The following is a 72089-nucleotide window of genomic DNA, read 5'->3' on the forward strand; positions in this document are numbered from 1 at the left end:
TTTTTTTAGCGTTATGGTCCTTTGTCCTTTCAATATTCCGAAAATCGCTTTTTTTTTTTGGTTTAATAAAAAAAAGTGAAGTGTCACTTGTGATTTCAGAGAAAAACTGTGCAAAATCAAAATTCTTCTATAGTGACAAGAATATATGTTTCCAGGTAGTTTTTTAGTTGTTGTTGTTGAACAATACAGGGCCAAGCTACCTGCGCGTGAGTATAACCGAACTACAATTATATTAAAAAAAGAAATAGAAAAATTAAAAAAAACGAAGAAAAAATAGCCATAGCTGACAGAGGTGCTAATTTTGCAAACCAAATTCACTGTTTTTCTCTATTTTTACCACACGCGAGCACAGTCGGTCCAACGAACAATCAAGATGTTTACCTCACCAAACTTAACTTTTAATGGAAATAAAAAAATTATCTCAGTTACTCTCGGGAAATGATATGAGGGACGGAGAAGGATGGAAACCTGACATGCCTTTTTCTGAAAAATCCCTCATAGTTGTTTTGCCCTAAAGCTCAGTAAACTGGGAACAAAAAACGTGCAACTTGTTTTGCAACATTGCTGCAAAACGAAATGAATAGCGATGTTGTGCGTTTTACCAACGACGTTCGAACCTGTCTTCCAACAATATAAGGTGGAAAGGTTTTCGTGATCAGTAAAACGCGCCACATCGCTTAATTTTCATCTCGTTTTGTAGCATTGCATGTTGAAAAACAAGTTGCACGTTTTATGTAGCCCGTTTTACCGCACATTTATGATGCAAAATTCCTACCATAAATCGCTTGACCTGTGCGATTAACTTTAATTGACAAAGCGCTATTTTTTTTCCTTTTATACGAAGTACATTTACGATGCAGTTGTTGTTGACAGCAACGGACATAAAACGTTTTCTCCCAAACTATATCCCCGCTTTTTCTTTGACTTAACCTACTGTTTACACTATAGCAGATAGTAGCTTTTTGCACCGACACAAAAAGCTATCCGATATCATATGAACACCCATCCCATATGTGACTCTCCACTTTAGAGATCCGCACAGCGCAGCTTAGCTCCGTTACAGAAATCTCGCCTAAATCACGGTTCTTATGTCTGAACAGAAGCCCTATCCGGTATGGTTTTCGTACCGGCGCGACAGCCATCCGGTGCAGTGTGAACAAAGCCTTTAATTAACCCTTTCACTGCCAGAGTGTTTGATGGAGTTTTGTAAGGTGACTCTAACTATTGAGTCTGTGGACGAAATCCTATGATTTGACCATTCAAATGAAAGCTCTCTGCCTGTACTTATACACGGTGCTATTTGTTTTTGAAAATTTTACAAAGTGAAATTTGAAAATCTGGTCGAAATTTGCCTTTGGCTACATTTGGCAGTGAAAGGGTTAAAGAGACAGATGAGACCACCTTACGTACGTACCTACTGAAAAGGTAGCAGACAGCAGCAACGCTACAGAAAGGGCGTTCTTCAGCATCGTTCTTGAGCTCACCACCTCTTACTGACAGTGCTGAACAGTATTCACGAGATTAAGCTTAAAAGACTTATTTTTCTGAAGTATATGCTCCCAGCAGCTCTCAACCTGCTTTTCTATGACTCACAGCAACCTATGACTAACCCATGCAGGTGATAAAATGTCGAAGAACACGCTAGCAAAAAATTTAATATTCGGCCTATTAAAAATCTGTAAAGAAAGGAAGACACTTTCGCAAAAAGGGCTTTACCCGAACAAAGTTGTCACTGAAAGACTGAATACGATTTTAGAATACTTAGTACATTTATTCACTTACTTTTGAGGGTCATGTAGTTTAGCAGTTTTTTCGCTGTCAAATGTTACCGAACCTCATTAAATAATTGACAAAACCTACAACTAATAAAGTTGCTGTTCACATGGTTCATCCCTGTAGTTCTGATGAATAGCTATGAAAAAGAAGTTTTGTACACCTTTCTCTACTCTGTTTGGCACAGCTTGATAATTATTAGATGCCAAGCAGTGGCTATGGAAAGTTACATCCAACCTTAAAGTCACGCACCGATCACAAATTTCGAAGACCGATTCACAACATCTTTTTCATTCACGTGGGTAGCAGCTATTCATTATAATTAGTCGCAAAAGGAAGCGTTTACATAAGAAAAGACTAGTTTGGGACACCAACGTGGACACCGTTTTATTTTTTTGGACACCAACATGGAGGACCAGTTTCGGGGAACGTCATGTGAAAAGGCTAATAGTCTTTCCTGTCAACAGATTATATCTCCCAAAAGCGTTGAAATTTAGACGAAACGAAGTTTTTCAGCAAAATTATTCATTTCCATGAGGAGCTTTGCTCAAGAAAAAAAATCTCAGCAGGCGCCGTAAATTGATGCCCTGGTACGCGATAGAAAGGTGTTTGCATGGTGTCATAAAATTAATTAAGACCGGAACGTAATAAGTAAACCAGACGCCAAGTATCCGCGAGAGACGCGTCCTTTGAGCGCGAGGCAATTAAGGCGAGGAGACAGCCTCCCACGCAACCGTTTTTTTGCGACGTGACCTTTTTGTTTAAAATTAAAAAGATTTGATCATTCGAAATCTATCTTAAAAATAAAAGCTCGCTTCATCTACCCGTAGAAAGTAATTTACATTAATTTAGACTTACTGTTGGTCTGTAAAACATAAACAAATCCAGATCGGACTGCCGGTGATTTGGACGGGGCACGCCAGGCAAGACATTACGTTAAAGCATTTTATATTTCCTTTGTCACTTTGATAAAATTTTTGAAGGAGCGACCCATATTTCATGCGCAAATATTTAATAAATACTCGAGTGCCGAAGTCAGAAAATCCCTCGTGTGACATGACGGGACGTGTGTGACAAGGCACCGCAAAACTTGTTTCCAGTGCCGCTCAAATGAATGGACGGCAGCGATCATGTACGATTTTTGTTTTTGTTTTTGAGAATCAGGCAGGGATCATGCGATGTACCAGAGTTAAATTATTACTAATTAATTAATATTCTACCTCGGTGGGACTTTCAAAGTTCAAAAGCGCTGTGGTTTTGATTTCGAAACAATTTGAAGTGAGGTATGATCGAGCCTTCGTTTGCCATTTCAAGTCTGTCGAGGGTTACAACCCCCAAAAACATTGGTATGCACTCAAAAAAGAAATATGTGGAGTCCGTCCGACGGGTTTCTCCAGAAATGAAATATTTAGGAGATTTCCTGACGAATGAGACGTGGCAACGCGGGAACTTGAACCCGCCAAATCGGCCTGTGCCGTAGTGGAATTCAACAGGATGCCAGCTACTGTGTATGTCGCTTCCACGTGCGTTTGATCACTAGTCTTCTTCGCCAGAAAAGCATTCCACCGGTTGGCCTTGTAAATTCTGTTTTTCTTTAAGGTAGAGGTCAGACTAAAACGGACTTAAGATACATATTAGTGATATTAGACTTGAGGTAAGTTTGTTTTTAGTCAAATCATTCCCAATACAGTGAGGTATTTCTGTTTTCTGTGTCACTTCAATTTAAAAAAAAAACATTTAGCTTTATTATTCTATTTCGCTTGGGTAGTCAGTTTATTTATGGGCTTTTGATATCTGATGGCAAAACCTAATTCTTATCATTATTATTTTTTTGTACTAACTGGTCCTGTTTCTCTTGGGTAGTCACTTTATTTATGAGCTGTTTTGTTATCTGATGGCAATGATGGCAGAACCTAATTTTCATCATTTTCATTTTGTACTAACTGGTTCTGTTTCTCTTGGGTAGTCAGTTCATTTATGGGCTGTTGTTATCTGATGGCAGAACCTAATTTTTATCATTTTCATTTGGTACTAACTGGTTCTGTTTCTCTTGGGTAGTCAGTTCATTTATGGGCTGTTGTTATCTGATGGCAGAACCTAATTTTCATCATTTTCATTTTGTAGTACTAACTGGTTCTGTTTCTCTTGGGTAGTCAGTTCATTTACGGGCTGTTGTTATCTGATGGCAGAACCTAATTTTTATCATTATTATTTTGAACTAACTGGTTCTGTTTCTCTTGGGTAGTCAGTTCATTTATGGGCTGTTGTTATCTGATGGCAGAACCTAATTTTCATGATTTTCATTTTGTACTAACTGGTTCTGTTTCTCTTGGGTAGTCAGTTCATTTACGGGCTGTTGTTATCTGATGGCAGAACCTAATTTTCATCATTTTCATTTTGTAGTACTAACTGGTTCTGTTTCTCTTGGGTAGTCAGCTCATTTACGGGCTGTTGTTATCTGATGGCAGAACCTAATTTTCATCATTTTCATTTTGTAGTACTAACTGGTTCTGTTTCTCTTGGGTAGTCAGCTCATTTACGGGCTGTTGTTATCTGATGGCAGAACCTAATTTTTATCATTATTATTTTGAACTAACTGGTTCTGTTTCTCTTGGGTAGTCAGCTCATTTACGGGCTGTTGTTATCTGATGGCAGAACCTAATTTTCATCATTTTCATTTTGTAGTACTAACTGGTTCTGTTTCTCTTGGGTAGTCAGCTCATTTACGAGCTGTTGTTATCTGATGGCAGGAGCTAATTTTCATCATTTTCATTTTGTAGTACTAACTGGTTCTGTTTCTCTTGGGTAGTCAGTTCATTTACGGGCTGTTGTTATCTGATGGCAGAACCTAATTTTTATCATTATTATTTTGAACTAACTGGTTCTGTTTCTCTTTGGTAGTCAGTTCATTTATGGGCTGTTGTTATCTGATGGCAGGAGCTAATTTTCATCATTTTCATTTCGTAGTACTAACTGGTTCTGTTTCTCTTGGGTAGTCAGTTCATTTATGGGCTGTTGTTATCTGATGGCAGAACCTAATTTTCATGATTTTCATTTTGTACTAACTGGTTCTGTTTCTCTTGGGTAGTCAGTTCATTTATGGGCTGTTGTTATCTGATGGCAGAACCTAATTTTCATGATTTTCATTTTGTACTAACTGGTTCTGTTTCTCTTGGGTAGTCAGTTCATTTATGGGCTGTTGTTATCTGATGGCAGAACCTAATTTTCTTCATTTTCATTTTGTAGCACTAACTGGTTCTGTTTCTCTTGGGTAGTCAGTTCATTTATGGGCTGTTGTTATCTGATGGCAGGACCTAATTTTCATCATAATTTTTTATTTTGTAGTACTAACTGGTTCTGTTTCTCTTGGGTAGTCAGTTCATCTATTGGCTATTGTTATCTGATGATGGATTATTATAATTATAATTATTATTAATATTGTTATTACTATTATTATGAACATCATCATTACTGAGTGATTTATAATTATTTTTCTTTGACACAGGGCTATATGCAGCAGGTGATGGAGTTGCTTTAGTTTTCTTTCAGAAATTCACATAGAATTTACTTTAGTTACAAAAGCATTGCTTGGGTACTAAGATAAACTTTCAGCGACACAGTGTGACAAAATTGTTTTAACCAAAATCATGATAACACCATCAAAACTTTTTCATTATTAGTATTCTTCTTTAGTTTCAAACGATGCCAATATATGTACGTAAAAATGAAATTATCTTGCCGCTTGTTACCAAGCTATCCGTACTGTAAAACGTCAAATGAAAAGTTATAGCACTCACATGTCTATTAGTTCTTACAAATGATTTTGTCAATGAAAATCGACGACAAAATTTCCTTTCTGTGGCTTAATTAAGAAGCTTCGGTTTCAAAAAAATGCGTTTGTAAAACACAACCGAGTCAATCATCGTACGTTAAATAAACCAAAGCATTACTTTAGCAAAATAGAATCTTAGGGTTAACTTCCCGTGGCTAGTGCCGGAGAAAAGATTGGGCCACCAGATTACTTCAAACCCTCTGGTTGCCTTCCCTTCGCCGTGCCCTTTGAGCTTTGCGTTAGATCTCACGGTTTATTATTTCAGAATCAAGTCGCTATTAAAATGAAGCTGTTATAAGTCGGTAGTAGTTACTGATGTCCAAGAATTCCAAATGTTCCTGTTTCGGGAATCGTAATTTCTCAGAGATTAAATCATTCTCATTGAGTAAACATTAATTTATCACAGGTAAGTTAATGTACTTAATTTATCACATCGAACCTCGTTGCTGACGCCGTTTTGTATAATGATTCTGCCGACTACACAGTAATAGACAGAATAGAGTACACTGTTCGATCAACATAATTGCAAATAATTTCATTCCTCCCGCAAGAATAGATTTTAGGCCGTCATTAAAATGTTTCTCGGGTTGTAAACTTTAGCTTCTGGTAATATTTTCTGAGTCGGCAAAGAGTTTATGTTTCATTTTCAATTTCTCTTTAGTAACAGATATAAACCCCGCTCTCGTTAAGGTTTGGTTCTTGATCTTCGATTATCCCATTCGAGTGATAGTGATTTCTCTTGCTATCGCCTTTTATAGTTATGGTTGTGCGATCAATAAAGAGCGGGGTTTTTTAACAGTAGAGCCATGCCTTTAATACTGTTCCGCGTGAGAAGTAACAGTTGACGTGTGTCTCCGCGCGAGTAAAGCCAACAAATGCGTGTCCGTATCTGGAAAACCTTTTTATTATGTCAAGAAATGTCTTATTTACACGTCTCGTGATTCCCACGCCGGGTGTTTTTGGATGTCGGCAAGTGCGAAAAAAGTAATTACCGAGGATTCCAAAGTAACACCTCAGTCGTATGAAGGCGCGAATTGTGATCTCCTGTTTCAGTTAATCATAAGCCATGGGTAGATTCAATCTACCCTTAGCCTAATTTGCATAATTTTTTTTGGTGAGCAAAGCCCGTCATGTGCAGGACATAGTCGAATGTTATCCCAAAATACTATAAGTTGAAAATAAATTGAGGAGGGGCAATAATGTATCCCATAACTGAAAAGAATACTTTTGTTGAAACAATAGTTACCGTGTAAAATTTATACCTTTTTGTGAGGCTAATCAGCCGCATTCAGTTTGTTATGCATATCCAGGGGTGAGAATTTAAGGAGGGTTCGTAACTTTTTGAAAGGAAAATGTGGTAACCCTATTTCTGTAGAAAGGAGATGCAAAATTTTTGTTAAATTCGTCTTTAAGTTAATTGAGAAACCATTACACAGTTGAAGTTCCCTTCTTCCAAGATAAAGGCGGTTTAAAAAAGGATTTACTGACTGTAAAAAGGATATGCCACATAGCAGGAACCGGTTATAAGCGATGATTGTAACCTTTTAAAATTCTGTCAACTTTTTAGATGGGCCAAAAACTATGCTGGTTAGCGAGGTTAAGCTATCGAGAGGACTGACGTTGGGAAAACAGCTGGGAAAAAAGACTTTTATAAATAGTCACAGCGTTTAGATCACAGGGAAGGAAAAAATGACAGAACAACGCTGGGCATGCTTGCAGGTATAAGAAATAAATAACAGGTTGTACATTGTAGTATTCTTTATCTCAAAATATTTTATTACGGCTATGAATGTAACAACATACAAAATTAAAAAAGCAAGAAAAAAAAAAACAAGAAAACTAAATAAATATAACACGCGTATCTAGCTGTCATTTAGCTCTGTCTTATCGGACACGTTAAAGACAATTTGCATCCGATTTTTGTAGTCTTGAGTACTGTTTACATGGACGGAAGGAAGATTTAAGCACGAGGAAGATCCCAGAAGGCTGAACATCTTGTCGTTGGTTTATATGCGAGACAACTTAGCCGGGGTGGGTAACCAGAAACCCATTTAAAAAAGCTGTTTTTAATTAAAAGTGGTCGGTTTTAAAGCTTCTTTTTTGGGGGGAGACTAACGAATCGATCCTCGACACCATTTTCTCTTCGTTACCTGTGTAAGTCTGTATGGCGCTAGGATAATCCACCCTGCCCGAAATCTTCCTGGTGCCACGAACTTTTTCCCTCATGCACAACATCCCCAATTTCTGGCATCAATAAGTTACTTACAAATAGCATACATTATTTTAATTTGTATCCATTGGTTTGTAGCGTTCGGAATTTCCTCCCCTCCCCTAGGCCCTCTCATAAAGCAATACATTTGTGCACATAGTACTCGCACAAAAAGGCTTTAAAATCAGCATAATTCATATTATTGCGACTCGCTAGGTTTGTTGTAACTTAAGATCAGCACAAAAACTTATCTTTTAACACCGTACCCTTTAAACCTAGTAAAACGGTGCCTCAACTATGGACAAATAACTCAATGTTGTTTAGACCATAAAGTGCAAACACGTGCAATTAAGAGTACAGAAAACAGTCAATGCATTAATCTTTCATCGAAATATGAACATTAAATTATGATATTAAGGATTTTGAAAGCTTTGAAGGTACTCAATTGCTATGTGTTTGCAAATTGTCCTTCTTTGACCACTGTCAAAGAACGACGACCAATCCTTTTAACGTGAAATAAGTCTCCTCAATTGGTAAAATAAAATAAAACTGACATGCGCCATCGGTAGAAAAGGAAGTCGTGGTTGAAACTGAGAGTCCCAAAGTGAAAGGTCATAAAAAATTAAATTTGTGAAATTCTGGGATTTGCTGGGACATGCATTCTACAAGAATCACATCCAACAGGCCTACTTGCCAAAAACTATGGAATTCCGTGCAAATTGTCTCTGAGATATTAGCCCAGTTACGCTCTGATGTCTCCTCCTGGGCAAATTGCCGGGCAAATTTGGAGTGATCAGAGCATAACTGGGCTTATATCGAGATACAACTTGGCCCCGAAATGCTACTTCTAGCCATGCAGGCTCTTTAGATATTGTCCTTTCAGAATACCCCGACAAATCCCATAATTTCACAAATTTAAATTTTTATGACGTCATCACTTTGAAACTTTATAATCATCACTATGCTAAACCTCGAATTCATAAAACTTTACAGAAACTGGAAATATAACATTTGATTTTCGTACCTTGCTAAAGTTTACGCAGTAACAACTAGGAGCGGCGCGGAGACCATGTTACCCTGCTTCTGTTTTTTTTTTTTAATTTTTAATAACTCTGCCTTCTTTGCTTAAAGGGAAATGATTACTATCATGCATCTTTGCTGTCTTTGCTAGATATATCCAAATCTGCACAATTTTATTTCCCATGATGACAGAATACAAGTTTCAATAAACTAGGTCAACGGTTCCCAGTTAAAAAGTTTTACCTTATGCATCTAGCCTGCGTAGTAGGGGCTGGTGTTTTTAGGGCGGAGGAAGAAATCTCGAGACCCGCGCCTGCTACGCAGGCTCTAAGCATTATTGAAGTGCTTATACCTAAGTATTTAAAAAGTTTCATTGCTTTGCCACTACAGGACCAGCATATCCTTAAAGTGAGCAGGTCTGAATAGGATAAAAGCCTTTAGTTAACAACTTACTCACAGAAAATTAGAGCTGTTAATGTTCCCCTGGCTTGGCACTTTAACTGCCAAGGCAAATATTGACACAAAACCCCGCTATATACTACATACGCCCTCCGAACAAAAATAATCTATGCGAGGGTCTTCTAATAAAGGAAAACAAATATATCTTGAAATAAGGTACTAATATAAACAGGTTCTGCCCTGTTACTACAACAGTTTTTATTCATTTTTTGCCAAGTTCATGAAAAATTTAACTTTTCGACAAATTTTATTAAAATTCACACTTGAATACTCTGCTAAGATCATCGCTATCGATTGATTCCATTCATGGATTCTTATGAAAAGGAAATGATCTGCCACATTAATAGATGTTCTACACTGTACTTGAACTTTCACTGGAAATTCTACTATTCTAAGAAATATATCAACGAAATTAATCTCTAAGCTAATTTAAAAAATACTTGACATGCTGCTGTAGCTTCCATAGCTGTCCACACTTGCTCGGTCGCTGCCCCCACGGTACCCTGGGTAGGGAGGGTGTGATGACACCTGTGGCCTTTGAATTAGCAATCGAACTTCCGATGGACAGTTTCGAAGAATAGAAAGGACTTCCTGTAGGGAATACACCAAAAAATGATGGCATATTTCAATGATTTCTGAAAAAGTTCATCGGACTCAGGAATCGAATAGCTAATTAAAGGACCCGAGTTGTGTTGCAAAAACATCGGATCAATTTAGGGTTTCTAGGAAACTGACCACCTACCCCTCCCCAAAGCCAACATTATCTCACTCAGGGCAAAATGATGGCTTAGGGGAGGGGTAGGTGGGCAGTTTCCCAGAGACCTTAATTGATCCAAAACATCTTAAGATTAATGGCACCCGTAACAATTATTTCAGAATTCACAAAAGGTAAGAGCCCTCTTATCTTATTGGCTGATTTTGCAACAGAACGGAAACGTCAATGACGACGACGCGCGCAAATCAAACAACTGGCTTGACCAATGGCAGAGAGGCAAACTGGGCGCCGGACGTCGCGTTTCCGCGCGTTCCCGTTCCGTTGCTAAATCAGCTTAGTATGCTTTCTATACAACCCGACCCAGATCTCTAGTCCAAAATATTTTTGAAATGTGCCTAAAATTTTCAGTTCTGAATTTTCTTTGGATTTTAAAACCATCTCAACCCAACAAATGTCTCCTCCAAAGATTGTAAAAATTCAGCGTTGTAAGCCACCATTTTTCCATGTTACCCGAGTACCAGCTGGGCTTTTTCTCGCGACACCAAAGAAGTCTAGTGAAATTACAGTGGCTTAACAGACTGTGCAGGGAGAAAAAAAAGCACAATCGATGCTTGATTAGCCACTGTTTTTCTTCCCGCCAAGAGTGACCCCAAGGCAGGAGGCCAGGCTGCTAAGCTGCTCTACTATGTCTTTCAAGACGAATCCATAATTAAAATTCTTACTCTATAGCTCATTTGATCCACATTCTTGTTGTTCACTTGAAGGATGATATCGTTCACTTGAAGCTGTCCTGACAAAAGAGCTGAACCTCCCGGAACCAACTTCTTAATATAAATTGGACCTTTAATAACAATCATACATGTAGAAAACACTCTTTAGGGTGGATTTCCACTGTCGCGTAATTCAGTTTAACGCGTGTAAAAATTTACTTGTGCAAATAAAATAGAGGAAATGTACGAAAAGTCGTGTGTAAAAGTAAAAGTTGAACGCGGGTTCAACTTTTACGTTAACGTGCGACCAATCAGATCTCTTCGCCTTTTCCTCTTCAATGTTGATTTCGAAACATTGCAAGTTCATGACCGCAAACTCGTGGGGACTGGGTGATAACAGCACCTCCTGGACACGACTTAGTGAATGTTTCCTTTTTCAAAAGTGTTCCTAATTAGGTTTCTGGTAAGTTAGAAACTTTACTGAACTTTCTTTTGATTGAAAAACTTTAACAGCAGCGCAAGCCTCTTTAATTGAAAACAAAATATTGTTTAGAACTCCGCATTTTTTCTTAGCAAGTTCTAATAAGGCAACTCAAATATTTAAAACACCAAGAGAGCATGCAATCGCAACAATAACCATTTTCATTGAATAAAAATGTTGATGTTTTAATTAGAACTTAATAGACCCTGTACCTCCACTATCTCCGCCCGTAAGGCTCATCCCCAGGCCATTCTGGCCTTTGGCTAGATAGACCTCAAATGGTAGATCATCCATATTGTAATCTGCAATATATACCAAGAATGGTCACAAATTATACCTAAGGGGAATGAAAAATTTAAACCTGATGACAACAGGCTGTTAGTAATCACTTGATATCACCTGCGACCGAACCGTACCGATGAATTCACCAACGGATCAAGGTTTGGGGGACTCAATGTGAGGACTTTTGGTAAATTAACCCATGCGCAAACTGGTTCTAGAATGAAAGAAGAATTCAAATGCTAGAAAAAAGGTTTCCAGAGTGAAGTACGAAGATTTCTGATTTTTTCTACACCCAGTTATAGTGCGTTTATTAGCCAGTAAATCACAAAGCATGGAGTCTCTTAAATTTTAGTTATTTAAACTCTGCATCTCAAAGGCAACGATTTCGGAAATTAGAACAACTCGGTAATGACTCTGATAGATTTATAAAATTATTGCTAAAGGGTAAGAGATCATAGAGTTATAAGTGGGTCGCCTTATAAGATGCCATAATTAACACACTCCAACTAACCAATCAGTTTCTAGAATTTAATATATTGACAGATGAGGGATTTACCGTTACGGTATTTATTCGATTAAACGCCGCCCTCGATCAAACGCCGCAGGTGGAAGCAAAATTACCAGTAAACGCCGCCGTCGAATAAACACTGCACCTACTCAGCAGAATAATAAGTCTAGAGAAACCTCGGTACAACTTGGTAATTATTACCATCCAGACGTTTACGATTCTATCTCAGCAAAATAAGGGAGTCATTTGAGCCTTTAAATTACATAATGTTTACAAACGATTTACAATTACTGTTGTCAGTGATTTAAAAAAGTGATTTCGAAATAAACTCCACCCTCGAATATACGCCGCATAGGAAACGCTAAAAATTTAATAAATGCCGCGGAGTTTAATCCAATGAATACGGTAATGGAGTCGAAACCAGTTGTCGAATTGCACGGGTTTTAGGCATCCTAATTATGATCTTTTACGACTTATAGATATTGCCAGCAAGATCAGTTTGCCATCTGTCCCCTTCGAACTGATGGTTGTGTTTTAGTAATACCAAAAGTATGCGTCATGAGAACCCTCCCTCCACCCCCATCTCCCCTCCATCCTCTACCCCCATTTAAAGTATTTAACAAGGAAGTTTTTGTTCCCTTATCATCCATCATCATATGTTGTAAACCTTACCATTATAGTTTTCCGGTTGATATTGATTGTAGTGTACAGCCCCATATCTTGATTCTTGAGGGGTGGGTGGTCCACTGCTATTTGTCATGTGATCTTCGGCCGAGCATTTTTCTACGACAAGCTGAGCGATAATTGGAGAGTTTCGGAGAGCGTCAACTGCCTAAATGAGCATATATCATTGATTACGTATAGCAATTTTTGTCGAAAATACTTCAATTAGATATCGATTATTTTCTGATCACAAAGGAACAAAAGTAATTAAAGGCCTCATAAGGTTCTCTTCAAAAACTGAATAGAGGATCATAAAGTTGTTGTTTTTTTTTCCATTCTATGCGGCAAAATGCAATTCTAGGACTTGACACCTTAAAAAATAAAAATATTTTTAGCTACCTTGCATTCGTCCGATGTTTTAAAATTCGTTTCAAAAATTGCTAAGCAAAAATCGCTCAAAAATTACTGTTTATAGACTGTTCAGTCCTTGGAGAGTGGCTTGGAGCCTGTTTCTCGAAAGTCCGGGATTCTTTTCGGGCCCGAAGAACTGTTTTATGTTTGCTGTGTTTGCATTGAAGACCATAGTTTCAATAATTTTGAAAATGATATAATGAAACTATCAGTTAACGAAGCAAGATTGACCGGTTTGTGAGCTACGAACTCTGGTGCTATTCAACAGCTTTTGGTTTGATAATTTGTCTTCGGGCCCGAAAAGTTACCTGGCCTTCTTAGAAACGGGCCCCTGATCTCTACTATTATTGTTTAAAGGCCATCATTACAGAAAATCAGAAAATTCTCGAAAGATCCAATCATTTACGAAAAATAACAAATAAAGAAGTCTGAGCGGCTCCCCAATACTTCTCCATACCAGACCTCGCATCATCAGACCATATATTTAAAATGGCTGACGTAGGAAACACGTACTAGTAAAATAAGTGATGTTTACTTATTTATTACAATCTAATCGTCTGCGAGAGTTCCCCCACCCCCACCTTGTGTGGCAGTGTTGCTACATACCTCTTGTCTTGTGGCGGCTGTTAAGTTGACACCATTTACGGCAACTATTCTGTCACTTATGCCTATCCTGCCATCCATGGCAGCTGCGCCATGCGGGTTGATAGTTTTCACGAAAATACCTCCAAAATCTGGACCACCCTGGTAAAAAGCCGTTTAACAATAAGTGGGTTTTATTTATAAATGTTTTACACGAACTAAAAGCTATCATCATTATATACTACTTATTAACTGTAATGGCGGAACGGACGAGGTTAATAAGTTATTTATTATGTGGCTTTTTCATTTAAAATCATCGATCAATTAAAACCAACAACTGGCCAGCGAATAGTTTTAAAAAACACGTCACTTCAATGAGTAGTGCACTTCAGCCCGCGATACAGTCAGGTGACACTGGTCAGCAGATGCTCTTTTTGACAGCTGTCAATTGACCATAACATGGTTGTTTACTATCAAGTTAAACACAGACTCTATAATTATGCCTTGGACACCTAGCCGGTTAATGCTCGGTCATTACAAGAAAACAGCCAATCAGAGCGCGCGTACTGTTTGTAGCCATATAATAAAATGGTATAATATTACATAACCGACCGTACTAAAGCAATTAATAAACAAATAACATATCGATATAAAAATTACACTGTAAACGTAAGATGTCTAAAAAGTTTCATTCATAAGAAACTAAGCCAGTCTTCTTCCTGGGCGCTATTGGCAGTGAGTTCCAGTCATTTGCCCCAGTATTGTGTAAGGAGGCCCGTCTTCCTTGCGGATGGAGTTTTGGCTTGAGGTGTGTCGGATAACACACATAACAGTAAATAGAATTGATAAAAAAGAAATAAGGTCTAGATAGACCTACAATAAACACTACGATTTCAGTTTTCGCACACTCTTGTTTTCATATAATCTGATTTAAATCTTATGTAGCATTACAAGAATACACACTTACCACAACACTAAATCCAAACGAATTGTTCATCTTCTGTAGTTCAACAAGGATGCAATTTGGCTACACACAAGGAACAAGGTGATCAGATCGTTTTTTTTTTTTTATGTATGCCGTTATTGTAAGCTAGTTAATTACGTAGGGTTATGAATAAGTTGTGTCAAAGTTATAAAAAGAAATTCCCTCAGTCATTTTAGACAAATTTTTTACAAACCAATCCTTTTTCTTAGCTCGAGCTCGAATGTCACTTAGAAAAAAGTCGTCTGCATCTGCCGATACTGGCGTTAATTTAGTAGCAAGTCACTGCAAAACGAGTTGAAAAGCAATGTTGCGCGTTTTAACACCCAAATTGATTCAAATATGTCTTACAACAAATCAGGCTGTTGCAGGTAGCTAAAAGTTGTTGCAGAAAGTAGAGAGTAGTTCTACTTTTTGCAACAAAATCTATACACGTTACGTGTTTTACGGGCCCAAGCTAAGGCAAACTTGTTCTGCAGCAAGTGACGTCACTCCCGTGTATGGCGTGACTCCTGTGTAATTTTATCCAATAAGAAGTCAGTATCACACAACTTGCAGCAACCTTTATTTGTTTGAACTTGGGTGATGAAAAGTGCAACATTTCTTTTCAACACGTTCTGCAGCAATGTTGCAAAACAAGTTGCAGGGTTTTGTTGCCCGTTTTATCGTAGATTTAGTATAAAAAATGGCAATCTTACCGATATCGCTAAAAGATCCTCAACATTTTCCAAATAAGGTCCTTCCGGTTCTGGCTGCTTATAGCGCTCAATAACTAGTGTAGCTGTGGCAGCAGAACGTCTGAGCAACTCAACGGCCTGTACGCAAAATGTTGAAACTTTTTAAGTTATTTATGTATGTTTTTATTTATTCACTTACTTACTTATTTCAAGAGTCACGAGAAGGTTGGTGTTAGGTGAACTTCAAATGGGCACAGGATACCTACTAGGTATTTAATTAAACGTGTTTTTATTTATATATATATTTATGTTTTAGTTTCGGATGGCATTATTTTAACCAACACGTAGAAATTGGATGTGAATTTACTTACCGTTAGGCCCGGTTCAGACGCTTCTCCACTCATGTGCCGAACCTAACTGATGATTTAAGTACGACAAAAGAGCGGCGTCTGAATCAATTTGGTACGGAGAAAGCGTTTGCTGCGGAAAACGTTCGACAGAGTCTGTCGAACTTTTGTCAAACTTAACTTAGGCTCGACACACGGTGTGCCGTCTGATTTAAATGTCGCGCAAGAGTCGCTCCAAAGTCGAACTTATTCAGTTAGGTCCAGCACATGAAAAGTAAAAGGCGTCTGAACCAGGCCTTACATACTCAATTATTGCATTTTGGATTCCAATTTATATCGAGGCGTTTGAATTTACAAAAAATATTTACAAGTCAATCGTTATCAACCCAAAATTACGAGGCAATATTCATTCTCGTCATCATCATCGCAATTCTTATCAAAATTTATATTCAGGGTAGTTCTTTTCATCTGAAGCTTCGCTGCCATCTTCAGTGTACTCGTGTGATTACTAATAGATGATTTACCGTAAAACTAGGCATTTTTATCTTACCTGTTTTCGATTTAAGCCCTCCATTGAAACTCCATTTATTTCCACTATTCTATCACCTGGTAAAAGAGTAATAATGACATGTTCAATAAATCATTGAACAAGAGGGCATTTCCTTTCTCTTTACGTAAAAGGGCGATTGTATCGTACACAATTATATCTCTCAACAAACTACGCCCAACCATGTCGTCTCTCGAGCTCTAAACAATTATCTTTGTACTGAAAATTACAGTGTGTAATAAACTGAAAGGTGCTGACCCCGCTCTCTACTTGATAGCTGTTTTTATGAAGGCCCCAATTGTGCGTACTAAAGGAATGTGTCTACGATAATGCCATTGGAATGCCTATCAGTTATATGCATTTTTCAGCCATTATACAAGCATAATGTCTCCTAACCCTAAAAATATAAATGACGTTAGATATTATAACGTCAGTCATTTTAATAGTTGCTTTAAGGTACTCTTCTCAATTGTCAGTTAGCAGAGTCAATCAACATCTTTGTCAATAAGGGATAACGGTCTGACAAACCTGAAAAGGGACTATGTAATCATATACTATCGCCTTTGCTTATATATTACTAAAACATCTTCTTGACGCAACCAAAAAGGGAGATCAAAATATTTTCAGCGATTTTCTTGAAGAATAGATGATCGTAAGATCAACAGATCATCTGTTACGTTATGCAAAAATGTCGTGGCCAATCAAAGACAACAAGCGTATGATTGAAGAACGTTATTGTACCTGATTGGTACTTTGATTGAAAATGTGATGGTTAAATAAATAACAAATTCCCCTCGCACTGAAAAATCACCCAATCAGCTTCGTTGAGTAGGAATATAATTAACCAGCAATATGAGAATAAATTTTTTAGTGTTCAAATCTTAACTGTTTGAGGCTACGAAAACAGAGGAAGTTCCTAAGGCTACACTGAGAAGTGAAACAATCATGGTAAATGTCTTTCCCACAGTTGATCATGAAAGAGGTAGGTAAAACTTCTCAGTCAATTTATAGCTCACTTTCGAACTTTTCCTCCACATTTTCAAGGAATGTAGTGCTTTTTCGATCTATTTGAAAGTAAGCATTTGTTCAATCACTGAATCAATTAGTAGAAAAAAGTTTCAAACCATTGTGTATTTTTCCCGATGCTTCTGCGGCTCCTCCTGGAAGAAGAGACTTCACGTAAATGCCATCGAGTTCAGGTCCTCCCTGAAATTTGAAGGAAGAGAAGCATACAATAAGAATGAAAAAGAAAACATATATAACATATTATAGAAAGAATAAGAAAGACATGTACAAGAATCAAAATAACCTTAGCTATTTAACTAAATTATTCGACTGGATAAAGCAAAATATTACGAAATTTTTGCATTGTGCCCATGATTCGAGTTAAAGCTAGTGCAGAAATAAAGAACCGTTAATATCGAAACAGTTAAATGGTTAAGAATGAAGCGTTTTTAAGGAGGACGCAGACGTGTTATTATACCAACTCTTTCAGGTTTTTTTTTTTTTTCAACATTGTTGTGGACCGAAAATCAAGGTTATTTTTGTTTTTAATGTCGCCAGTTATTAATTATTGATGACGTGCAGGAAAAAAAAAAGAATTGAAATAAAGAGTTCATCGAGAAACCCCGCTGTTCAATATCCAAACTACACTTTCCTGGAAAACAATATTTCACTAAAATAACAATGCACAACTTCAATATTAAGAACATTTTAGTTATCACATATAAGAAAGAATTTAATCCTTCTTAGAGCAAGAACTATGCTCAAGTGACAAATTCTGGGGAATTTCTGTGAGCTACAAATCTCTCGAACGTAATGGTTGTACATTGCGAAAATCTAATTTAAAGTTTTCGTGGTTCTTATTAAGTTCAAAACACGTTTTGTAAATTATTCAAAACTTAGAGGCGGTATAATAACACCTGTGTTTAAAAGGAAATCGCCATTAGATTCCCAAGAGCTCTGAAGATATGAGATTTGTAGAAAGTTTCGGCGAAAATGATGATTATTATTAGTCTCGGCCTCTCAGAGGCGTGGTATGAAACAATGTTTGTCTCAGCACCAAACTAATGTTCTTTATCTAGATTGACTAATGGACTCACTGTGACAAATAGTTAATGATTTTTTCGACAACTTAGTTGTGGTTTTCTTTTTAGGGCCGATGAATCGGATGAAAATGATTGTGGCGCCTTCCGAAAGAAAGACCCTCAGAATTGCTAATTCCTGAATTATTAGAATAGCTACTTTCTGAGATTTGTGGAGAGAACTGACATGATTACATATTGTTCGCCTACATTTTTGAAAACGTGAATTCGTAAGAGACCGTTTTTTTTTTCATCTATAGTGGACCCTCTATATAACGAAGTCCTCTTTTTAACGTTTTACCCCCGTAATAGTAAAATATATTGAAAAGAACCTCGATATAACGAAAACTCGTTATAATGTTTAAATTTTGCCAGCCCCTTGGCACTTCGTTATATCGAGGTTCCACTGTATTGTTATTTTTACAAGGATTGGTTCAGTAGAGACAAGAGGCACTTTACTCTCTTTTTGGACAAAGTTTTACTTTCAAAAATGCTAATTTCTGAATCAAGTCAATATCAAGAGAAAAAGTTTCCTTGGAAGAGTAATATAGCTATAAGAATCACCTAGTAATTTCTTAGTTCAAGTCAAAAAGTTAGTTTTTAAAGGCATCATTTTTTTTTTGTATAACGAAGGTGAAATATAAGAGCCTACTAATGTCGTATCTCCAGAATTTCAAGTCAACCTTACCGTTACATTAAGGCCGAAACTTCCGTTGAGTTTAGGAATTTCAATAGGAATGTACTCCTGAAAAAAATATTCACATTAGTCTAGTTTCACAAAAGTTGGACAAAAAGTATGACTGCGATTAATGAAGTAATTTACAGATTAATATTTTGCAGTCAACCGAAATTTTACGCCCTTTGTAAAAAACTTCAACCCTCCCTTATTTTCAACACGGAATGTATATTTTCATGATTTTTTTGTTTATTTATTTTTACGTACATAAGTATTTATTAATGTTTGCCTTATTGTGTCTTCGTGTGTCTGCAACAAATAAAGATAAAATTTATAAATACAGAGCTTGCGTCACTGACTCTTATTTAGAATTTACTGTTGCGACATTTCAGTAATCTCCTCGCACCTGCTAAAGAAATGCGTCAAAGTGGGTTAAAAATGATTGGCGCTAGATAAACTAACAATATCGCCTTAGAATATAACGCATGTGATAACGTCATCCAATTTTGGCACAGCCTGACAAAGTCTTTGGAAGCTAATTTACTTGCAGACGAGAGGGGAAGTTTAAATTGTTTTGTTTGAGGTCAAACGTGCTGGCTTGATGACAAGTTCATGTTAATTTACACGAGATATAATGCAAAACAGAAGTTCGTTTTAGTGGTACACGAAGTTTATTTTACTATTTCAAGATATGCTTAAGTAATAGCCTAATTTCTAAATTTCTCAATCCTTTTTGCATTAATATTCAGAATCTAGAAACTACTCAATTCAGCTGTCTACCCAAAGGACTGATTTTTTTTCTACTGTCACACTCGATATTGTTGCACAAATTACATTAGCTTTTCTTCGTTTTCAAGCATGGCTGATACGATACAGTGAACTGGGATTACTTCATTTATTCAACGGGGGTCAATTCAATAATACTCCTGCAAGTGTAATTTTCACTTGTGGCTATTGTTTTGAACCATAAAACAAAAGCTACACTTGTAAATTAAATTTGTAAAAGCTTTATTAAATTGACCCCAGCTTTGAAGTACAGTGTCTATTAAAAACAAGGAAATCCTTTAAAAGAACTCCAAATACTGGACTCCAATTATTTTAAGTTATTTAGTACTCGACAAATTTAATTAATATGTTATAATCGGCATTCTGAGTATCATGTCTATATGAAACCCAAACGGTCAAAGTTGATGACCGTTTTCAAACTCTTAGTACTGCGTATTACTCCACAAAGTTCCGTGAGGTAAAACCTAAGCACATGACTTCTGACTGCCTTAGGTATATCAGTCACACGCAAATACAATGTACAATACACAAGCATACCAATGTTATAAATAGGTATCATGACGTGAAGGTAAAGAAAGCATGTCATCCCCTCCGATATGTTTATAACATTTCTCATCCTTTGCTCGTTAAATTTTAAGCTTTTTGTACCCTTAGCTCTCTCCTGAGTTCATGCCTGATCCTGTATAATTTATATTAAGTTATTAACAACTGACTGATCTAAAATGGTTGGGTTTCTACCCAAAAATCTCCTCTAACAATAAACTGAGTTGAAATCTGATGGCAGAGACTACATCCATACTTATTGGCCGTTAAGTCAGTTTCTAAACAGTAGTTTCCTTCTTGGTCTTAAAGAAGCTAGTTGCTCTATAGATTAGGGACCTTTTTTCATCAGCATCTCTAATACCATCTTTGTTGTCCTCGCTAGTATTTACTACTTGATCTTTCCCTTCTTCAACGTGAATTTCAGTTCCTCCTTCAGCTAAAAATTGCGTATTGTCCCCAGTTTCAATTAATTCGATGGAACTTTCCTCATTCTCCTCTACCCCGTTATTTTTATGTGTCACTTCCTTTGCTTCTGGCATGCTCAAAGTTAGAGCCTCTTGTACTAAGGGTGGGGACTCCTGGAATGGTTCCTGCGGAGTCATTACTTCCGCAGACCTCGAGGGCTTTTCAATAAAAGACTTGTCGCGAATGAATAATTCTGGAGCTTGGGGGCCACTTAACAACAAAGTTTCAAGTTCATCCCTTATGGCTTCGATCTCCCCCACGTTAAAAGACTCCGAAGTCATTTCACTAAACTCGGAATCAAAGTCGCTTTCACAGCAAGAAGATTCTGACTCTTCAGAATTTTTTACTGTTGGCGGGCTGGGAGAAAATAGAAACGATTGAATCTTTCTGAAAAAGCCAGCCACATTTGAATCATCATTAACTGCCCCGCCTTTTTGTTCAGGTGTACTCAGTAATTGTGAATTTTCATCTATCAAGGGTTCCTCTACACTGTTTTCCCTCTGGTTTGCTAGCCACGTGGGGCTGCTCTGTTCCATAATAATCACGTTGGCTTCCTCTCCCTTACGTGTTTCTCCCTCCCTTGGCAAATTATTCCAAAGGTCTTCCCTGCTGTCAGTCACAGCTGCAGCCTCGAGGGAAGCTTTGCCTCCCATTGCCAATTTCTTTTTCATTGCTCTTGCCCTGATCTGAGCGGAAACAAAAGCAGTATTCCCCCTGAAGGGTTGAACTACTGTTCCCTCCTCATTAAGTCGTTTTGTTTGGTCTAAGCTAGTTGTACTGTTACTCACGGTAACTATGTCTTCAATCTGCTGACTTTGACTTGGAACGAACTGCTGCTGCATTGAGGAGTACTGCGACTCTACAGAGGGTTGTCGTTGCATCATGGACTGCATCTGCTGCTGTCTATTCGGCTGATAAAAGGCTGACGCAGCCTGGGTTCCTGGCATTGCCGGCTTTCCGTTCGGCGTGGCTGGCGCGGCGACACAGCTTTCGATCAACAAAGTGCAAACGTAAGGAGCTGTCCGCAGAATGTTAACCGCCTACAGAGGTAAAGGAATGTGACAAAGACAACTAGTGAACAACCATAACCAAACATTTCTTTGTAAGAAGTAAAGGGTTGTGGCAAAAACAACCAATTAACAACTATAACCGTACGTCTCGTAATTGGTAAATATACCCATCCACAACTGACAGGTTTACTAGCAACATTCCGGCCCGCAATGTGCCGTCCACTCGAACCTGGATTTTTTTGAAACCTCATATTTTGCAAAATATGCAGATATGTATGATATGTTTGTATTCTCAGCAGTTCACGTTATGTTATTGCCTCGTCAAAAGCCTTCTTCGTAATCGCGTTTAAAATTTGTTTACGTAACCAGTCAGTTACGCTATTCATTGCTAAAAAAAACCTGTATCCGCCCCCTGACAAGTGTATTTAAACAGAGGAATTGTAAGCTTCTACATCAACCTGTGCATTTTCAAAGTATTTTACCTCTTGTCTTGATAATCCTTCGAGACTGTGACCGTTGATTTCCAAAATTCTATCACCTAGGACGAAATTCACCAAACGTCATCTTCGATATTGAATAAATAATAACCTTTAAGTAAGACTAAAGTAAATAACAAAAAATTAGGCTGCCCCAATTTTTGGCTTAAGACTCAACTCCCTCAGAGTTTGCAGGCTCGTCTCTCATCAAACAAGAACTGTCAGAAAAATGGACGAGGCAAAGGAAGTGTCCTCTGAACTTAATAATCCATCTAGCTAAAACGTCTAGCTGTGGAGAAGTGTCCTCTGAACTTAATAAACCATGCATCTAGCCTAACCATCTAGCTGTCAGAACAGCTGATCATCCAGATCATCTGTTAGAGCCCCGCAAGGGGCTTGGTGCGCTATCTCGTTTAATCGTTACAAAGTTGCAGTGTAGTGGTCGATTAACGAGGTAGCATTTCAACCTCGCTCCCAAGGCTTTTAGAGAACCCTTAGAAAATGGATGGGGCCCTCCTATTGAATAAAGGCAAATCTCTGGGGACAAGGTTGGTCAGACCATTTCTAAATAATAATAGTAATAATTTTAGCAATGATAATAATTAGAAGAAGATGAAGAAGAAGAAGAAGAAAATATTGATTTCTTAACGCACCTATATTGATTTTTCCGCTGAGAGCGGCTGGTCCTTCTGGGGCCATCGTCTTCACGTAAATTCCTCCCAGCTCTATGCCACCCTGCAGATTGAACGTTGATATAAGCATCTGAATCCCAGTGGTCATAATGAGAAGGGGGCAAAAAAGTTTCAATGAAACTAAACTCGACCATATAATAAGTATGTTGACTTTCAAAGGAGCCTTAACACGCAAATCTTTACAAAATTAATGCCTTTTAATACATATTTTATACTCATTTATTTACTGGGAAAACATTAAGGACTTCATATTATTTTACCAGATGCTGTGTACTCACGATTATATTAAGGCCCAGACTTCCCTCGACTTTCTGTAGCTGAACAGGATGAACACTGACCTGATGTAGATAAGATGGAAAGTGCAAGAGTAAGTTTTATTGACTAGAAAATCTAAAAAAATAAGAAATTCTATAAACTTGAGAATAATTGGCCAATAGAAGTAATTATGAATTACGAAACAATGTAAAGTTTTAGCTTTTAAATTTGTTCAATGCAGTCAATTCCCTTTATAAATTAAACAGACGGTATCAGTGTTGTGAGCATAATTCACTCTCCCCAGTGTCAACGCAATTTTTTTCTTCTTTTGGCTGGGGGGATGGGAGGGGTGGAGGTGGAAACTACACCTTTTGACCTTTATTGCGGGGAAATAAATTTTTACTAAAATATTATTCATTTTAATTTATGTCTAAACAGTGTAGCCAAGGAAGCAAACATTTAATTTTGTGGCATAGTCATAAAAGAAGGGATTTTTGCCTCAAGAAGAACAATCATTAAGGCCAAATTCTACAGCGTTTTATCGAAAACAAGATTCTGTAGTGAGAATGAAGTTTCATTTTCCTTGGGTGAATGTTCGTTTATGAGAACAGAGTATTTTGACGAGCATTATCTGGCCAATATTGCGTTGAATTTGGGGAACGCTTAAATTCCGGGGGGACCGAACTTTAGAATATCCCTAAAACTGGTATTGTAGAAGTGACCCGTATGTTGCAATCATTTCGATGAAATTTGCTGTCGTGCTTGCAAAAGCAAAACAAGTAATGCGCGCAATTTTCAGTCAATACATCTAGTGTAAAATCAGGGAGCAGGAAGATGAATAGAAATAACGAAGGCAGTAACATCAAGAGTTGTTTGGAAACACGCAACTCAAAACTCGAAAAAATAAATAAATAATCTCTGTTGATAATGATAATGTATTCATTTAGATGCTGCAAATGTTTCTTTATTGTCTCGAATGATTATCGTTTCTATATAGTTGAGTCGAAAATTTATTGGCATTATTCGTCTTTCTCTAAGTAAAAATCTTTTTTTGACCACACGAAAATTGGGATGTTTGTGTATTTTTCTGCAATGGTTACACTTTCATTTTATCGGCTGATATTTTGACGCAAATGAAATTTCAGTATTTTCTGGTAATGAAGGGCAATAGGCGTAACCGCTATAATTTATGATATTGAGATATACTCGATTTGGTTAGCATTGTTCAACTAAAGGTTTGTGAAACGATCCAGACCAGAGAAATGACAAAACTTTCCAATGCAAATATTGAACGATTCACGAAGTTATCCTTAAAAGGACTGACCTGGACCGGTTGATCCTCTGGCACTGGGACAGAAGAGCCATTGAGATGTATCGCAGGACCAATTCCTTGCGGCTGTATGACCGCTGACTCGTGCCCAGGTTTCTCTGCTGTCGAAACTGGCATGCTTGCAACAGAGTCCGTTTCGTCCGTCTTGACAACACCGTTCATCCTAACAGCTGTGAAGTTGAGGAGCAAAATTTAGCGTTCAAGACGCGAGCACAATTCTTTTAACACTAGGGAGCCTCAGCAACGAAGACGACGGCAACGAGAACTTCAAAAAAACAATAGATTTAGATTGGTAAAACAACAACGTTGTACGTGCAACCCGCTTTTTTTTTTTACATTTCTTTCGTCACTGCACGACTACGACGTGCACGTTTTTCTTGAGGACGTGAACACAAGACATTAACACAATATTTTTCTTTTCCTGAGCTTCGACACAGTCTTTTAGAATTCAACTCCAGAAAAATTGGTCTACATTTGACCAATTGAACGAGATGGCATGAGAGCGATAAAGTTTGAAGCAGCGCGAATTCACTTAGTGTGAGTGACGTTTTCATAGCCGTCGCAGTCGTTGTTGCTTAAGCTCCCTACCATCAGAACAGGGGTGGGAGGTGTAACCACACAGCTGAGTTTGAAACTTTATAACTTGAAAACTCTTTGAGCAATGTCCACTAGTAAAAACTTTTCTCCGCAAGCGTTGGAATTTGAAATTTGAAAGTCTTTGGTCAAAATCATATAATTTTCCCTAACAAAGGATTGTTGGCAAGCAAGTTAGGCTGGCCTAAATGTTGAGTTTTAAACTGATGTTGCAAACATAAATTTCTAAAGGCAGATGTTTTAAGATGGTTTTAGAATATTCCTTTTTCTTTTGCTGAATATTTTTATAGCTTATAGTTATTTTCCGTTATGATGAGAATCGAACTTGGAGGATCCTATATGGCAGCCATTTTTAATCACGTGACATAATCCCAACATCGCGCACAAGATCTGATGGTGTTGCGTGAACAACCTCAACGTGTACCGTAATTTTAGTCCTAGAGGCCTTGCAAATATCAACGTCGAATCTCAGTTTAATATTTTCTAAAATACTCAATAATATTGGCTTAATAAGCATGGAGTAAATGGAACTAGAACCAATCCAAATCATCAAGCAAGGAGACGAGATAGTCATGTCATGATCGTCAATATAAAATAGTGTTAACTGCAGAGTGATCAAGGTATCAGTGTTTACCTCCATCTCTGGGATATTCCTTTAAACTGGTCAACTTCATTCCCATCATCATTTGGAACTTGTAGAACGACGTACACATTTTAAGCAAATATCTCGACCTAGCAAAAACGATCAAGAATGTAAAACAAACAAACTTAGTAAGCTTAGCAAGAGGCTGACGCAGTAAAGCCAATACAGTCTTATTATTCAGGTGGAAAAAATTGCCAGTCCTATTCACTTAAGTTGCCATTGGGTGCAGCCCTTTTTTTTTTCTTTAAAGCGAACGTCAGAAAAACTTTGCGGTGTCTTGCAAAAATTAGCTTTTTACGTTGTTGCAAATTGGCTTTTATGCAACTGAACCCTGTAGTACTGATCCATTTTCGCGGCAAATTAATGTACTCCTGGCAAGAAAAATTGAAGCCAAAACTCCAGCTACACTGATAACTACCCTGTTAACAGTACGAACGACTGCAAGTAGAATCAGGTACAACAGCGTCCTCGGTATCAAAATGTTTTGCTGAATTCTCGTAGACTTACTTCTTGTAGCTGCATGTGTACAGGACCATCTTGGACGTCTCAGGATCACCGTGCGCTTCGATATAAAAACGTCTCCGCTAAGGAAAAGAACGAGAATTAACCTCGTCGCAAGAAATTGCCCATAACAATAGACCTGTTTCGAGGACAAAATGGTGAAAAGTATATACGCTAATTTTATGGAAGCGATTTATTATTGACTGTAAACTGCATGAATAATATTAGATTGATTTAATCATTGAACACAACATGGAAGACCTTATTCACGATACCCGCCATTTTTGTTCCCGCTTTCGGATTAATCAGTGGCGGGTCCAGGGAAGGGGCCTGGGAGCCCGGCCCCCCTTATTTTTAGACCAAACGGGGGGCCGAAATTAATTTTTTGGAGACCGGGATCCCCTCTTATCCCTGAGTCTGGAAGACCCCCCCCCCCCCCCCCCGCCTTATCTCAACGTCTGGATCCGACACTGTTTAAGGGATAAAAGCAATGTCACGTGGTATTTCGTGGGGAGGGCGTAACAAGCGATAAAATTTGCCAGTATGTGTAATCGCGTCTTGTATCAAAACAAGACGACGAGTTAGTTGGGTTAGTCAACGAGTTAGTCGAGTTAGTTGGGTTAGGTTAATCACTTCCACTCATAACTTGCCATTATCGTCTTTAAGATGAAAAGTTCTTTATTTTCTCAGTTGTCTAGAATAAACAAACTCGACCACAATTTTTAGTTTATCGGTAGATGTTGTCACTCGTTTAATTTGCCCCCTGACGTTGCTTTTGTTCCATCGCTCCTTAAGCGCGTCGCTCCGGCGTCGTGATTAAGGTCTGTTGAAACAGCAAATGCGCCAATCAAACGCGCAAGCTTCGTTTCCGCAATTCCGGAAGTGACATCACCAGACCCAGTCTCCGAGCCGGTGGTCAGTACATTGCAGGGGGCAGTTACTGAGCTTGACCTTCAAACATATGTCCGAATGAGACAAAACCTTATTAGACAACTATCGACGAAAAGTAAAATAACAAAAACAACCTTTAGGTAACGTACATACGTTACGTAGTTACTAAACTAAGACATTCAGGTCCAAAAATACAAATAAATGAATAAATATACTAACGTGGAAAGCCATTCTTTTGATGTTCTGCCACGGATGACGAAATGTTGGGCTCTTAACGATCCCTCTTTCCTTAAACATACGAGAATATTGTGTTATCAATAAATATGAGGAGGACAAACACAATTATACTGGTTATTAACAATACATGCCTTAATCCTTCTGGGAAATGATACGAGGGATAGTCCAAGTTACATAGACTGTTTACTTCCCATTATTGTTCACTTACCCTATTTATTCGATTAACCGCCCTGGGCGCTTATTACATTTTTGGACTTTGAGAGTGGGGCGCTTATTCGAGGCTGGGCGCCTATTAAATTTTCACCATTTTCAGTAAGTTCAGTATGTTTATTTTTCAACAAAACAATGAATGGTAATAACAAAACGCGAATATGTAACAAAACAAGGTTTGAGATGGCATGAGGCCCTTTAAAAGTGGCGATTTTGACGAAAATGTTGATTTTGGCGAAAAATCCCCAAAGCCTTACCTACAAGTCAAATGAGGAGGCAAAGAGACCCTTTTTGAAAGTGGCGATTTTGACGAAAACGGAAGCATGCGTAGCAGTCGTCTCCGTTTCCTTTAGACCAAGTGGGGTAAGCACGCCTTGTTTCTTCCGCTTGGCTCCATATACAAAGGAAACTGGAACGACTGCTACGCGGGTTAAAGGAAAAGTTTTGATCCTGAGTGTTTCCAATTGATAGTGTTTTTGACTTTCACACACCTGCCACACTAAGTACTTAGTAAATTTGGGGGGATGGTGGTAGGAGGGAGGGGTGGAAATTGCTTGCCTATAATTTTTTATCCGTTATTACGAATTAGATGACAAAAAATAGGATAAACCTACCTCGTAGACAATAAGACCTCGTACACTTATTCCTAAACTAAAACCTCCTCTCTTGTCTTTTTTGTACTGCAAAAAACATAGTACACTGGGTTTTGAGCATCAATCGCATACCGTTTGGAGTTTAAAGAGCGCCAAGAAGAATTTGGAAGTATACATAATAACGCCTTTATCGTTCAAATTATCCCTACTTCACCAGGCCTGCTAACACATATCGGAAGAATCAGTGAAGTACACAAGTTTAAAGCATTGATTAACTTAAATTAGCTTTGAGAGTTTTTCATTCCTTTCCCGGCTTAAGATGAACTTAACAAATTGGCCTGCTCCCAATGTGTGGGTCTTCATCAAATCAAATCAAATCAAATCCTTTATTTAGACACGTAACACCCAGGAGCTCCAAAGTTCTCGTTAGAACGTGTACGTGTGCCCAAACAAAAAAAATGAAAAAATAAAATAGTAACCTATACATTACTACTATTAAAATACTATCTATAAATAGATCTACAAAATGGCTAAAAGCAGAATCTAAAACTAAAGCTATTTACAGAAATTACAACCCTTATACTACTACATGAGAAATTTCTGCAATTTGATTGGCTTAAAGCAGTGGTATTTCAGCTTAATTTGAAATACCTACATGTGAAAATTACAAACCTTTTGTGGGTAGTAGTATAAACAAATAATAGCATGATTTGTACGTGATATTTGGCATAAATACCACTAGTGATATTTCAAAATTGACTCAAATTTCACTCGCCTAACGGCTCGTGAAATTACGTATAGCAATTTTGAAATATCACTCGTGGTATTTATGCCAAATATAACTACTAATCATGCTATTACCTATACTTACACTTTAATTAAGCCATGTAAGCTTAAACGACGCAATGCTAAAATGGTAGAGCAATGCAGCGCTAACGCAGAGGCCATGGGTTCGAATCCCGTGGAAGTCCCGAATTCTTTTTCAGGTTTATTTGTAATTGCGTAAATTGCAATAACCACTGCGACGATCATATCTTCGTTTAAAAATTTGCATTTCCGCAGTTCACATCATCTTCAGAAATCTTTCCATTAGTAAAGAATTGTGAGTCACTCTATAAACCATTCTCATTACCGCAGTTATAAGAAATTGGTTGGATTTCCTAAAGAGGGTTCTATTAAGCTAGTTTTTAATTTAAGTGAGCATCAAAAGAAATCTTCCTGTTACCTTGGACACCTTGTTGAAGATAATCCCATATTCCTGTAGTTTCTGTGCTTCCTGAAAAATGGTTAAGCGCAAGGAAAGTTTGTTTGATTAAACTTTGTTTACAATGAACAGAAGTTTAACCGAACATAGCGGCTAATAGTTAAAGCGAACTGGGTTTGCAGTAGAATTTCTGAATATCGCCAAAGAAAACGTTAGAGAGAAAGGAAACTCTGCTGCATTCCTCTTTGGCCCTAACAAGGAAACAGACGCGAATAGCAGTTTCTCCTTTCGTCATATAGTTAGCCCCGGGGGGTACTCAACAAAGTTTTATATGGGGAGGCTCCCCCCAGAGGTAAGGAAGTAAGGAAGTAAGGAATATTTATATATGCACGCACGGTTGTACAGATTCATCAGGCATGAAATATAAAAAATTTAAAAAACTGTAATTACATTTACTGGGTTTCGCTAAATAGAGTATTAAAATTATTCAGTTAAGTATATACGAAAAAAAAGCCGGTTTTCCATGAATGGCGTGCCTTACTTGATATTATAATAACTGTGCAAAAGTGACTTAGAATTAAGTAGGGATTCTGCTTGCCTTAAAGTTTCAGGAAGACTATTCCACAAAACAGCACCACTGTAGCGTAAACTATTACGGAGATAATTAGTGCGTGGCTGTGGAATAGTTAATTTATTTACAGAATCTCGAAAAGTGTATGAAGCCTGACAAAGGTACTCCATCCTGGAAGAGCCTCCCCGTATAGACCATTATGGTCCCCCTCCACAACCCCGGGATATTAAGACAAGAACCATGTCTTCATGGTATTTCACAGTTTTCAGACGGCCAGCATTCGTATACTTCAGATTGGTTACCCAAAAAATTCCTGAAATCAAAATGATAAATATTAGGTAGTAACAATATTTTTCGAGGGACAAAAAATAAAGTACGGAAGGCTTAGTCCACATTACGGTTTCTACTTCACTCAATTGATTTTCCTTCCTATCCTTAATTCTCCAGAATCCATCTTGACTTCCTGTTTATCGACATTATACTAAATCAAAGTATACAGGAATCCCGGACGCTTTATAGCTATCAAAAGGTTTGGAAGGTTACTGATAATAAAACAGAAATGATTTACCTGTGCGTCTATCTGACTTTTGCCGTTTTGGAATGCATTTACATTTTCTTCGTTAACCTGTTTACAGGCCCTTTCAGCTTCTTAAAAATTGTCAAAATACGTCGCGAAAAACACAGAAAATAAACTAGGAAAAACGTCTGTGGACAGGCTATCTTCAAAACACAGTCGCTTCAGACTCTTCAGAACCGTCAAGTATTAACTATTTTAATAGTTAATACTTAAAAATCTCACGGAGAAGAAGTGTTAGGTTACATAATAATTGGAAATTGAGACGTTTTAAAATGTCGTCTCCAGGTTCTCACGCGTCTGAAGCGATTATGTTTTGAAATCTAACGGAGAAACTGTCTTCGCTTTAATGCAAATTCCTTCCAAAACGGCAAAACACAGACAAAGACGCAGAGGTAAATCTTTTTTTTTTTTCATATATATTTTGTAATAGTACAAAAGGAATAGAGCGTCCGGGCTTCCTTTGCAAACTACGCATGTACTACTCTTGGTTTCGCTCTCGACTGATGAAGGTCCAGCGTGGAGCAAAGGAATGCGGCTCTTTTTGCATGCTAAGTAAACTAAACTGCCAAATGTTTACCCACCTTTCCGTCGCTGGAATAAGGCATACTAACCTTCAAATACTCTATCTCAGCCTGAGCATCACTGAGACCCGTATGAGTCTTGTGCATTGATGGAAGTTGTTTCTTGATGGAAGATGCTGTCAGTTTGGCGATTGCCTTGAAAATAAGACAAGCGAGTATCAAGATATCAGCCCCCCCGTTTTTTTTACGTTTTACAAAGGTGGACAAATCCTTAAGATCTCCTTTGTCTCACAACACTTAAATGTAAAGTTCGTCGAGATCGAGCGCTTTGTGTTACGGCTCGCCCCCTTCAGTATATTTGAAGATCAAAATGGCCTCCATTAATGGTAGGACGCGCTGATATCTCGACGATCTCACGGGAAAATAGGGGACTGTGAACAGTCTATCGCTATCTGAGAAGGAAATTCGTCGGGTCGAAAATAGTAAATAGTTTGCTATAAATGAGAAGTCCCTTAAAATGGGTATTTCAGACGAAATCGAAGTCTCGGCGATCGCTTTTGATGAAAGACGATCTTAGAGATTGACAACGTGTGTAAAGAAATCTGCCATAAACTGAGTGTGCTGCACGTTCAGAGTTCTTGTTTTGCTTACAAAACATGTTGCTTTTCATTTATTTTCTCGTTTCCGTCGTGGTCGTGGTATCGGGCGTGCCCCGATATCGATGAAATTAATCCATAGTAATTACTGAATCTATTGACATCGGAAATTGAGTGATGAAACTTAAAGATCGAAAGAGTTGTGAGTATCGATTGTCAATGGTAATCGTTTACACGATTAATACGATTTCAGATACATTTGAGCAAGTAATTGAAAGTCTTACCAACTGTAATTTTTTCTCTTCCCAAAAACATTTCTGTCGTTCAATTGCTGCTTTTCCTCTAACATGTCTTAATTTGTCCAAAATACTCTCTCTTTGAAAAGTCTGATCAGTTGAAACCCGTGACACGTGGACAACGCCCTTTAAATAGCCCTCTATAATCTACGAGAACAGACGCGCACGCGGATTCGTTGAACAACGTACATTTCTTGATAATGCCGACCTTTAAAAATAGCAAGAGATCCTACCACTTTCCCCGTTTTCCTCGTACATGCAAAAACTATAACACAGAAAAATTCCGATTGCCTCATAATATTGCAGGTTCTCCTCAGGAGTAAGGGAGGGTGGGTGGGAGCTTACTTGAGTATGAGTGGGAGAGGGAGAAGGTGGGGTGGTTGCTTGTTCGAATTAATACGGTATGTTCGGCTTTTTTAACTCTATTTCACTGTACTATAAGGTTGCTTACTCTCTGGGGAAGATAGTGCTCAGGAACGAAGTAGTCGGATCCATGCAGGGTCTGATTGTAATCTCCTACTTCCGCTTGTAGAGCGTAGGAAGCTAAAAGCATCGCTGTTTCCTCGTGGACATAAATCCCTCCTTCTAAGACATCCTTTCGTAACTGAAGGTAGTACAAGTGCCGAGTACACTGTTGTCTAACGCAAAAAAAAACGCAACATATTAACTACTTTAAGATGAAATAATCATTCAAACAAACAAAAACACTTTTATTAATGAAAGTGAAAACTTTTAATTCTTGGAAACTTACTGTAAAAGACAAATGTTCTCCACGTAATACTTCACACGGAAGAAGATCGTAAAAACCAGCGATGAATTGCACGAAACCTGTACAGAAAAGAACACTATCAATAACTAAGAACAAGAAATGTTTATCAGTTGAAGGTACACTACACAACAATTTAATAACTGCTTCATTACCCATTCAAAATATTTCTAAGTTCTTAACAAGCTTACCTAGTACGTAACTAAATAATAGACAGATTTAACAACAGGACGGGAACATCAGTTGACAACGGGAAAGCCTGCGGAAAGGACTAAACGCGACTTCCCGTCCCCAATTTGCCGCTCTGCCATTGGTCAAACCAGTTGTGTAATTTGCGCGCTCTGTTGTCAACTAACGTTCCCGTTCTGTCGTGATCTGTTACTAAATCAGCCTAATACTCGCTGTGGCGCAACTTTGTTGTAGGGTTAAAAACAGAATAAATGACGAAATACTAACATCGTCTTTCCAGAGATGTGGAGCAAACTTTGCAAGTTTCGATAGTTTTTCGCTGAAGTCCAAGAACTCGTGTTCTCCATCTGTCACAAAGCAGTAAATATGTTACAATTTTTAAGCCCATAACTCTGAGAATCTTTGGATTGGTTTAGATTTCAGTAAAACTGCCCAACTACCCTTTCCCGAAGCCAACATTTTGTAATGAATGAGAAGTAAGTGACTCGCAGTAGTCACTAGAGACGTGATGAACAGTAATGAGAGCCTCACCGCTTTTCAGGGAATACAAATTTTACTTTTATGCGACGTTTTCACCGCTGCAGCTGTCATAGTATCTTAAACTCTCTACTTGAGGAATTGAAGGGTGGCTGGAGAACAATTACTTCCGGTCCTTGCCTAAATATTGAAGGAGTGACGTCACGTTTAAGCTGCTTTTGCACAATTTAAAATAATCTTGGCGGTCAACGATCGATACTGTGTTTTTACAATCTTTGGAATAGAAGATGAACTTTGAAAGCTCGGACAATGGTTAATAACCAAACACACTTTTCTGATTTGTGATCAGAAAAATAATGCCCTTTCTGGGGTAACTTTGTCGGTTAAAGAATTTAAGTTCAAGCATTCGAACAAAGATTCAAATAGTACTTTTTGTGATCGCGCGGCAGCCATTTTGTTGAAAATGGATATCTGTCGTTAAGGTTTCCAGATATGGTAAAAGTGAATATTCACGAGCAACTGAACGCGAGTTACACGTTTCAACTCCTTATGAGTTTCTGATAGTACTCAGTATCTCTTCAGTTCGTTGCGCGGAATTTTAAACTGAGCTATGACAAGTCTGTTGTTACTACTCAAGCGCACACTTCGTTTTATTAATCACCTTTTATGATCATAAGTCCAAAGAATATGGTTTCTGTAAGACCAAGATGTTCAGTGATGACATTGTACAAGTCTTGACCAGTGGCAGAAGCCTGCAAGAAAACGTGCCTACTTATCAAACAATTTGCCCCCTTAAAAAAAAACAAAAACAAAACAAAACAAAAACAATCAAAACAGTCCGTGGAGACTCATCTTTCTTTTCGTTTCTCTTTTTCTACTCATTGCCACAATTTGAGAAGAATCTATAACAGTTTGATAGCTTGCTTTCTCGTAAAAAAAGAGCCTCTCGCCTTTTATCCTTCCTCATAATAAAATAAATACGTAAATGAATAAATAAAAGCAAAAGTGCATCATTTTAACTTAGTACCCTATTGTCAAAATTTTGAACATTATGCTTTGTCATGTAACAAATCAAGCATCTCCCACATGACAGATTTTGGATATCATTAATCAATTTGTCCTTAATAAACATGCATTACCATTGCATGTCAAATAAACAGTAACTGTTACCTGAACTCGAACATTTAGTCTTTCTCCATTTAGCAAGACAACGTTGATCAACTTGTCACCCTCGCCGATCTGAAAGCAAAGCATATGATCTTGTTAAATCTCGTCCATCTTATACCGTGTCCATATTTTTCTTGGGCAGTGCTACTAATGAGAAGTAGTAGAGAACTGAAAGTGATTTCAACTAGGAAGAGAAAAACACTTAAAATTGTTGACAAAGGTTGTAAGGTGTTCTAAGGCAAAGCAAAAAAAGTGCTCAAAACGACAATAAAACTATGACGCCTTTGTAAATATACGAACATGTATAGACATTGCAAACTACCCGGAAGCTATCACATTGCCATACCAAGTGCAAAAACCAAGAGCCTGAGAGTGAATTAGTGGCACTATTCAATAAAGTTATCGGGAACTTTTGGCCAACTACGCAAGTGCAGTTGTAAGTAACATAAATGTGTTTCTCGTGCGAGAAGAAACAAATTTTCTTCGTGCAGGAAGTACTAACAATTCATAAGAGGACGTGCGTGAGCCAGAAATCGATAGGAAAAAACTGTAGCGTGCAAGAAAGAAGAAGGAAGAATGAAAAAATAAAAGAACAAGAATAGATGAAAGGAAAAGTACCAAAACGCCTGCCTCCTCGCCCTTGTCGTCTGCTCTTCTTCCCGCCTGAGTGGCACAGTTACAGAAGAAATATTACAAGTTAGGCATTGTTTAGAGATGTTAATATGAAGAGTATAAAGTTGTTATTGGACCTGAAAAGTCCTCAATTAATTCTCATGCACGAGTGATGTCACCCTGAAGAGACAAAGCATAAGTTATAGACTTAAAACTGAAACTAGGAAGATCAAAGCCATACAGATGATAAGAGAAGATAAAAAAACAAAGAAGAATAAGCTCTTCATCGACTAAAAGGTCCATACCAATGAAATAGAAGTTATGCAGACAGAAAAATTAGTTTTTTTCTCTTCCGAGATTAAGCATGCGTTCAAGTTTTAAAACTTAAAATTGTAAATTTTTCATGAAGATGAGAGGGGAAAAAAATGGAAAAAAAGAGTATATAACCTTATTAGAGAGGAGCTAAGCTGCTCCGTAGAAATGTTCTTATTAGCTTTTGAAGTTTAGGAAATGATTATTTAATAATATCAAGGAAATAAACTACTGATGAACTTAGAAAACGGATACCTGAATGTAAAATAAATGGAATTAAAGTCATGCAGAATGTTTGATAATATATTCATTATTAGTAAAGGAAAAAATAATATTTATGCCAGAGACCTTTCTAATGAGATTTACAAATAAAACCGAGAGAAGAAACTGAGTACGAATGTGTTATGGAGTCAAGAGTAAATGTCAATTAAACTGTTTAATATATGGACGAGTCATGCTATTAATAGGTGTAAGTACTTTTTTACCGGTATACTTTACACGCTACACAAATTGACTGAAATATTATGGGATATGGCGCAACTGGCGACCTGTGAACGCCCTCCTGAGGGAGCGCGAGGGTAAAAACTTTACCTTATATATTAGCGATCATAAAATTCACTTTTTTTGTTTACCTTGTTAGACCTACAAATAAAATGTATGAGAAGAACCATAGAAAAACGTTGAGTTTATGTACAAAACGCAGGAAAGAATGAAAAGTCTCCCACATTGATTTCGATATGAGTTTGAACATAGTCAAAACAACATGCTTACATTTGTGCCAATGTGGGTGCTAAACAAAAATCTTTATGAAATATTCAGTATCATAACATGTTAGTAATACATCATCTTAAGCTAAAAAGGAATTTGCAAGGAAGTTGGCGTATGAAAGGCAAATGAAGGTTTTGAGCTGTTGGAAATGAAGACGTATATTACATTAGATAAACTAGTATGTTTTTATTATTATATATTATTCGAAGTGCATCGAGAAGAAATATTATTAGGCTGATTTTATGAGTCAAAGCAAAGGTTATTTAATTACATGCCTGGATTGTTCTGGCATTTTGGCAAGTGAATGAGTGTCTGACCAACAGCGTCTGAAAAATTTATCCTAAGGAAATATCTGCTTAACTAACCATGAAGAAAGTGAGAATAATAGAAACGATCACTCAACATGGATTCTTTTTAAAAAAGTAAGAAGTAACTTAATTAACTCTCTCTTTTACTGGCTATTTTTAAACATTATAACAATTGTCGGATTAAGATCACTTCCAAGAAAATGAATGTTGATAGTCTGGCTTCAAGGATCAAGGACCTAATATGAAAAATTCCATTTAATGTAGAAATTAATTAGCAAATAATTTCGATGAAAAAGTTTTCAAAGGGCATAAACAATAGATAAAACTTGAACTTTGAGCAAAATGCACCGTACACTGCACTTCTAATTAGTCTCTTCCGTTGCAAATTCCCCAGCAGAACCATCGGCAACTAACCTTGATGTTTTTAAGTAATTTGAGATCTTTTTCCAAGATTCTTAATTGTTTTATTAGTTAAGAGTGTCCAATTTTTAACCTACTAGGTAAATAGGCAGTTGTCCCTTTCGTAAACGGTCGCTGCCATTTTTAAGACACTTAGAAAATTTTTGACCTACTGTTATTCCGAGGAAGCGTTTCTATTAAAAAGAAAGAAAATGGCAACCCAGGGTCGAACCAACTGATCTCTCCCCCTTACCACTAGACTATCACACCGACCCGCCAAAATTCCCAAAAAATTAAGTACAATTACACCAAATAATAACGTGGGCTTCAACTTCGTTTTTTCTATACCCTGAGTACCAGAGATTTTTTCTCGCGTGTGACGAGCAGCTTCGTTGACCGCAGGCCGACACGTCTTCGACCGAAGGCCGAAGACACGGGTGGCGAAGCTTTTCGCGCGGGTCCCTTTTTAAGACTTGACCGAAACCGGAAACCGCGCATGAAAAGTCTCTGGCACCTAGGGTATTCTCTCTAAGACTATTCAAAAACGTATTATTTGCCTTATTGTAACTCAATCCAGGGAATATGTTACATCTACCATGACTAAAGACTTGGTTACCAATGGTGGCATCGACCTTTAAAAATGACAAAGACCGTTCACGAAAGGGAAATAGGCGGTAAACAGAGACTACAATCCAGTTAAATTGGAAGTTGCCTGCATATAACTTCAACTGTAATTCTCAAGGATATTGAGAACTTTAATTAGTCTGTCAAGTCTGCAAAAGGTAGTTGGAACAATCCCAGACTTAAACCAGGCATTCATTGAAAATGTAAAATAATTAAAAACTGGCCAAGGTCAATTGTGGGAGCCACAGCTAGTTCACATCTTGTCGCCTGTTGTTTGACATGAAATGAACTGTGATTTTGACGTGTGCTTGTTCCAGTATTCGACATTATATAGTGCTTCTGTGCAAAAAAAAAACGTTTTGAACATAAAAGAACGAAAAACTTCCTATTGGAAAGTAAAACTTCATCTCTGCAGTTTGACCGTAATTGCCCTTTTGCCGATGGCTCCAAGAGAATTCAGGCCAATTGACCTCAGCATGTACGTATAAGACGACCAAGTATTTAGAGGAAATTTTATTTCTCAAATAAGCTGTTTTGCTGAGAGGTAGTTTGTGCACTCCAAATTTTAACAGCCTTATTTCCAAGATGTTCATTAACTTCTCTTAGTTGCACTCGAATCTAATCTGGACCATAAATATTTAAATCAAATCAAAGAGATGCAGACGGAACTCGTTTAGTATTACCTTCTGGTCAAAGACAGATTCCTTGTGTGCGTTTTAAAAAAGTTGTGTAAAATCTATCGTTTATTTATTTATTTATTCATTTATTTACAATATGGTTGGTGTACATATAGATACTGCTTATGAGTTTTTATTTGGTATCCAGAAACCCCTAACTAAGTAATAAGCTGCATAGGGTTAAGGACATTTGATGATATTTGTTAAAAGCTGAAACAAAAGCACACCAGGTATATAAATTGCAGATCAGTTCATACCAAACAGAAAGCATAATCAATATGCTTAATTTATTATTGAAACAAATTGGGTTTATTCCAATGCTTAGAATTGATTAACAGTAAATTCAACTTCACTGCCAACCCGTATATAACATTTATTTTCAGTTTTTGTTTTATGTTCCTGCGTAGTAGATACGGAAAAAGAGAATGAACCATCTTAAAAATAAGCACGTCTTATAGTCCTTTCCATCCAGCGGTGTAGACTGATCAATTTAGCTTCAATAAAACATTTCAGAAAGTCGTTTCAGATCTGACCATCAAGTGTTATGTTCATGCCTGGATGATCGCCACGGGAAAGCTTTGAAATGAGATTAGGACCAAGTCCTGCAGCGTTTTTTGAAAAATGTTGTCGTGGCGTTTCTCCACTTGTGGTAAAATGCGTCAAAATAGATATAAAAATAGTTCCCAATTTGCTCTGGTAATTTTCTCACAGCACGAGTCGTTCCGAATTCTTATGCAGTACATCAATGGGAAATGTAATTTCAGTATGGTCAAAAGATCCGTTCTGCAATTAACACTAAGGATAAGACAAGATAAAACCCACACCTGTAGGAGCAGATATCGCTCTACTGTTCGGAAATAACTGGTCAGGAATTACATCATTCTGTTTATCTAATCAAAGTATTAAAATTTTACACATGCGGCGATTATTTTGTCGACACTTTTTATCCCGGGACGAAACCCTTCCTTTGCTGACCACACCATTCATCCACTCTCTAGAAAGTTTTCCGTTTAACTTTCGTTTTGAGCAAATAACCTTGAAATCTTCATTACACTTTGTTGGAGGTTTTAAACGACTGAATTTTTCAACAAAAACCGAAACTGAATAAATGCACAATTAGTGGAACCTCGATATAACGAACCTCTATATAACGAAGTCCTTGGTAGATAACGAACATTTTCTTTACCCAAGTAAAGTAATAAAGTATATGAAAAAGAACGTTGATATAACGAAACCTCGTTACAGCGAAGAAATTTGGCAGTCCCTTAGCCCTTCGTTAACAATGAGGTTCCACTGTACTACAAGGCTCTTTCGTCATTTTCCTTTTCCATCCTTTAATGTGTTATAGGACTTTCTGAGCAGTTCGCCGTAAAATGTATTGCGCTTAAAATGAAAGGCGCTATAATTTTTTCGTCCCCAAGGTACTTTTCAGTCAGTAATCAATTTGTAGAAACTTTCCTTGCTTTTCAGTTTATGTTATCTACACTATATATAACACGCTGGTTTACAAGGCATAAAACTGCCTTGACTACGGGGTTACTAAGAGGGTACGTTACAGGGGATAAAAACATCCATACGCTAACGCGAATGGAATTAAAAGCAACGTGTGCGGACATAAGGTTTCGGAAGTGGTGTACTGAATATCTTCTTAAGGTTAATTTGACGATTAAAGGTTTTCTCTTTCAACGCTCAAACAATGAGGTGAGGTTTTTAGATCATCCCTAATGGGGAAGTGTAGCTGAAAGGGGTTGTATAATACCTCATAACGAACGATAGCTCAACAGAATGATGAGTACAAATAGCACAATATTTCTCCACTTACCACTGTAGCCGCAGAGTTCATGGGAGATGTTCTCAGCACTTTTTAAATCTTAGGAGAGAAGGTCGTTCTTCCTTTTTGCCTTCATTATCGTATTTGCTACAATTGTTGTTTGTTAAGCCAGCTTTAGTCTATGCTTACATTTCCAGTGGACGATTGACCAAACACGGGCAAAAAAATGTCTAAATGAGTGGAAAAAAGAGTATTCACATGTTACCTTAAGTACAATGTACATATATGCAGTTGTCTGTTTGTGGAACAATTTTTCAATAATATTTTATCTTGTTTAGGCAAGAAATTTTCATTTTGTTGAATTCATCTCAAATAGACGTTGCTTTTGTTTTGGTTTTCAACCTGCATTTTAATTTCGTCGCGAACATCTTGCGACAAATCGAGTTGCATCCATTTCGCAAACGGCTAAAAGAAAAAACACCTACGAAAATATTGCAAAAAAAACCTACAACATTAACCAGAATAAAAAACAGAATTGCCAAATTGTAAATTCACAACGTTGAAATATCTCATGGTGCACTATAGTATTGTCAAAATAAGGCAAACACGTTGAATCTATATTCCCTGAAAAACAGAGATAATCGTAATCGCGTTTTTCACTAAAATGTAACTCACCTTATTTAGACGAAACACGAGTTTAGAAGCCCTGAATAGCTGTTACGCTGACGAGCTTTGATGTGCGCGATTAAATGTCGCTTTGATCTTAGGCAAATCTATGAACGACAGGTCGGCAGGTGAATCAAACCAAGCCTTATGCAAATTAGTTGTCAAGATCTCCAAATGCATAATTTTAAAGTCTGTTCTAAACTTCCTTTTCAGGCATTTATAAATCACCTCATAAATTAAAAAGCCCAAGAGTGGATCACCGTCTTGCGCGCGCCTGTTTAGATAAAAAGGAACAAGCCAGGGCAAAATTCATTTCCCACGCAATAATTGTCTATGCTTTTATGGCGGTGAAATAATTCACTCTTTTATTAAGAAAATTTGCATTTCTTCATAGTGAGGAAGGAGTGTTATTCATATTTTCAATTTGTGGTTAGTTATTGCTTCGGATTGTTGAAATACGTTTTTCAATCACAGAGGTCGCTTGCTGGGGGTTATTTATAATTTATAGCTTTTCTCCAAAAGACTTCGTGTAAAGAATCCCGAAAGATGTTGGGATTATAAAATTCAAGGAATTAGCGGTAAGACTAAATAGGGAAAAAGGGCAACCCTGGTGGAAACAATGGGAAATTTTATTCATGGAATTTCCTCACTGTGTTAAGCTAAACTAACAGAGCTTTTGGTTTCATCAGAATATACCGTACTGATGAGAATCAGAGTATGGAGAAACAAGCTTAGTCAGTTCCTGCATGGTATCACGGATAAGTCGAACGAGGGTGGAGCGGATTAACGAGTATAACTGAAGACAAAGAGATATCCAGAAATTCCTTCGAACGAATGAAGCGGTTGCAGAAAATTCACACCACTATAATCTGCAGTTTCTTTATGCCAGAAACAGGCTAAAACCGTCCTTTATTCCTGTAAAGATAGAACTGAACGATCTCATGTGTAATGTTACTGGCAATTTTCATAAAATTTATTATTCAAACAAAACGAGAAGAAACTAAAATACGCCTGACATCAGACTGGGGAGCAACAACTAAATTTTTCTTTGGATAAAAAATGATCGCCTGTTTTTGTTTGTTTATCTGATTTGTTTATGTTGTTTGGTTTGTTATCGACGGATAACTGCAGTTTAAAACGCTGGTAAGAATAAGGTTGACAATTCTACCCAAAGTTTTCATGCGCACAGTAAATTAGGGAGCGTGTTCTCTCGGATCATTACAAGTCAGTTACTTACAGTCTGACCGAGACCAAGAAAGAGTGATTCGGTATTAGCAGAAACTCATAAGGGGTTGAAACGTGTAACTCTCATACGTTTGCTTTGTGCGATGCTCGTGATTATCCATTTTAGAAAGTGCCATATTTGGAACGAGAAGAAGAGATAACTGACCAACCAAACTTCGTAAACAACGTGACGTAATTTTCCTTCAGGTTCCCGCGCCCGCTTAAAAAAATGGCCGACAAACGGGGGAAAAACTCCCGAAAGCCGAGAAAGCTTTCAAAGGTTGAAACCAGGAATCTTACCGAAACACTGAGCAGGATATTGTTGCCTTACCACCCGGGCCAAAAGTAACATTATAATATTATATTTGACGTCCTCGCAACTTCTTGAAGTTCAGTCACTTCAAAAAACGATGCCTCGTTGACCCTCTGCACAGTAAACTTATAATGCAAATAGGCTTTTAAAATTTTTATATTAAAAGTCTAGAATAAACAGTGAAAAATATTTTCGAATAAAATTCATTAGCTGCGTATCGAAAGTGTTCAAAACCTGAACCTGATATCTTCGCAAAAAGCGATGCTTGTAATGAATGTGAGAAGCATTTTAAAAGCTTAAATTAAACTTGGATGTTGTAGTCACGATCGTGTGTTGAGCTAATTTTATGAATGAACAAACTCAAAACAATAGACAGAGAAGCCGTTTCTTGAAAATTTTTATTCAACGTCCAAAAATTTAATCCTTTAAAGCAATTCGGAAAACTCTATCTGGATCGTGGATCCGTTCACGCAAGCCACATCGGCTAAGCACATGGCAAACTTCAACACAAAATCCCTCTCAAATCAGGGCACATTTTGTAATTTTTCTTTAGCGCCGAAGAGAAAAATTTATAAAACGTCTATGAAACATTTAGAAATACATAAATTCCCTTTCAAAAACGTAATTGTCTTGGCCATAGAGTGCAAAATGTACCTGAAAATTCAGCAAAATCTTCGCTGACTTGGTTGCATTTCAAAACAGACCATGGGCTCCGCCGTGAAGAAAACAAGGTTGAATTCCTCGAAGGACGATTTCTTGATGAAAAGCGTCCCTTTCTCCACAAAAAGAAAGCTGAGCATTCTTTTGAACTTTCTCTTTCCATTTTTTGTCTTTTAACGGTGTATTTTTAACCTTGAAATGCAGAACTCTTGTCTTAAAACATCTGCATGGTGATCGCTCAGCAGCCATTTTGTTGAAAATGAATATTCCCTCACCAAATATGGTCAAAATGAATGTTCTCAAGCATTGAACGCGAGTTACACGTTTCAACCCCTTATGGGTTTCTGGTATTAGTCGCTATACAGTCACTATACAGTCCAGTAAATAGGCCAGTCATATTACAGAGCATACAAACTTTTATGAATATCATAGATCTACATCAAAGTACATAATTATCTTGTAAATGATAAGTACGACTAGAAATAACAATTGTTTGAAAACGGGTTTCCTAGACTGATAAGACTAACCAAGGGCACACATTTTATACTGTAATACATATTTTTCACGCATTCGTAAGAACGACCAAAATACGTTGCAAGCGCAAAGTTCCACTAAGGGCAGCCGTATGTACCTAAACACTATTTCACACGGATTATTTCGTCACGGAACACCATTCTAGATGGTTATTTACCCCAAGGACCACAAAGCGTGCAAACTTTACGTGACACATGGACCGGTAGATATGGAAACGTAGGTGACACCAAAGAGTAAATTACTTGAGATTAAGGCTCAAAAGGAACAAACTAACAGCAAATAGCAAATAGTGAATAGAATTTTCCATTACTTGAAGACGGCTAAAAATTTCTAGAGGACCGGTTATGTAAAATTTTCGAAGCTTATCTAATAAATTCCCTGCGATTTTTAATTTTAAGTTTAATTTTTCAGATTTCAATGTCCAGACTGGGCTATTTTTCGTGCAAAAAACGGAAATCTAACATTTTCTGATTCAAAAATGTGATGGAGAGAGGAATCGCAAAAATTCTCAATGTCGGAATACGTTAAATTCCATTTAAAATTTTCGGGAAAATAAAACTGAAGCCTTTGTAATTTCGAAAAGACTCGAGTTCTCCTTGGATGACCGAACAGATACAAATTTTATAGCGCCGCTTTATAGAATGCATTTCTAGAGATCCTAAAGTATTCCGGATAGTCTAAAATGTATTTTTTATGTATTTAGGAGAAAACCGTCGTTGGGTGCCCCTGAAGAAATTCGGCTGCACATTTCCGCTACAGTCAATGATAGTTTATTTATTTAGAAAAACATTTTTACACAGTAGAACTCCGGTAATTCGAACTCTGCTGGGAAACGGAAAACAGTTCAATTTAGCGGGGAATTCGAGTTATCCGAGTTCGAGTTATCAAGGTTCTTCTGTACGTACTTACGTTAGGTGTTGGGAGTTCATTTTGTTATTAGCATGTATGTACTCTCATTCGCGGTATTTTGTTCTCTTTAGTTTGAGATGAACACTTTTTAATAACACCAACCTTCCATAGATCGTTTTCACTGTCACCAACAAAAAAATAAATTTGAAACGGTCCATTGGAAGAAGCCAAGAAAATGAATGTTATAAAAGACTAATACATAAACAATTTGTCCAAGTCTCAGGTCTTTGTGGCCCACAGTTTCAGAGTTATTTGCCGAAACGTTTCACGCACCTTTGTAGAGCTTTGTATGGAGACGCCATATTGGTGTACCGTTTTGGTGCACCAATATGGCCGCCGGAAATCAACAAAAGATCTGGAGTTCACTTATTCCATAAAAGCTCTGTCTTTTTAAGCGAGAACTAGCATACGTGCGCATAAACATATCTTCTAATACTTGAAATGGTTATACGGCTGAAAATCAAGAGGAGAGACGTTTTTTCAACGAGACACGTACTGTGAAAACTCGGAAGTTCAAATTGCTGCATTTTCGAAATGACACATGCTACGGGAATGGAAACTTGTACAAAGATTTACTTTTTGTATATCTTCACATAGTGTAAATAAGAATTCGTAAAACCTTGCTATTTTGACTTTACAATTTAATGACGTCACTGTGAAAACCATCTTTTCGGCTGATTAAATTAGACCTTTTGATTGACACTGGTCACGTCCAGCTATGATGTCATTCTCCAGGCGACGCTGTATCAACCGAAATCAATTAAAAGGGGTTATTTTATGATACGTTTCAACTTTACGTTCAAATTTCAAAAGTGCGCAGACAATACAAACTATCCTTAGCAAAACTGAACAGTTACTTCGTATGTTGATTTTAATTTCATGTGTCTTTAGGATCTTGCCAGCAATTCACGAAATGACATGGAACTTAAAGTTGGAACCAATCAGGCGCCGGTTGTTCAAAAGATATGGATAGCGCCATCTACAGGATAAACCCTCTGGAATAAACCAAATTATTCAGTGGATTGTTACTAGCAAAACCAATTGCACTATCCAGACTCTATCCACTTTTATCCGCTGGTAGCGATATCCACCTTTTGTGGAACTGGCGCCAGAACTATCATTCAATACCGTCAAAAGAGGAGTGAGTAATAACCAAATTCATTGTTTCATTTGCTGAAAATATATGATAAATAAAGGAACAATACTTCCACGTATTAAAAATTACAAAGGCTAATGTAGAATATTATATGGTTGATCACATGACAGTTAATTCATTTCTATAAATACCTCCTTATAGGGATAACCTGACAAACTACCATTAGTTAGTAATACGTAATTCATAAGAAGAATTATTTTCTTCTTATAGCGCATGAGATTTTGGTCAGCGGTTTGTACCTTACATGAAATTATACTCATTAACTACCAGAAAATTTAACTCGTCCAATTACTTCACTAGGCAAAGTTTTATAGTTTTGTGCTTTAAAAACTGAGTAATCTTATTACCAGACGAGTTTAAATTTAACAAGAAAAGCGTAGAGAATGAGTGTTAAAAATTTCGTGTTACAATCCAGGACCATGCCATAACTTTCCCACAACATACTCTCATCAAAGATTTTTGGCAAATTCGAACAAATATTATTTTAAATAGCTACAGACTTAATCCAAAATTAAAGTTCAAAAGAAAACGTAGAGGGGCATTCTGAAATTTCATTCTTGGGTTGACAACGTAGGTTAAATAATGATTGTACGATTCACCTGCATGTCATTCATTAAAAAAATTCAACATAAACTATCTCACCTTCCTGAGTTTCTTTCTCGGATTCTTCACATAACCAGAGAAAAATAAAAGAAAATACTAAACCTCTTAGCACATTAAAAGCTATTCCTCGCTAATTTCAAAACGGGAAAAGTTCTACTAACGGATAGTTTTGCATAATTCTAAGACGTAAGTTATCAATTATAAATGGCGTTTGATGCAACCAAACTGCCTTTCAACAGTTTGTTAATAGCTAACTCAGTATTTGAGAAACTGTGAAGATTTCCAGAAAGAAGATAATAGTCTCGTATACCGTGACTATGTTCATACATACTTGAGAGTTGAAGGCTGATTGGAAAGCTGCAAATCATAGTATTTTAAGTTTGTTATATTCCCAATTTTTTAGTTACATTAAACTAACCTATACAAACCCTTTCGGTTCAATATGTTTTCAGTATAATTGCTACTAAACATATGAATAGGCTACAATTCTTTACAACAGGTCCAGGTCATTTTTTTTTTCAAGACCTGAGCTTAGGGCTGCTTTCTAAAGTAATTAACACATTGCTACTCTCGCCCCTCTCGCTGCTTCAGGTCAGCAGCGACACTCGTGGATTACTCGGACGCGATGAAAATGATCGTTGGCCAACAATCTCAAGTGAATTTTTCCAAAGAAGGCTATAGAACTTGATTCCTGAACTAACTGACGACTCTTTTTATAGTCTGTGTGCAGACGTCTCCTATTTCTAGGGTCTGAATGGGGGTACTTCGATAACACTTAACACTTAATTTTTTAACTCTGTAATATGAAACAGTTAAACTTCAGGTATTTTAACACTGCTAGTAATAAATTCATTCATTAATTGTGATCATTAATGTACTCTTATGGAGACAGATGAGCTTGAGCATTTATCTTTGCTTATATTTTCTCACCCTTTCCATTGCTCAATTTTTTAATTTGATGCTTCTTTTCCTCTGGATGTACCAAGTACTATTGGAGTCATCAATACTTGTAGGGGAGGTTTTTTCCTCTTTCGATTGTATCAATTAGCAAGTCTCTGAGGGCTGAACTTTCACCTCCTATGAGGTGAACCTAACTTCTCCCTTTTTTGCTGCTTAGCACCTCCCTGTTTGCGTGGTTTTATACGATCAATTTAGGTTTCGGGGAAACTCCCCACCTACCCCTCCCCTAACCCAACATTTTGCCTTAAGTGAGAAGTAAGTGTTAATGATGACTTAGGGGAGGGGTAGGTGGGCAGTTTCCCAGAAACCTAAATTGGTCCGTTTTATATTTGTGACAGTACATGTAATGCTATGTGGTAGCCCTGTGTGTTGTGTTTACACTATGGAAGCAAACTGTAGTAGGCACCTGTAGTAGACTTAGTAGATAGAGGCGTGGTGGGGGGTAACCAGATACTTCGCGATATACCGCTTAATCACCAGCTTCTTCCATCGCCTCTTCTTTCTTCCTACCTTCACAGGCTGCGAACATGATACTAAACGGCAAACACTGAGTCATCAAAGCGAACCTCTGAACTTTGGCACATGTATACTTTGTAAGAACATTGAGAAACTGTCACGCCTTTTAAAAGAACCATCCAGGTCATATGGAATTTTTCAATCCTGACAAGCACCTCTTCTGCTGGTAAGTGAAACAGTTTTGAACTAGTGAGCGAGTGTGCCATCAGAACATCGTCCTTAGCATACAATGCTGTTTTCACTCTCCACGTATTTATCTCGAGAGAATAACAAGGATCGAAGAAGATCACTTGGATTAGTTCCTTGTTGTTTCTCAGTTTGCCTGTGTTATTTAAATATAACTATTGGTACCCGTGGTCGACGCATAACACCGTGGAGAACGCATCCATTTCTCAATCTTTACGAGTGTAGTGGAGCTATCGTGACGAACTTCCAAGTTGCACATGATGGACGTTTTGGATTCCCCTTTTACTATGCTGTCTTTCTGGCATTAATGATTTGGTGGCATCAATTTTTTTGATGGATGAGATCTCGGCTTTAGAGTGTTTGCCACCCAACTATAGATGGTTCTTCCCAGCTATGAAACTGCCAGTATAAAACCACTGGATTGATGAGCGTCGATGAGGCAATGGGGAATATCAAATCAACAGTATTCATAAATCGTCATCATGCACTTCACGTCCGGCGCTCAAGCCCTCTTAACTTATTGGTGCACTGCAGGCCGCACACGTGATAAGAGGAGCCTGGATACTCTGCGTGGGAGGAGAGGGGGAAATGCAGTTCGAATTTTCGATGGTTCATCTAAGTTATACATCTGATACGTTAATATTATTCGCGCTTACAAAATGGCTGTCGGGTGACCCTCCAGCTAAGCTCCTTGAAATCCTAATGTCTGAGAGAGTCTCTTACCTGCTCTAACCAAAACATACTATACTAGCTAAACGTTCACTAACTATACTATACATGCAAGACGCGTCAGTACATTAATTTCGCCAGAACCAGTGTTGCAGTCGTTTAATTTCGGAAACTGGCCTCCACTCTAAAGCACAGAAAGCACAGAGGTCATACCTAAGGAACAGGCTGAACTGATCAACTGAGATAAAATGCATACAGATGTATGTATATGTGTTTTTTTTTTAAAAATCAGTGATATATATTATATTAATGAGGTTGAAACAAAAAATAGAATTTAAACCAAACAAATACAGTAGTGTGGAGAACATGGATTTGATATCAGTGGGACTAATAAAGTGAGAGTTATGTAAGAATGAGCAACTCATGCAGAACAAAGGCCTTTATATTATGCAGTAAAAAAGCACTTTAAGACTTCTGAATCAGTAAAATGTTTTCTAGAAGAAAGTAATACACTAAATTAGTTCTTTGTTTTATTAGTACTTATCTCTACTATTTTAATGATTACCCAATATCAGGGAGGGAAACTTTCGCAATGTGTGCCGAGAGAACATGTAATATTTTCAAGCGGAGCTTCACGACTCTGAGAACCAAGTTAAACTGTGAAACAAACAAACACAAACAAATACACCAACTGAAGTCAGTTTGGAACCACAGCAGTGCACTTCACTATAGCTTTAAGACAATTCCAATTTTTGGCTGATTACTACAGTCATTAGTCATGTTTGTTAAAGGCCGGATTTCCTTGCTGTTGACATTAAAAAGGGGGACGGAAATTAGTATATTGGGAACACTTGTACACGGCGTTAAGTGACGAGTCCTTAGGGCGTCATTCGTAGCACTTTTCAAGTAATTATGCGGCCAAAAAGGCTTTCAATCTCGAGAAGTTCTTAACAATACAATGCTACTGTCCAATCTAAATATTAAACAAATCAGTTGACGAAATAAAGTAATGGGAAGAAGTAGTTGAAGAGGGGGCGTATTTGACTGAGGCTAAGTCGAGAGGAACGGTGAAAAACTCGTGAAACTCTTTTTCACCGAGACTCCATTCCAAGTAAGATCGGCCACTGTCGTCAGGGACTCAGTAGCTCGACTCAGAGTTATGGTCAACCGCGCTCGAACTTTGACTAAGCTACCAAACAGCTGAGCAATGCGGATGTTCTCGTGAACGACTGCGACCACTTTTGTCAATCACCGACTAGTCTATTCCCCTGTTTTTAAGTTCCCTAATCAAGCACTCAATCAGCCCTTGAATAAAAGCATTAACTTCTCTATTAAATTTTGAGTAATGCCTACTATAAGCGCAGAGGTTAGTTAGCTTCTAATGTGTTAGTAATAAATAGGAAACTATGTATTCAATAATACTTCACATGAATGTATTGATAATAACTGTCACCATGAACCACAAGCTTTTTGCTCTACCGCCCTCGATAAGTGTATCTCATGTACGGTGGCTTACGAGAGCCAATCGTAAAACGCGACCAGCTCGTTTATATCGTAGACGATTTAAGCATATAGATTTCTGAGGTGGTCGATAAAGGGAGCTTTGAGCTTTGATTTTTCACGGCACCTCTGTGTCCAATTTGCTTCGATAAATTCAAATCTTAAAGCTGGGGGAGGGGCAAAGGGGTTTTCCCTGACGCGTGATGGGACCCAAATTGGCTGCGTGATGCGTGATTTACTATTTTCACAACGAGTGACACGTGATTTTCCTTTTATTGAAATTTCCGTGATGATTAATATTATTTGAAACTAGAAGTAGAGACATTAAAAATAGATAGTCATGACACCATCTTCTTGACCTTCTTTCTCGTTCCTCGACCTCTGATTTCCTTAGCCTCCCACGTACGCAGGCGTTTTAAGGGAAGTTCGTATTTTGTCCCGTTTCGTTACCGCCATTTCAATTCTTCTTCCTCTTTAACTATTTGCACACTGATTTTCAAAAGTTAAAAACCTTTTGCCACTTTGAGACTAGAGCACCCCGGAGAACTTGTTCGCAGGCTATCCTTAACTATTATTATACTATTAAAGTCAGCTTACAATTAAATGTAACACAACCGAACATGCAACAGGATGCAGGCCCGAAACAGTTAATTTAGTTTCCCAAAGAAAATGTCCAGAATGCTAGAAAAGTCTGAAAGATGAGCTCTGTTGGCGGAAGTATCGAAGTGTGAGAGTTATATCTTAACATCGGCTACTATTTTCACTCCGTCAAACGCCCGGACCTGGCATTTATTTCAAACTAGAAATGGTGGGACCGGCATCTTGTTAAGTTTATATTTATTTATATTTCCTTTTTTCTTAGTGGGCGAGTATCTTGCACGAAAAATTGCCTTGAGGTCTTATTGATAACTTCTTATTTTAGACTATTGCAGATTTAAGGCGATTATTCTGGGCCAGTTCACACGGTATGTCTGCTTTTACCTTCAAAATCCGACAGAATCCTGGAATCGCTTCGGTGTCTATGCATAATCAGGGTTTTGTCTCCGCTCCTTTATATCAGACACTGTAAGTGTTTGGTAAGAAGTCTGATTATGCTACCCTTGATTTTCCTTTCTTGTAATATTGGCTGTCACACACGCAAAGAAAATGGACTAGATTTTTAAAACATCATTGAAGGCCATTGTCGGCCAAGCTTTTTGTTATGCCACAAACATCTCACGTATTTTCCAATAGTGTTCTAACATTTTGACCCGGGGGGTGAACCTGGGAATACTTGGTGCGGATGTGCCGCCCGGTTCTCCAAATCCTGACCCCATTTCAGACAAAAAATGTCATTAGAACAGCAACAACTTAACAAGATTTTTTAAAATCCATTTCGAATTCGCATAGTTCTCTTTCTTTCTTATTCTTATGGAATTGAAGCGATAAATACGTTCATCCACTCCCATAGTTCCCTTAAAAACCATATCCGCCGATTCCAGACCAAAATGGGCAAAGTCTACATCCGTTTTCAGACCAAAACGGCTCAGAAAGCCATACCCTTTTGGGGGGGTAGTATAAGGTAGTGCCCCCCCCCCGGGCACTTCCACTATCGCAATTATAACAATAGCTCACTAGTGCTATAAGTGACCATGACAAACTGTGTACTACTTTCACTTTCTTCCCAAAAACTTAATCCTCTTAGTATCACGTGATGTGAGAACCTCATTAGCTGCAAATCATTTACAAGTAGAATGTACATACAAGAGACAACTGGTATTGATATTATATTAAACTCTAGTACATTCCTTACATTTTAAGCAAAACTGACAAGAGTTTAAGTTATTACGTGTAAGAATTAGGTTTTAGCGGAATTTGTCGCCTTTGGGAGTATTTAACGCTCTTTGTCTCGGCGCTGCAGAATGTGGACTACCTCTTTTCAATTTCAGAACTGATTCAGTCCAATTAGGCAGTGTTGTTATTAACCAGTGAAAAACAGAAACAATCTGAAGAAGCTTCATAAAAATTGTTTAGTGATAGATAAGAGAGAATAGAATTTCATTAACAAAATCAGTGTGCTACTTTTAACTTCCTCTTCTGGCTGAAAGCTTGAAAGAACAAATTTCTTTGGAATTAATGGCATCTATTTAGGATCAGTTCCTTTAGGTGTGAGCTTCTTTGGGAAGATTAACAAAAGACCCCAACTTAATTAAAGTGCGTTCAATGGGATTTAGATGTCAGTGTTGTTGATCAAGCGGACAAACATGTTTACCAAGTGATTTGAAAATCTTCAAAACTATGCTAGCAATTTTAAAATTTTCGAGTGTTTTTGCTATTTAACACCCATCTGAACAAAGTTAAGGCCTTATTTTAGAATAAGTATGACTGTTATTTTGGTTACGTTCCCGAGTTTTGGATTCTACGAATCCAGTGACAGTGTACTGTTCAAATTACCAAACAAAAATCAGTTGACCCAGCAGATGTTTCCTCAAGTGTGTTGCATTGTTGAAATTTCCTGGTTTAATATGACAAGCCCAGCCACTTTGTCCTCCCCCCTCCCTGGCAGAGAACACTCTCGCCTGCCCTTGAGTGTGTGCAAACTAAGAGTTTATTTGCATAGAAATTCGTTCCATCAGCTAATACTAGCCAGACGAAAAAGGAGGCCCATATTGAGAACTGAGACAATTTATGGCTAGCATTAAGATATGCAAGGCATATTCCTATTCAATCCATATCACACGGCGGGGAGGGGCTGTAGGAGGTCAGTGGGGAATAGAGACGTGTCACTAATAACAAAGTTATTAACCACACAATAACGAAATGACTTAGGAGCTGTCAAATTAAAAACAGTGACTGTGAAGTTCATTGCTTTCCACTTTGCAAAGTGACCATGACTCATGGACAATGCCTCACAGCTTCGCCTCATCATCGAGAACTACACAGACGTCACTTCACTTTTGTAGTTAACTAATATAGTGGAGAGGAAGCCACAAGGAGGAAATTAGTGCCATTTGAATAACAACGAGTTTAAATAAGGAACACGACCACGTCACAAATTGTTTGCTCTCGCTTGTTTGCCAAGCGCCAAAACTTTTGTGTTCGTCATGTTGTGCGGACCAGTCACTATGAAAGACACGAGCTACGAGCCGTCTTTGTGGAACCGAAGGATTTCGGAAAACGAAATAATGTACAAGGAATGGGGCTTTCACGGGTCATACGGTCAACAGCGTGTTAACGATTGGGATCAAGTCAAACTGAATCTTTCACGATTTTCACAATCCCTTGTTGATGTTCGAGAGAGAGTTCCGACCGCAGCTAAAATTGAAAGTCAAGACTGCTTTCAGAGCGAGAGAAAAGCATTGTCAAATTGGTCCTCGACAACGGAAATTGGGGCAAGAGAGATGGAAAGACCCCAATTTCAAATTACAATTGAACAACCAATTCGACATGTTACGCCTTCCAGCACAAGCAGCGTTACATTTCCTTTGTGGTCTAAGCCCCGCGGTCCTTACGGTAAAGGCCGTCGTTCATCTGACGGTTTACTGGCTACAGCTATTCCTTTCTCTGGAAGAAAAGCAATGGTGTTTAGCCCTTTATCTGAGGAGCACAGCGCGAACGAACATCGATCTGCTCAAACTGTTAACAATTGTAACAGCAGGGTCTCGACGCTCAATTGCCGCCGATTTTCCGATGGTTGCTTTCGCAGTGTTCCATCGTACAAAGAATTCAGAAAGGTCAGCGTGGTTTTACCACAGCCCCGGAGAAGCGTGAACGTAGAATCGGTGGAGGAAAGTAACACTGAAGACTTTCCAGACGAGAAAAAACTACAGGATTTTGAAAGTGCTGATGGCAGCGAAAATGAGGAGGACGACCGTTGGAAGGAATTAGTGGCAAAGGCACAAGGATTTAAGAGCGGTGGCGTAAACGGCGCGGGTAAACCAAGAGGATTGCAATTGGAAGACGTAAAAGAGAACGTTAGCCGTTCCTCAGAGATGGAAGAAGCTTACAGCGACATAAGCAGCGAGGCCTCTTTCTCATCCTCCAGCAGCTCATATCACTCATCGTCTGACAGTGATAGCCAGTTTGGTAATGCGCGAACATTTAACCCTATGTCCAGAGAAGTAACGAACTGCAATTCAACTGAAGGCCACACAAGTGGGAGCTCTAAGGCTGCAGTTAAAATCCGCCGAGCTTCCATTCAACCTAAGTTTAACGGTTTCTCAGGGAGCAATCATACGCGCAGATATTCAGTAGCAACGTTTAGCCCCACGCGTTCGTTTGACGCCACGAACACGGCAAAGCTTTCTGGCTACAGCACGCAAAGCGCGTTAGAACAAGCGCGGCAACTTCTTAGCAGGTTGCAGTCAGAAGGAAAGAACAAAAATAAGAAAGAGAGACTAGAAGAACTAAGCACAGCACTCAAGTGGATTCTAGAAGAGCTTAACCGCATTGAAACTCCAGACAGGCAGCTAGTGAGTTTGTTTATAAGTTTGCGTGCCAAAATAGTAAACTTAAAGGCTGATCTAAAGTCGGAAGAATTTGATGCGACCTGTGTCGATCCTGCTGAAATCGGCAGCGCCCTACCGATGCAAAAACTCATGACCGAAGCCAGCATTGACAATGCCTGTTCCAGACGGTTTAGCTGGTGCTGAAAAGAAAATATTTTCTGTTGCAGGTAAGTTGTTAAGAAACTTGTTTTTCTTGCACAACACTTGATATTGTTTCCGTTTCACGCGTAACAGTTGGGATAACGCAACAAGGCTTGGGCCCTCAATGGCTTTATAGCCGAACAACTTCAAACTGTGCTAGTGTTTGCGTTGCACCTCAAAATTAAAACAAGTCTCAATGTACACAAAGAATAATAATGCTTGTTATCATGAAGATTCAGTGAAGAGGGGTATTAACATTTTGATTTCCTCGAATAAAATTAAAGTTCTTTTTTAGTCATTGCCCAGCTGTTGGCATTAGGGCCCGGGGGTGAATAAAATAATTGCGTGGGAAAACCATTCTTCCGCGAAAACGGTTATAAGAGTAATGATCAATTTTTTAACAGCCAAAACAACATTCATTGTCTTCTACTCTTATCAGGAATTTCCTTTGTTTTGCAAATTACTCAAGTTCTCTTTTGAAGCCACTAGATTCAACTCAAACATACTAAACTGAGTTACATGTGATCCATGACGATGGTTTTTAAAGGAAACGTGGCCTTTGTCCGTTCGAAATGGAGAGCAAATAGATACTTCAAAACATATCATAGCATTCTGTGATTTCCGATAGCCTGTCATGAAATTGGTAATTTGTTCATCTTCGTTTTGTAAATAAGAAGTTAAGACAATGTTTGATTTTTCTCGACTTTCTTAACTTCAACAAACGTGTCATATTGCAAGGTTAAATTAGATCGAAAACGAAAGTGGAAAATTCGGGAAAAGATCTTAAGGTTTGCGTGTTTAGGCAGAGTATTTTCATTATACTAAAACAATATATTACTCAAGGGTCACAAGGTTAGGCTGGAGTAATCTTAGTTCAAAGGAACGCAGTGCAAACATTTAAGAACAACGTCAAATTAATGAGACGTTTTCAATCATGTGATTTGTCTTCGCCTATCAAAGGATCGAGACAGGACTTTCCTATTAGCGGAGGTGGCATACAAAAAACTTTCTGACGCAAGTTATATTGAATGAGTCATTTTGGTCGTTTTTAGGATGTTAGTTTTGTAATAAGACCACTACCAGTCACTATTTGGTAACCCATAATATTGCTAAAGGGGCCCAACGATAAAACTCATCCAAAGAAATAAAGGCATTACCCAAAATTCTGCCGAAGACTTCATAGAGTTTTCATTTTGTTGCTGGTAACACCATAGAGGATTTTTTACACAGGTTTTCAAAGTCAGAGAACAAATATTCTTGACGTATAACTCAGTGTAGGAGTGCTTATATTCAATACTGTCGGAAATGGTACTTCTAGAAGTTGAATTTATAATAGTGGTGCTCATTTAACTATTTTTAATTGAATGATTTGTTTTCTGTCCATAAAGCTGAACACACAAAAAAATTGTACCTAGAGTTTTTTATTAAGTATGCCAAACCTCCTGCGATATTTGTTTTAGTTTGTTTTGTTTTATTTTCTTTTGTATTTTATTTCTGCTATGAGGATCATGTCCAGACATGTAATGATTACGAAGCACATTAAACTGCCTTATTTCTTTTTCTTAACGTAAATTCAACTTCTCGTTTTTTTTGTATCTTGGAAATTTTATTTGCGTTCGCACGGAAAAGAAAATAATTAGCTCGTTCCGGAACTTTAATGATTATGGTTCATTCGCGTGTCACCGCGCGCGATCACACAGTTGCCGAGATGCTAAGGTGAAAACTGACGTGCTCTTTTTAATATCCAACAGCTACCAAAATATATTTGCGACGAAAATGGACTTAATACGAGTTAACACAGGCAAGAAACGTGGCAGTAATTGGCTAGGAATAATTGGCTAACCGTCTTAGAGCAGAGCTAATCCTATGTAATTTATTGTGTATTTGTGAGTCGGGCAAGAATCACGTTCTTTCAGTCGTGTGGATAAAATCTGATATATTGGCATTTGCGAAACAAAGTTTTGTGAGTTTAATCAATATAATCCGACTATTGTAATGTTGAGCGCTGAGACTCATGCTGGCAGGCACGTATAACTTATGGTACTGCATGACTACTTAAATAGTAGAGGGAATATGTTTTTGATATATGCGCTGTGATCTGTTGGAAAAAAGAGAGCTTCTCAGACTCTTGTCGCCTTTCAAATAACGGGCTTGATGAAGAAATAGGAAAACTATAATGATTTACCGGTCGCTCAAAAGAGTTTTGAGTGACGTGAGAAGAGTCGCAAATATTTTACAAATATTTTAAACAAAAAACTGAAGATGGCTCTTTTAAAAAAGCAGGCTCTTCCTTTTACAGTCCTGTTCCAGCTGGTAAACCGTGTTAGTAAAGGCTGAGTACGAGCCAAAGGCCCTGTGATATCAGGCTGGAGCTTGTCTTAATTTTCATAGCGTGGCGTGAAGCGACTAGGAATATTTCTTCTCCATCCCCCTCCCCCCCCCCCCCCCGCCGTACCCTTCTGCACACGTAAGTGCTGTGAGACATAATGAGAGTGAAGCTATATCCGAACATTAGGATTGATTTACAGCTCCTGATCGAGCGAATCAATTAGCCCGCGATTTCTCCCTGAAGGGAAGAAAACAGATCCGAAAGATCGGCGAAAACCGAACCTTTCCGAAAGCTGCCTCGTCCCCTGTCGTCTCTATTTAGGTCGCACGCTGAGAACGGAAGGCGCGAAGCGTGACAGAAGGGAGCGCGAGGGGTGATGGGAAGGAGGAAAACGTCATCCCTCGCGATCGCGCTCCCCTTGACCGCCCTTATCTCATTGTAGGAGACTGAGAGACGACTGAGGGCGAGTCAGGCCTGAAAATATATCCTCTAAAAAAAGAATCTCCACGACGAAACTTTTTGATGGCAGCGTTTAACCTTCAGTCTGTTGAAGAATTACTGGTTTAATAGTACTGAGAACAAAAAGGAATGAAACTCCCCAGTACACTTAAATGTGTTAAGGTATTTTACAAGATTAAATATTCTTGAAGACTTCAAACAAAAACTTTCAAAAAAACTTACATGTAATGTCTTTAATCTCTTTAGATTATGAAGCGTTGTGCAAGAGGGATGAGCGTCTATACGTGACTACTGCAAGTAGAACTTTGTTGGTATTTTAACATAAAATCAACTTTTAAAAATATTGGTTGTTTGATAGACAAGCAGTGACTCTTTATAAAAGATAGAAACGTGAGGCACAGCCCAAGTGATTTTAGACGTCATAACAAAGTCTGAACTGCTCTATTTGACCATAAGAAAACTGAAGTTACGTAAAAGCTACGATTTAAAGAACTAATTAGACATTCATTTTTTTTCTTTCTGAATGGTTAGAGGTTTTGAAATAAGTGAAAAGGTCATGTATTAAGAAGGTGATCTGTTTTCAAATAGTCTCTTGTTAACTGTATTTATGGTTTAGTAATTAGTATATGAATAATTTTGGAAAAAGAAAAAGTAGTAGAAATTATAGTGATTCACAATGTAAATAGATAGTACGTGCTATGAGTTGGATTTTATATATTAATTCAGTTGTTTTGTAGGATAGAATCCGATAGCCGTGCTTTTTTATTGTCACAATCGTACAACAGACAAAACAGAAAACAACTGTTATTTTATCGATCTCATAATTGTTATTGGTGTACACTTAAGCCGGATCGAACTACATATGTATCCTCTGACTTTCTCCTTTTCTTTACCTTTAAGCGTCTTAGAGAAAAGGATGTGGGATGAAGAGCGAGTTAAGGGCTCCACCACTTAATGTAATCCTTAATTTATCTTTAAGGTTTTTCTCTGGTTAAAAATCAATATAATTACTGACAATTTGCTCTACATGAAGCAAACTAAGCAAGTACGTGTACTAGCTGATTTGGGTATTTGTATATGAACATGCGTTAACGCTTACTTAGAGTTTCAAAAGTACAAAAGCATGTGTAAGGTAAAAACTTATAAACAAGATTTTAAAATATATCAACTCAGACAATTTTATGGTAAAATCTACATAAATGATAATTCTGTGTGTTACAGATAACGACTAAAAGGAATTTGCTTGACCCTTTTATACAATCAAATGAGCAATGAAGATAATTAAACGTCGATTATATACAATGTCTACTTAATGATCTTTCCCACCAATGCCCTTGCCTACTTTAACGTAATAAGCCAACCGGAAGTGATTTTTTGTGGTGATTCCATGTGCTTTGCATTTTAGTGAAGACAGTGTTTTAGCTACACCGTGTTGCCATTTGCGCATTAAGTAATGTGATTGACAACTTTATTTTTTTGGACGGCGAGGGTCGTTTGTTCCCCCACATTGCGGGACATCCAAAAAACGGCTGCAAGGGATAATAACCGAAACCTGGTTTTGGAAATCCTGACCAATCCTGACAGAGTTAAAAAGAAAAAACCAAGTAACATTTTGTGGAAAAATCAGTTGTCAATTTCGCCATTTAACTACTGCTCTTGTAGATTAGATTTCTCCCCTTACTAAAAAGCTAACTAGCCACAATTCCACGCAAAAGGAAGACGAGAAAGTGGGCAACAACACTGAATAAAACAAAGAAAGGAGAGCGAGAACAAAAATCGAAATAGATTCGCCAAAAAGTCAAAGCATGCGCGAGACAACCTATTTTTCGGAAAATAAGCTCTTACGGTTGCAAAACTCAGTTTTAGCCATTCCCAATGTAATTAACCAAAAATCATTCCAAAAAAGAGGAATTGGTGAAAAATGCGGGGTCTTATTTTCGCTACTCGCTGGACGTCTTTAAAGGGTTCAATAAGTGAGGTGGGTTCCTAATAGACTATAAGGCTATTCTCAAAGTGGGATCCACAACTTGCTCACTGAAATTGTAACTCACGTGCACCGGACAGTAATGTAGGAGCTACTCGTGGCACCGGAAACTGAACAACCATTGCAGTAATTAACAGATCTCAGTCGATTTACACATCCATTGTCCTACTTTAATGCATTTAACAACAATAGGATTATTTGCATTCAGTTAGCACTATATGAATTCGCTGCGAACAAACAAACACCGATCGATCAACAGGCGTGAAATGTGCTCTACGTTTTCAAAAAAATTAACATCGAAACTCTCAGTGAAAGAAACTTATCTAACTGAAGCATCTTAAAGGAAATAACACACGTTCAAAAGTTCCTTCCGTCAGACCACTAGACCATTGCACAAATTGCTCAAATTCCCCATAACAATACCACACTATTAGAAATGTCGTTGGAAGATTACGGCCGAGACAATTCATGGCTTCTAAAAAAATTTCGTCTGGCAAATAATCCTGACAAATCAGGTGTTATTACGTTTTTCAACAATTTAAGCCACAGAGGACACAGTCTGTTTATTACTGACCGACAGTTTTTGTATCCCTGAGCTAATCGCCGCCATCGTGACACGTGTATATAGCGTAACTGGCTCCAGTTAATAAACCGTCTGTCACATAATTTTGCGATATGCTGACTAGAATGAATATATTGTTGAATTGGGACTGGGCATCTGCACTGAACAACTTCGAATATACTAGCTTTGAAGCTTGCCTCAATAGTTAGTGTGTGTGGCAGAAACTAATTGCACCACAGGAAACCAAACTTACCGAGCTTTCCAAACTGACGAACAAGCCTGTTTATTGCCTTGTATTAAAAAAGTCCTATTTGACATCTGGACTCATGAGCAACCTGGAGCCAGTTCACTGCGGTATTTATTTCAGTTCACTTGGCAATTAGATCAGACTAGCCCGTCTTGGGAAAGTATTATTAAAGTCTTTAACTACAGGAACGTAAGAAAAGCTAGCACTCAAGTCGATTGAATGGTCTACTATGTCAAACTCGTAAGGTTCGTCCATGTCACTACTTAGGGCTCGTTGAAGTTTGATTTTCCGTATTCCTGCCTGAATCTTCGCAAATGTCCGCATGATGTCTTTATCTTGTGCTCGCAGCTCGGCGAGCTCTTTCCTGATCCACTCGAAAGCCTCCTCGATTTGCTGAATTCTTTCTTTCTCTGTTTTACTTGAAGAGTTCCCGATAATTTCCAAAAGAGCTCTAGCTGTTGGTCGATCTGAGTTCCGCCTTGAGGTAAAAGAGTTATTCAGTTCAGAGAAGCGCCGGAACGGCTGAGAGTCCAAACCGTCCTGTGAGATACCTTCTGGTAAAGTATTAAGCTTGTTCAATCTTTGTTCCTCAATTTCAGCTTTGTCCAATTCAAGGGAAACTTTCTTTAACTTTTTAAACTCTTCTTCAAGTTCTTCTCGTTGCTCTTTCGTTATTCCATTGCTCATTTTCGCCGCTGGCGCAACACTGTCACGGTTATCTTTAGTCCGTGGCGACGGTTGACTGACTACGGCGTAAGCGCATCCAAGTGAAAAAGTATTCGGTGATGAATTTAACTTGTCTTTGTTAGCTCTTATTTCTGATGCATCCTTGACAACTGTACTGTTTTGCCCCCCTGAAGGATTTGTTTTGTTCTCAACTGTGTCCCACGCATCATTGGGCTTGCGCATTAGAAAATTTGGCGAGGCAGGCGTGCTCCTGGATTGCGGTGGAATCTCGACTCGCAGTAACTCTATAAACGGGTTACTTGCAACTATGCTAACATTCGACTTGGCTATCTGGCATGACTTATCTTCCTCGCTCACAAATTGTGCCACTATCGGAAAGCTTTCGTTCTCTCGGGAGTCTTCGGAAACTCTTCGTACCCTTTGAGGAGTAGTTTTCGACCGAGTTGTGTCGTCTTTTCCTCTGCTAGGATTCCTTTCTCCCACGGTTCCATTTGTTCTCTCCATGAGGTTTTTATCAGCAGGCGGTTGATGGTGTTGTTTATCTGTGAGTCCAAGAGTTACTCGAAACTGTTGCCCTAGCTTTCTTCTTCTTGCTTCCCACTGATCACCTGACTCTTTGGTGTTATTGTTGAGATCAAGGGAATGCATTGCATTATGCTCCTTGATAACTTCCATGGGGCTCGCTCCAATGGTCCAAAAACGTGGTCTGAAAACATTCTCTTGCAAAACGTGAAAGCTGTTTTTTCGGGCCGGGCTTCTGCTCTGTGGCCTGTTTTCACTGTTCGCGTAAGTGATTTTTGGTGCTGTCGTGAGCGATATACTTCGTGGGCGTCGTGCAGACTTGCTTCCATCGCCTCGCGAGCGTTTCCATTTGCTATATAAAGTCTCCGAGTTGAGATTTTCAAGAGATCTTGAAAATGTTCGAAGTTTTTCCATTTCTTTACTGCGAAGCTCAACATCGGCAAAATTCACTTCAGTAGTGATTTCTGTTGACGAGTATTGCATTTCTTGAACCATCGGGCCAGGCGTTTTGAGTTACTCCTAGATGAAAATTTTCGTATCCAAACTTTAACAGCTATAATTAAACAAGAGCAGGGAAACAAGTCAGGAAACGATGCACTGAAAAATATTTCCAAGGCCAGGAAAAGTAGCCGGCCGCAAAATTCCCTCACTAAGCTTTTAAATTTTGCTTGGCGTTGCTACGTATTGAACCTTCAAACTTGACCACGTCGAGGATCGTTGAAGATTGTAAACATGCTCAAAGACGAGCCCTATGTTCGTAAGTATAATATAAACGAAACAAAAGCCCTTTAGTTTTGTTGGTGAAAATTAGGTCTAAATTCGGTTTGGGGCAGGACCAGCTTTTAGCTACGGTTGCAGGCTTTGTATTTCTACATACCTTGGTTTTTACTGATGAAGTTTCAAAATACGTGTCAATACTTTAAAACAAAAACTCTCTACGCTGTATTTTAACATCTATGATTTCATGTTTTGAACTGAAGCAAATGCCTTTTACACCACTTTCGACGGCACGCATATCGAAGACACTCGGTCTATTTGAACCCAACCATTAAGCTTGGCGTTCAGGAAAATTTTCAGTAACTTAGACCCCAAATCAGACAAAACAACCTGCTTCAGGAATTAGTAAAATAATTCTTCAACCGGCTTTTGCAAGATAGTGTCTACGTTACTATCGAAATGATGTGGCTTGGAGGATAGTGCATTTCTGCTATGTGTTACGTGGGCTCTTCTCTAAAGCCTTACCTCATGACCTGCGTCAATCCAGGTGTTTTGATTCTCGCGATTTCAAGTAACTGACAAAAAAAATTCCTACACAAGGCCTTTTGTTGCTTTTGAAGAAGGTACCAAGTACTTGACATTCCTTGTTCATTATAGACCGTACAATAAGACAATGGGTCTATCCGTAACTAATCTTGAAAACAGGTTCCCAAGAAAATCATAGATGGTTCTATTCATCCACGTTTAATAACTCATATGGCACCAACAAAAAACAATGTGACAGCTATTGTACCCATCGTGGACCATAGAACAATAAAAAGTCGTTATTATTGTCATGTTAATAGTGCATTGCCTTAAACCTAAAGCAAATTAGTAAGATATCCGTGTAGCTGATTGTACTGCAGTAAGTTTTGATGTGAATTCAAGCACGTACGAGCTGGAAAAAACATCCGGCATATTTTCATGACAAGCACGTAATGCGACAATTTATCCTAAACATCCATTTTCTTGGTATTTACCATTTTCCATGTAAAAAGAAAAAAATATGTTAATGAAAATCTCTAGAGGCCAACGATAATTTAATTTTAGTTGTTTGTGGTTTCGCTGGAACTGACACAAACAAAGTTGTCGACAGTTGTTAAAAGTCCAGCTTCATATATCCGTTTACCTACACACTTTACCTGTGTTTCACCCACCCAGAACATGGAAATTTAGTGCATTTAGTTCCGGAAATTATGTAACTCATTATGCAACCCGTCGAAATGTAGAACTGAGTGTGGAATGTGACACATAATGTAATAACATTACTGAAAGCCCAGAAACTCTTGGTAGTCTAGTCAAGCATGCAATGTTTAATTTGTAGAAAACATCAATCAATATTTTCCATAGGTGTAAAACGTAGTCTCACAGTCATGCAATTAACTTTAAAACGTTATACACTCAACGCAGGCAATTATTTTGAACTAGGAGGAGCAGTGAGAGGCTAAATAGCAAAACTCCGCCTTCAACTCAACAACCCTTTGTTCTTTTTTTTTGTTTTTGCATCGACAGATCCTTAAACAAATTTGAAAACAAGAAATAAGTAGCATCACGGGAAAGTAAACTCCGCGTGAAAACGGGTGTTGAGGCTTTTTAAAAAACGCTTCAGTTGATCTGAGGCCTTGGTCCTACCTGAAATAATCGCACTTCATCCAGTATTACGTCATTGAGAGATCAATCCAAACAAAAAAAATCTAAAATAGCCGGACTCGTGTGATTGAGATTATGGGTGGATTTGACTTAATCTTTGCATGCAAGTGTTTTGACATGCAACAGAATATAACTGAGACAAGCTGAAAAACAGTCACGATTATAGAACTGCTGCCTTTTCAGAACCGAAATATCCGATGTCCTGCCGGACTGCATATTGGCTTATGACGAACTTTTAACAAAAGTTTCAAGTTCAAAATTTTTATTCGTCGGTTGCATAACCTTTTGTGATTACCTCAATCTTTGCATGTAAGTGTTTTAGTTTGAAACAGAAAATAACTAAGATGAGTAAAAACAGTCACGATCATAGAACCGGCTGCCTTTTCAGAACCGAAATATCCGATCTCTTGTACTGAATGTTGCCCCATGAAGAACTTTAACAAACGTTCCAGGTTTAAATGTTTATTCGTCGGTTGCATAACCTTTTGTGATTACCTCAGTCTTTGCATGTAAGTGTTTAGTATGCATGTAAGTGTTTAGTATGCAACAGAAAATAACTCAAATTGAGTAAATACAGTCACGATCATAGAACTGCTGCCTTTTCAGAACCGAAATATACGATGTCCTGTACTGAATGTTGCCGCATGACGAAATTTAACAAAAGTTCCAGGTTTAAATGTTTATTCTTCGGTTACACAACCATGCCGTGATTCTAGTGAGAGGCGACGAAGACAGAAGATGACGTTATGATAAAAAGTCTGGCCTTTAACTTGGACCTGGGTTTAGTCCTATAAAAACAGCCCTTGAAAACTAATAAGTAAGGATTACCATGGTTTTTCCTCGATACAAAGTACATCAAGTGATTTGGCACTATGTAAAATTGAACAGGGCTTTTCTCTTGCACTTGTTTGCAAGTATATTTAACCATAACCAGGGTTTCTTCGAGAACTGGGGCCCGGGTTTAGTATAAAATAGGATGATTTATTTAAACTTATTATATAACAACCAATGAAATAACAGGTTAGCTTTCGCGCGGAAACATGATATCTCAACACGTGCAAATAACATCGCACGTGAAAAGATCACCGTTGCTATGGCTACATAATAAATCGCGCCTTGCACAGCAAAAAATGTTTTAAAAGTGAAATGGTTGGTATTTTATTGATGTTTACGTAATAGATAGAACATTACATGGCACTGAAAGAGTTTGTTTTGTTTTCTCCAGAGTCCTGATGCTTCCCGAGACAAAGTCTAGCGAAACATCAAAAAGTCGTGGGAAAACAAAACTGTCTTTTTTCCTGAGGGACCTGGTATTAAATGTTATGTTGTACTCCGTGAGACTTTCACAGGTCGGTACACGAATTTAATTCTCAAAACCACTGAATGAATGATCTTCAAAGTAGTTTCCTTGTATTATGTCCATCGTTTTCCTACACCCTACTAGCTGCCGTATTTCGTCTTGGATAACTTCGAATCGTTGCTTTTTAGCTTGAGGCTCGATTTGCCTTTTTGTGTTGGGATTTATCAAAGTTATCAAATTGACAGTGTTTTCCCGCCTTCTATCAGGCCACTTTCCACCATGCTTTGATCACGTGCTGTTGTATCCCGAGTGGAGTACAACTGATTAACAAATAGATTCCATGTTGCCGTGCGTCTGTTCAGTAATAGATCACAGATGACGTCAAAATGTGGTAAAAACAAAGAAGTGGCAGTGATGTTTTTACCAGATTTTGACGTCACCTGTGATCTATTGCTGAAAAGACCCACGGAAACATGGAATTTGACCAGTTTTCTTAAATATACAATTGGAGTTTTAGCATTTAAATGTGTTAAGGGGCTAGCCCCTAGCTACCTTTGTCATAGATTTAAGACACGTGACTGCGTTCATGACCGTAATACTAGATATAAGAATAACTTGAATATCCCAGCTTATAAGTCAGCTTCTGGGCAACGCACATTTATTTCCTTCCAAACTCATTCCTATCCTTTAGATCTAAACATTTATTATATCGAGTCTATATTTATTCGGTCGTTTAGACCATGAGGGTTAGCCGGACCCTCCCCCCCCCCCCGCCCCGACAAAGGGGAGCTCCCTCTCTCCGTTTTTCCTTTGTCGGGGGGAGGGTGCGGCTACACCTAGGCTACATGAAGGTCTTCCTATTTGTCATTAGAAAACATCTGAAAGGAGCTGTACCTCATAGTTCTAGTTCATACCTTTTAGGAATTGACCATCAAATTGAGTTAAATATAAATAACTGCTTGAAACAGTGAAAGGACGTTTTAAATAATTAGCAGTGCAAATACAAAAACCGACGGATGCCTTGGAAAAACTTGAAGAATTTCATAAACATCATGATAAAAGAAGGATTGTAATTGGAGTTTTTGAAAACTGTTCAGGCTCACAATTTTTCAAACTTTATCCCTAAAAACTTTGAATTGCAAAGTCGCATGAGAGCCTTATTTAGTGTTTGTTATGATTTGAAGCTAACGTTAAAGTTTCCTCTCAAGCCATAGTACAGTAGGTAAAACTAAAGAGTTTATGGAACACAGATTTAATTTTTAAAAAAAGTCACAACTATTGTAGCTTCACAGTTAATGATAAGCTTCAAACTTGGAAGAGCCTATAGAATCGACTCTGGTTAGATAAAGCCATGATAAGTGTTTCCTTTGCTTCCTTGTTCTTCCTTAAGCGCATTTATCAGCTTAATTTTTGCAGTGTTCAATTTCAGGGGATCTCATTCCACCAGATCGCTTAAATCACCCTGACTTTGTCGAGCTCTCTATCATTTTACCTTCAGAAACTTTCCTGGACTATCGATCGCATCGATGTCAGATCGCGTTAGTCTTGTATCAAACCTTGTTTAATCAACTTCGTTTATCCAAGTGAATTCACCATAGTCAATCTCTCCATCGCCGTCCTCATCTAACATGTCAATGAGCTTCGTCAGTTGGTCATCGGTCATGGGAACTCCAATGCTCTTAAGGCCCATTCTAAATTCTTCTCTAGTTACCGACAAGCTGTTATCCTTATCAAACTGGTTAAACAAGTCTATTAACCGGTAATTTTTATCCTCGACATACTTTTTGAGGATGTAGATCAGTTCATTCCCCTTGTTATTTCCAAATCGGTCGTCGAGAGGATCCGGTTTGTCAGACCGTTTACTGAAAGTGCACGTGATTGTGAGTCCCGGATGTTGTCCCAGAAGCAACTCCACGAGTTCTTGAGTCTCTAAATTGACCACGACGCTGTTGAAAAGAATTTGCTCCAAGGCAGAGTCCACGTTGTTTTTCATTGCTGTGAGAAGACCAAAAGCACCGATATTTTGCAGTGGATTCAGCCCAATTCTACAGGAGAGGTAAAAAACTTAAATCAGCACTGTATCCACCCTGTAAGCTTATGATTTTGAAAAACCGCACAGTAATTTTTAGGGAGTTATTTAACGCCAAAAATGGAGTAAACATTTTAGGTACGGGATAACCCCCTTTTGGGGGTTGCTTTAAATCCTAATTTAACTCCAAATTTGGGGTCATTTTTACTTCTGAAAAAGAGTTCTTTTTACACCCAGTCTGGAGTTAAAATAACTCCGAAAATGGGGTTATTGTTACTCCTTACATGGGTTGTTTTTACTCTTTTAGGAGTTACTTTAATTCTGAAAGTGGACTAAAAATTTTAGGTACAGGATAACTGGGGAAATAGCTCAATATCTGGCGTCATTTTTACTCCTGAAAATGAGTTCTTTAAACTTCTTTTTGGAGTGAAAATAACTTCGACCCCGAAAAATAACTCCATTGTAAGGAGTTAAATTAACCCCACTAGAGGAGTTATTATAACTCCTTGAAAATTACTGTGTGGAGCCATACGAAATTAAAAAGTACAAAGATGTAACTAATTTTGATTGTAAAATCGAGCAAGACACTTTTTCACTTCAAGAAAACATCCCTCTACTCCCATATAACATGAAACTCAAAAAAATATAAATAATTCTATTTTTCCTTAATACTGAGTTAGATTCCTTCGCATTTCGAGAATAAAAACGATTGTTGATAGCGCCCCTCCCCCTCCACCCCCATAACCAACCGGCCTAACGCTGGTAACTGGTGTACTCTTGCCCTTTGCCCTACTCAGAGACTTTTGGAAGGTAACATTGTAACTGTTAAATGTCCTGTGACTGTAAAGAGAAACCAACATGAGCGCGAATTTGAGGAGAAGATTTTCAGCTACAAAATATAACTTGAAAAATGGTTTAATGTGTTTATTTATTACAACTTCGTTCAAAATTTTCTCATGATTCTATATGTTTTAGCCCTGGCTATCTAAAATTGTATTGTTATTATTATTACTATTATTATTATTATTATTACTATTATCTTTATTGTTGTTGTTGTTGTTGTTGTTGTTGTTGTTAAGTCACAAACCTTAATATTTTAAGCGTATTGTTGATTTGTAGGCCTTTAGCGAATGCCAACGCTCCCTCGGTGGAAATTCTGTTGTTGGTTAAATCTAAATCAATCAATGTATTATTTTCCTTAAGAGATTCTCCGAACGCTGCAGCTCCTTCATCAGCTAAACCATTCCAAGAAATGTCTAATGTCCGTAGACTGCAGTTAGCACGCAAGCCTTTACCGATGGCCACGCCTCCTTTGCCTCGGAAGTGATTCCAGCTAAGATTAAGATATTCTAATCCACCGTTTGCGTCAATAGCAGGTCCTAGGAAAGAAAACAGAATGACTGAATTAATTGTGTTAGGGTCGACCATTAATGAAAAAGTGTGGGAGGGGTGGGCGAAGTACAAAAAATATTGATGCAAGGGAAAATTAACAAAAGAAATAAGGGAAATTTTAAGAATAATATTCATGCAGCGCGAAAATTCCCCACCCCCGCAATAACTCTTTTAACGGTCCACCCCTTAGAAGGTGTTAATTCATAACATCTGTTACGTTTAATTACGGTTTGAGACATCTGTACACAGGCTCTTCTAACGTCATGAGGACGTTGATTTGCAGCTATTGGATGGACTACAATTTGAGAACTATTTAAGCATTGTCTAAGAACTCATTCAGCTCGTGAGATCTACGAAAAAAGGAGGGGCAAGGAAACTACCTTGGACCTGATTAAAGTAGCCAAATTAGTCCCTAATGAGGTATCGTGAAACCCGGGTAACGGGCATACCAAGGGGACATGCCGTGGTTACACTGAAATGTTTTATCGACGAAAGCACATATTTTCACGAGAACACTTTTTAAAGATGATATATGAGCTTTTATTTAGGACAAACGAAACTTTCCCTTATAACGGTATCCGTATTAAGCGGATGTCCATACAGCGGGGCTCCAATGTACAATGGCTGTACTTTTCGCCCCACAGTCAACTCCCATGTAGCGGGCACTGTAGGGACCTTGAGTTAGTGTCCACCTCATTACCAAGAGCCGTAATAGCGGGATTTTATTTAAGTCAAACATCGGCAATAAATTTTTGCCTGGGATTTAGCTACTCTCTATAATTCAGGAGCACCCAACGACTGCTCTCTGTAAATATCTGTGCAGAGAAGCAGATAATACCTAGAATTCTCTATTACTTGAGGACGTAGTAAAAAGGAAAACTAAAATTTTCGAATCCAAAAATATGATGGAGAGGGAAATAAGAAAAATTATCACTTTCGTAATACGTTAAATTGCCTCTAAAATTTTCGGGAAAATAATACTGAGGCCCTTGTAATTTCGAAAAGACTCAAGTTCCCCTAGGATGACCGAACAGATACAAATTTTATAGCGCCGCTTAGAATGCATTTCTAGACATCTAAAAGTACCCTGGATAGTCTAAAAAGTGTTTTTAATTTGTTTGGGAGGAAACCGTCGTTGGGTGCCCCTGATAATTGGGGTGTTCGTCATAGCAAGGCGAGAGTGGACTGTATATGATTAAAGAAGACTATTCTAACCCAATAACATCCCAGCTTCCTCTGCGAACCCATTATGACTTAAGTCAAGCCATGTCAGTGTTTGATTGACACGGATTCCCTCTGCCAGGCATTCGGCGTCTTTGTCTTTAAAATCATTCCACGACAGGTTCAATTTCTTGATGGTGTTATTGTCAGTGAGCACCTCGGAAATGGCCTGGGCACCAGGGCTCTTTATTTTGTTTTGAGCCAAGTCCAACTCGGTGATGTAAAAATTTTCCTTAAGCATCCTAGAGACGTAACCAGCTCCCTCGGGTCCTATATAAAATTAAGAAAAATAACTCTCTTTAAAAAGACGGCTCCACCTGTACTAGACTTGCCCAAAAGTCGAGCTTAAAATTTTCCTCGCGCGCATAAAGCGCGAGCTAGAAATTTTTACGTTTTCGGTGGCAAAGCGAGTGAGGGAGCGGGAGCTCTTCGCGCTGGGGCTTACCACCGGAACCGTAAACGAGAAGCGAAGGACTTTGAGAAAATCTATACCTGTACAGACGTTCTGCACGAGAAACGCTTTGCATTACACAGAGGAGTCTTCTATACAGTTGATTATTACGGTGAGGGCAGAATACGTTCAAGGGAACTTATCATGATCTTCAGTGCCTTTTATAGATTTTAAAAAAGAGACATTCCTACCCGATTGAGGAAAACGAAGTTGTGTGATTAACATCAAAGTATATTGGGATGTAGGGTTTCATAAGTAAGCAAAGATCCTAAGTCAATTATCGAAACTTACCAATGGCACAGTCCCGTAAGTTCAATGTCGTTGTTGCCGTGTTTCTCATTAGAGCAAACGCGATAGCCCGGGCACCACTCGGTCCCAATCCATGATGTTTAATATCAATCTTTTCCCGTGTGATGTGCTCGATAACAAATGAGACGGGAATGATTCCCAGTTGAGAACAGGCTTCCATATACGCTTTGCGACCTGCAGGGTCAGTTGGATGCCTAAGTTAGTTATTTTCAGCCAATGAACCGATTATCGTCAACGCCAGTTCCGCAAGCGGAGAAAGAGAGATAATAGACATACAGCTATTTTCTGTTCTCCAGTATTGCTGGCTTGAATTTGTGAGACTTACTTGATGATCAACACTAGCGAAAAAATCTACCTAAAAGTTAACTGTATATGAAAACGTCGGTGTTCTAAAGTCAACAGGCGAAAAAGGGCAAAGAAACCGTTCTGCTTCTGTACAGTTTTGATCAGTTTTTTATAGTGAACCCTTGCACGTAATATAAGCAGTAAAGGACCTAGTCTGTACAATCATGCAGTTCAATCACCCAGCCGAGGAGATCCCCAGTATCCTCATTCCACTCATTTTACTTAGTGTAGTGGGGTGTGGAAAGCCTGGTTATTCTCTTAAGAGCCACTTATCGCAGTGTGATCATAGGCCGCCCCTGTTGTAATGGATCGAGTTGGTAATGACTCGTTATTCAGTTTTCCATGTTCCATAGGATTGAACAATAGTTAACAACCCAAAAATAGGAGCATGACAAAAAAGCAACCACGCTGACGCCACGAAAAACATTACCATTTTGCAGCGGTTTCAATTAAAATTTACTCAGTGCTTGGTGAAATTGTGCAGTTTACCTGTGCGGTCGTATTCTTCTCGGGGTTCTTCGCAGTCCAAATCAGTATCATAATCACTGTCCTCCGCAGGTTCCCCATTTGAAAGTGCTTGTTCAACCTTAGATGAACCATCCGCTGGAGTAGGGACTGGTGTCAACCTGCTCTTCCCAGTACCCGCCCGCTTTGATTTTGCTGCAAAACAATAAAGTAGGAAAAATGCGCTATTACAGTTTTACTGGATACGAATTACTTCTTGTAACATTTTAATAATATTGGAACCGAGTTTCGTTTATTCACTGAATCCTTGCGCATTTCCTTAAAAAGCCGGGCCAAACTTATTTTTGGCATTAACTTAAAAAAGTATATTTTCAATGAACACAATTTGCTTATGTTTATGATTTTTGATTTTATGATTCAATCCATTGACCTTGTTTAAATAAGACCTCAATTTGTCACTTTACCAAAGTGCCTTCATCGTCTTGATTTTTAAGGCCTTTTATAGCTGTGGGGAGTTAGTAGTTTTGTTGCCTATGCAAATTTAGTAAAACTATACCGACCTAATTCTATCTTTCTAATTGCCTGAAACTAGGGATAAGTTCCAGCCCGAAGCATCCCTTTACCCGGCTTTACCTAGGCGCCCAAACATCAAAACCTGTTTGTCAAATAGCTTTATGTATTCTTAATCCATACGGATACTTTTTCTTCAGTTTTTTGTCTTCACTGAACAACAGAGCCACAGGGAGAGAAATTTGTATTCAATACTTACCACTCGAAGGTCGACTTTTTCCTGATTTTTGTCTGCTCTTGGAATCACCTTCTGTGATTATACCAGACT

The 72089-nt window shown here is 38.1% G+C and overlaps 4 protein-coding genes across 6 annotated transcripts in view; 1 reads left to right on the plus strand and 3 right to left on the minus strand.

The window, feature by feature from the left end:
• Positions 1 to 7342: 7342 nt before the first annotated feature.
• LOC140935371 (tyrosine-protein phosphatase non-receptor type 13-like) lies at positions 7343 to 41173 on the minus strand. Of its 3 annotated transcripts, XM_073384919.1 has the most exons (29): positions 40695 to 41170; positions 40071 to 40249; positions 35167 to 35211; positions 34552 to 34620; positions 34043 to 34133; positions 33172 to 33251; positions 32701 to 32777; positions 32401 to 32587; positions 31148 to 31252; positions 29410 to 29460; positions 28206 to 28271; positions 27364 to 27432; positions 26260 to 26336; positions 25744 to 25841; positions 24510 to 24685; positions 23209 to 23268; positions 22892 to 22973; positions 22245 to 22300; positions 21541 to 21792; positions 18971 to 19027; positions 17323 to 17404; positions 16202 to 16257; positions 15326 to 15442; positions 14613 to 14672; positions 13670 to 13807; positions 12662 to 12821; positions 11412 to 11501; positions 10731 to 10849; positions 7343 to 9884 (listed from the first exon to the last, which is right to left on the minus strand). In XM_073384919.1, the coding sequence occupies exons 2-29, from the start codon at positions 40089 to 40091 to the stop codon at positions 9723 to 9725; spliced, it is 2703 nt and encodes a 900-aa protein (XP_073241020.1). In that variant the 5' UTR covers positions 40092 to 40249; positions 40695 to 41170; the 3' UTR covers positions 7343 to 9722. The 3 variants fall into 3 exon arrangements, with proteins under 3 accessions (XP_073241020.1, XP_073241022.1, XP_073241021.1); XM_073384921.1 differs by lacking the exon at positions 18971 to 19027 and having other exon boundaries at positions 40695 to 41173; XM_073384920.1 differs by lacking the exon at positions 35167 to 35211 and having other exon boundaries at positions 40695 to 41168.
• An 11461-nt stretch (positions 41174 to 52634) lies between these two features.
• On the plus strand, positions 52635 to 58621 carry LOC140935372 (uncharacterized). Its single transcript, XM_073384922.1, has 2 exons — positions 52635 to 54569; positions 57578 to 58621. The coding sequence occupies exon 1, from the start codon at positions 52999 to 53001 to the stop codon at positions 54544 to 54546; it is 1548 nt and encodes a 515-aa protein (XP_073241023.1). The 5' UTR covers positions 52635 to 52998; the 3' UTR covers positions 54547 to 54569; positions 57578 to 58621.
• Positions 58622 to 59463: 842 nt separating this feature from the next.
• Positions 59464 to 62167, minus strand: LOC140935373 (uncharacterized). The gene has a single exon (XM_073384923.1). It carries the CDS (start codon positions 61826 to 61828, stop codon positions 60257 to 60259), a length of 1572 nt encoding a protein of 523 aa, XP_073241024.1. The 5' UTR covers positions 61829 to 62167; the 3' UTR covers positions 59464 to 60256.
• Positions 62168 to 65807: 3640 nt separating this feature from the next.
• Positions 65808 to 72089, minus strand: part of LOC140934011 (uncharacterized) — a 10202-nt gene continuing 3920 nt past the window's right edge. The window contains exons 2-7 of the mRNA XM_073383697.1: positions 72021 to 72089; positions 71276 to 71446; positions 70424 to 70615; positions 69676 to 69951; positions 68156 to 68447; positions 65808 to 67084 (exon numbers count right to left, since the gene is read on the minus strand). The exon at positions 72021 to 72089 is cut by the window's right edge and continues 133 nt beyond it. Of these exons, the coding sequence (XP_073239798.1) occupies positions 66601 to 67084; positions 68156 to 68447; positions 69676 to 69951; positions 70424 to 70615; positions 71276 to 71446; positions 72021 to 72089 (1484 nt within the window). The 3' untranslated portion in view covers positions 65808 to 66600. The remainder of the gene's footprint in view (positions 67085 to 68155; positions 68448 to 69675; positions 69952 to 70423; positions 70616 to 71275; positions 71447 to 72020) is intronic.

The sequence above is a fragment of the Porites lutea genome, chromosome 4 (genome assembly GCF_958299795.1).
Source record: "Porites lutea chromosome 4, jaPorLute2.1, whole genome shotgun sequence".
Taxonomy (NCBI): Eukaryota; Metazoa; Cnidaria; class Anthozoa; order Scleractinia; family Poritidae; genus Porites; species Porites lutea.

Excerpts from the sequence above, each read along its gene's own strand:
- LOC140935371 (XM_073384919.1), bottom strand. The coding sequence starts at position 40,091 with ATGAACTCTGCGGCTACAGTG. Across the intron at positions 32,588-32,700 it reads GAGAACATTTGTCTTTTACA|ACAACAGTGTACTCGGCACT; the intron begins GTAAGTTTCCAA and ends TTTTTGCGTTAG. Across the intron at positions 19,028-21,540 it reads AGATTGAAGACATAGTTACC|GAGTACATTCCTATTGAAAT; the intron begins GTGAGTAACAGT and ends TATTTTTTTCAG.
- LOC140935373 (XM_073384923.1), bottom strand. The coding sequence starts at position 61,828 with ATGGTTCAAGAAATGCAATACTCGTCAACAGAAATCACTACTGAAGTG.
- LOC140935372 (XM_073384922.1), top strand. The coding sequence starts at position 52,999 with ATGTTGTGCGGACCAGTCACTATGAAAGACACGAGCTACGAGCCGTCT.